The sequence below is a fragment of the Xyrauchen texanus genome, chromosome 19 (assembly GCF_025860055.1).
Source record: "Xyrauchen texanus isolate HMW12.3.18 chromosome 19, RBS_HiC_50CHRs, whole genome shotgun sequence".
NCBI classification, from domain to species: domain Eukaryota; kingdom Metazoa; phylum Chordata; class Actinopteri; order Cypriniformes; family Catostomidae; genus Xyrauchen; species Xyrauchen texanus.
In genome coordinates this window covers 34,460,119-34,510,600 of record NC_068294.1, presented here as the reverse complement: position 1 = coordinate 34,510,600, position 50,482 = coordinate 34,460,119, and the positions used below count along the sequence as shown (strand labels likewise).

General features: G+C 37.9%; 1 protein-coding gene across 1 annotated transcript; it reads left to right on the top strand.

The window, feature by feature from the left end:
• Positions 1–8,606: 8,606 nt before the first annotated feature.
• LOC127660049 (BTB/POZ domain-containing protein KCTD16-like) lies at positions 8,607–34,601 on the top strand. Its single transcript, XM_052150106.1, has 2 exons — positions 8,607–9,946; positions 33,447–34,601. The coding sequence occupies exons 1-2, from the start codon at positions 9,142–9,144 to the stop codon at positions 33,878–33,880; spliced, it is 1,239 nt and encodes a 412-aa protein (XP_052006066.1). The 5' UTR covers positions 8,607–9,141; the 3' UTR covers positions 33,881–34,601.
• The last annotated feature ends 15,881 nt before the right edge of the window (positions 34,602–50,482 follow it).

Here is a 50,482-nt window from a genome sequence, read left to right as displayed (position 1 = left end):
CCCATGGGTTAATGGCACCTTAAACATACCACAGTAGGCTACTTTCGTGAACATCTTTTTGTCACTATGCACTGCAAAGTATTCCTGATCCACTTAGTCATCACTTGCAACATCTAATGTTTGATATTTAGATAATTATATCTACTATTTAATAATTTCTAAAAAACATTACGTAGCTAATGCGAATACCTGAAATGATCACATTTGTTTTTAGACAAAATATTTGTCCTTTTTAGTTTTGTTCTAGGTGATTCAATCAAATTAGAGTAATAAAAAAAGGATAGTAACACATTGTTTTTCTTAAGTGGGGTTAGGTTTGTTATTAAATTTTTTAAAAGTGAGCTCACATTGACTGATCCAATCATTATGGAGATTAATATAATTATAGAATACTTGAGATGCTATGAAATGCCAAATGTGCTTGACATCAACAGTAAATGTTTAACCTTTTCCTGACGTGGTTATTTTGAGTATAAGTATTACCTTAATTTGATATTCAGAAAACATCTTGTTGTCTCAAAAGTATTTGCCTAAGTTGACAAATTTTTAACTGTAACTTATTGTCCCTATAGTTACACAATATAAATGTAATCCTCCCTTACCACCTTTAAAAAATATTTTGATGAAATTTTATGTGCTATGGCTGCACGATTTGGGGAAAATGTCATATTGCGATTATTGAGGCTAATATTGCGATATGCGATTGCAATATAATAAACAAATGGTACCATGATTCAACTTGCTTGGTTATCAAGGAAAATGCACAAATAGATTACTGAGATTATAACAAATAGAATACATGCTGAAATGTGTATTTTTCAACTCAAACATACAAACTAGCAACAACAACAACAACAACAACTATAAATGCAGTGTTTCATGAAAATAAGATTGTACAAACAAACAGGGACATTTAAGCAGGATGTAACATGTACTTTCTATAAACTCTTTTGAAAAGGAAACTGGATATAAAAGTGTGGTTCACTCAAACCACTAAAACTGTTGTTGTTGTTGTGTATATATACACACATGCACACACATTTAATTGTTGTTATAATTTTAATGTAATTTTTCACATAAGATTGATCTTATGATGATCTCATCAATGATGCAACATGTTGCGAGCTGCAGACAGCGGTGGTGAGAGACGAGCGTCTCCGTGTTAGAGTGCGCATCAGCTGGCGGAACTTTAAATCTCTCCCGTCTCGACTCCCGCTCAGATTGTGTCTCTTCCGCGACCTGTTGAAGCAGCTCTGACCGCACAGATAATGACGGTTTTGGAGTTTGAGCTTATTTACATGTCACGCTCCCGTATTATATTAACTTTAATTATTGATGAAAGAAAGACATATCGCCAAGCTGTGATCTGTGTTTCTGTGTAAGTCCTCATGGTGGTTTAGTGACTCAATCCTAGTGGAATCTCAGATGCCTCCACATCTGAGACCGTCAATCCGGGCATCTTATCACATGGCTTTTTGAGCATGTTACCGTGGAGACATAGTGCATGTGGAGGCTTTATGCTATTCTCTGCGGCATCCACGCACATCTCACCATGCGCCCCACCGAGAGTGAGAACCACATTATAGCGACCACGAGGTGGTTACCCCATGTGTCTCTACCCTCCCTAGCATCCAGGCCAATTTGGTTGCTTAGGAGACCTGGCTGGAGTCACTCAGCACGCCCTGGATTCGAACTCGTGACTCTAGGGGTGGTAGTCAGTGTCAATACTCGCTGAGATACCCATGCCCCCAAAACAGTGAGTATTTTAATGTTTATAAATCAGCTTCATTCTCTTCCATTGTAAGTGCCTCACTGTAACCCAGATTTTTGCTTTTATTTTAAGAAAAGTAGGGGCAAGTCAAATTAAATTTTTGTGGTAATCAGTGTTATTCCACAAATGCTGTCAATTGAGCTAAACTCATTTTGAACCCGGAATATTACTTACAGGTGTGCCTTTAGCCGTTAGCCGTTGTACCAATACATAACTGATACTTAGTTCAAGAGCATTCAAAGTAGATATGTCAAGAAACTATTTCATATTAAAATGATCATTAACTATGATCTGTTAAGCATTACAATGTTGGTTAATGGATTTTTAATAAAGTTTGTTTTTCAAGCAGGTCTGCTCCTTTCATGTCTCATGTTCTCAAGTTTAGCATGTGCATTTTTTTGTTGATACAGCACTGAAAGGTCCTGTTAGTTTAACATTGATCAGATAAGTACTTATGTAACTTTTCACAATGTTTACTCGATACTACCAGAAATTCACTTTGCATTTTGGATGTTACATAATACTAGCAGTATAATTACAAAAAATATATATTTTTAAAGACAAGCATAACAAATATATATAGGGAAAATGAAAAGGTTAATCATATAAAACAAAAATATATCTTTGGAGTTCATAGATTTAGTTTAAACTCCATTACACACACAAAGAGAGTGGGTGGAAACGTGTTTATAAAAATATTAACACTTGTAAGGCAAGATGACAAGGTGACAACAGACAAGCCATTTTCCCCAAATTAATCCATACAATTAATCCATCAGTCGTTTTCATATACCCAACATTCAAGATCACACTTTTTATTCTGATGTGGCAGATTTACCATACAGATTTACAACTTAATTTAGTAAGTTGGTTGTAGTTTATCATTAATTAAAGTAACAGTACATTTGTTTTAGTTAGCAAACATACATTTATTTATATGTAAACATCTACATTAGCTGGTTTTATTTTTATAATCCTGAATGAACCTCAAATGACTGGATGTCTCAAAGTAATTCTTAAGGTTCAGATCAGGTAAAAATAATTCCGGATCTGAAATAATAAATGCTCTTTATGGTAACAATGTTCACTTTTTACAGTGTACTTGGCAGTTAAAATTAATTGCTGCTAAACCTGGGGAAATTATTTATATTAACACCAAATTTAGTTCTGACTGACAATGAACTAAACACTTTCACCTGGATTTCCCCTTCTGTCGCTCTCTCCAAATTGTGTCGGAGAAGCGACACTAGGGGTCTCTCTTGAGCGCCGATATTCACCTCTGACCTATTGAAAAGGGCCAATGAGAGTTGGCAGTCAGTATTTGCATACCCGCTCCGCGATACTGGGTATTTAAGCGGGACAAATACGGAAGTTTAGTCAGAAAATTTCTTCGGAGTCGATGGTCTGTTTGCAGTCTGCTGCGAGAATACACACCCTGAACGTTCCTGTATCTCTGACGATCTGCTTGCTGTTGGATCTGACGGCGCACAACAGCGGCTTTCTCTGTACTTTGCACGGCGTGCATTGTTGCCCCTGAGCGCTTCGACAGCACAGACACACACACACACACACACACACACACACACACACACTGTGTATTAAAAGAGCAATTTCCTGTAAAAGAGCAAATTTCTCTAAAAGAGCAAACACAGCGTTCCGAGATCAGGTAGTGAACCTGCAAGCGCTGCCCCGGGAGGAGGCAGACCCAGCCCTTTCATTGCTATGTCCAGTGCGTGCCCTGCGCATTTACCTGGACCGCACACAGAGCACCAGACGCTCTGAGCAGCTCTTTGTCTGCTTTGGGGGATGGCAGAAAGGAAATGCCGTCTCCAAACAGAGGCTCGCCCACTGGGTTGTCGACGCCATCACACTGGCTTATCACACCCAGGCCGTGCCCCTACCCTTGCGGGTCCGAGCTCACTCACCAAGGGGTGTAGCGTCCTCGTCGGCACTGGCCAGGGGCACCTCCCTAGCAGACATCTGCAGAGCCGCGGGTTGGGCAACACCCAACACCTTCGGGAGGTTTTACAACATCCGCGTTGAGTCGGTTGCATCTCGTGTTTTGTCAGGTCCGAGCCCGTAGAACTCGGTAACACGTAGACCGACCGGCCGGGTGGATCGCTTGCCCAGCGCCCTTTTCCTGACGTCAAGGTAAAGTAGTGTGCCTTCTTCCCAGGGCACCCCACTCCGAGTCGGGCCCCTGGTCGATTCCTCCCCAGCCCTCCGGGTCCGCGGTTCAGCGGAGGAACTCGCCGACCTAAGCCACTGCGGGTACCCTAATGGCTACCCTGTACTGGTATAGGTGCTCCACAGGTAAGGCCTCCTGCTCGGACTCCCCCTGTGTGTAACTCCACGGTTCTGTCCCCTTACGAGCGGACCCCCGTGTCTCCCTTAGGCAGTTACAGCTGCCTCGGTCGCCGTGCTGTAGCAACTCCCCCCTTTCGAGGCTGGATCTACCACCACACCATACTTTCCACATGAGCTCTAAGACGGCCGTGTGACGTGTCTACCACTTTTCCTCCCCAAGAAAAAGGGCAGGTGTGGTCTCCGCAAGGGTCTGGGATAGGACCCCTTCCCTATATGCGTGTAAGGGCCCCGGCCGTGATTGCTCTATGCGAGAAACATAGAGAGAAAAGAGGCCCAGCCAGGCTGGCCCGTTCCCATGTTGGCAACATCGCCTTGTTCCTCCCAGGGTAACCAAAAGGATTCCGATGTTCTTATGGGGCATTGGGGAAGGGTACGTGCAGCCAGGTACGGACGATGCGTGGCACTGGATGGAATCCCTGCCCGCCTCTGTATCGGCGGTTCACGTACACGGTTCAGCGCATGGCAAGATTGGAATGGGTCCCTAGTGTCGCTTCTCCGACACAACGTGGAGAGAGCGACAGAAGGGGAACGCTTGGTTACGTATGTAACCTCCGTTCCTCGAGGGAGGGAACGACACGTTGTGTCTTTCCTCTGCCATGTCGCTGAACCGAGCCACTGTTGTGGCCGGACCATTTCCAGCTCCTCAGAAAAATCCTGACTAAACTTCCGTGATTTGCCCCGCTTAAATACCCGTGATGCGGGGCGGGTATGCAAATACTGACTGCCAACTCTCATTGGCCCTTTTCAATAGGTCAGAGGTGAATATCGGCGCTCAAGAGAGACCCCTAGTGTCGCTTCTCCGACACAACGTGTCGTTCCCTCCCTCGGGGAACGGAGGTTACATACGTAACCAAACAGTTTCTTATCTGTGTATTACAAACAGCTCTTTTGATGAGCTTTGATGCATTGTCTTGAGATACAGTATACACATGTGTTTTTTTATTTTGTTTTTTAAGACAGATACGTGAGAACAGATTGGCTTTGTATCTCCATAACATGCAACATGCATAACATGTAATCATCAGTGATGCATCGTAATTGACAAAGGTAAATATTTACTAAGCAGACAAAGAGGAATCTTTAAAAGTAATACCTTACCAATAAGTTCTCACTACAAATTGACATGCATGAAAAAAAATAACTATTATAGGCATGACTGTCTATTTTTATCTGCTTCAGGCTAAGCTTGTATTGTATGCATTTGGCAGCTATAGAAATTAAGTTGGTCTATATTTGAAGTTGGGATTGTCATGTAAAATGATGTAAAACAAACCATATATTATTATTGTCTTATTGGTTGGTTCTGTAAACTGTCTGGATTAATGAAATCATTGAAAATATGACTGGCCCGAAGGGAACAGGATCAAATAATCAAAAACACACCGTTCTGAAGCAGAAAATTAAAATAATAATAATAGTAATATTTGCAATAATGGCACTCTACTGGTTCCATTAAGTTTGAATGCAGCCTCACAGCCCTTCATATGCAGAACCATATTCACATAAATGTCTCCTCTTCCAGGCAAGCATGGCTGAAATCCAAAGAATACTAAAGATCTAGGTCAATGGATTGCTGCACAGCTATGATGGCTCCCTCTTCTGAAGTGTCTGTGTAGTGCGTATAACAAATAGATACAATGGATAGATAAAAAAAATGCACTGCCTGACCAGTAATCCAGTAATGAAAAGATATTGGTTAAAACCTGTTAAAACATGGTAACAAAATCTGTATATTAATTCTAGACTATAAATAGGGTAGGGTAGTTAATTATAAATTAATTTGATTTGATTTGATTAATTGCATTTACTTTCTAAATTTATATTCGGCAATTATTGCATTTTGAAATACTCATACATTCATGAGTGAAAGAGAAAAGAGTGGTAGGCATGTTCCTGTAGAGTTCTCCTGCATTATTCAAGTCTTTTAATGGCATTGGCTGCAGGCATGTTTTCTACTTTACATGTCACCAGCTCTTCCCTGTCTGAATGCAATCAGAATACACAAAGTACATGTTGCTATTACTTGTTTGAGAGTTGAAGTGCTCCAAGTCTAGCATAGTCAAGTGATTAATAGTATCTGCAGAGAATAATGTATTTTTAGCTGTCCTTAAGAGGCAACAGAAGTCAGCTTGAATTCACAAGTTACACAAACTTTATTATAGCTCAATAAAGAACATTTCTGTATTATTGAATATATAAATGCAACAAATTGTGATTAGAATGAAATGTTGTTGCAGATGAAAAGAAAACAGCAGTTTGCTGTTTGAATCCCACACACAGTTTCTCCAGTCGGTGCCTAGCAACAATTTTTCAGCAGAATACACAAAATTAGCAGGATATGGTTATAGCCTCAAAGCCATCGCTCAGTGGAGCCGAGCCCACAAATTCCTTGAAACAAGATCAGTACATAATGCCAAAGGTTTGCATCCTAAAATAAGCATGTTCTCTCTACTAATTCAGAGAATCTTCTCAGTGCAGACAGTTTTGTGAGAATCATATGACCTGAAAGTCAAATCAGATTTTAGGAAATGTAATGCATCCTGTAAAAAGTGGTAACTTGCAATTGTTACCTTAAAGGAACAGTTCGCCCAAAAATGAAACTTCTCTCATTTACTCACCCTTATGTCATCCAAGATGACTTTCTTTCTTCTGCTGAACATAAACAAAGATTTTTAGAAGAATATTTTCAGCTCTGTAGGTCCATACGATGCAAGTGAATGGGTACCAAATGTTTGAAGGTCCAAAAGCACACAAAGGAAGCGTGAAATGACTCCAGTGGTTAAATTCAGATTATATCTTCAGAAGTGATGTTTCTTCTGCAGAAGACAGAAAGTCATACATATCTGGGATGGCATGAAGGTGAGTAAATTATGAGATCATTTTTATTTTTAGGTTAAATATTCCTTTAGGGTGCTACTTCTACCTGATACTGTATATCCCTTAAAATGTCTTTTGTTGTTGATTGTTGTTGTACTTGAATCAAACCCGTTTATCAATAGATGTTACCACATGAAGCACGATTATTTTAGATTAACATTTGTTTTCAGTGCAGGTAACCTAACAAATGTGCATCTAAATGTATGGATTATATTTATGTATAATTAACAATAATATTCAATATGACTGAATTAACCAGTTACTACATTAACCAACTCTAACTACATTATTAAATACCAACAAGTAATATTTATAGATCATGTCCATTGCTGGGTATAATACCTCTGAAATGTAATCTGGTACTGTTTCTGGTACTGTCAAAGTTGTTGTCAGTAACACAATCTCTTGGATTACAATTTTAAAGTAATATAATCTGATTGATTTTTGATTTTTTTTAAATGAATTCTGACCTAATTCTTGTTTATTTTTATGTCACATTTGAGTTGGAGAAACGTGTACCATTTTGATATAATGTTGCTTAAATGCATCAAAGGAAACTTACTTAATGGATCAAAATATAGATAGAGTTTATGAGTGAAATAAAAAAGGCACTTAAAATGTTTCTACTTCTGCAATTTTGGCACTACAATCCATGGTAACAAATCAGAACAGTAATATTTGAAAATTAACGTAAAAAAAGAAATGTTGCAAAAGCGCATTCATGTAAATTTTTTAAGCAGAGTACAAAAGCAATGTGCGAAACTAAAAATAACTTTACTGCAATAATGCAGTCGGTTTGGCATTTATGTGTGGATAACCGCTCCATCTTCATTGTAATTATGGCTGGTGTCTACGTCTGTATGTGCAATTTACTGCCTTTGCCTAATTAATTTAATCATGTACTTCATAAAAAAGTAACCATAATCTGATTCCGAGAATGTAATTTAATGTAATTACAATTACCAGATTTTTGTAATCTGATTACATAATACAGATTACATGTTATATTTTACCCAGCACTGGTCATGTCAGCTAGAAGATAACAATGGCACATTTTTGATTTTACAGTGAAAGAAATATAAACCAAGTCAGATCAGATATTATGTAATTCTCAAATTACTGTTAATTTAATTGTTAAATTGTTAGATGCAGAATAACATCCATGGAAATGCTGCCTAGTAAATCAACTGGACCCAAGTTTGAGGATCTGTCCATGGTGCTGAAACCAGGATGCACCCTGAGGTCCCCCTCGAATTAATCTCTGGATAGTCATGTTGGATCCATGTTTCATCTTAAATCACATATTTGGCATTTTTGAACAAGTCCATAAATGTCTTAATGACATTTTTGGTTTCAGGTTAACCAGATCATATTAATATGTCTAGCACATTAATTGCATGAGTATATTAGGAAATCTGGAGAACCAGAGTGCAACGCTTGAATGTTTCCATCTGTCATTTTCCTTTAAGATGATGTAAGGCTCATCTCCCTAAGAATGGTCTCCCTCCCCCGTCTCTCCAATCCTCTCACTGCACGCTGCATTCATTCGCTCTATACACTGCTGATGCTCTGGAGTGCAAGGATGCACAAACTTCCTAATGCACCCTCAATTCCAACTAGATATCCTTTTCCTGGAATTTTTTTTAATGCTGGCTGGTGTCAGACACATGAACACTAACAGTTGAAAGTTTCCACAGAGAACAAGGCTCTTGAGAAGTTGATGCTGTCTCTTCCAGGCTGTTTTAATGGTTTTTATCACCAGAACTTGGACTGAAGAATTGGAGGTTACATGAAATGCTAAAAAATTTCCCTCTTGGGTGAGAGCTCTACTATTTCTACTTTTTATTTTTGACAGAAGAAGCAATGCTGGTTCATTAGGCAGATCATCAGGCAATTAATTGCCATATCAATTTGTGGGTGAGGACTAATAATCTGAGGGTGTAGTTTTGATGTACTCATACTTTGAAGCAGGTCTCAGATATGTGCACAACACAATAACGCCTTAGATGGACTGTGGACATCTAAGATAGGGTAGGTTATGTTCCTCTTGACTTTTTGCCCACTATATACAAATAAGACACTTTTGTAAATTTGCGTTTGTATTTTTTAAAGTGTGCTACACCAAAATGGCACTGACTGAAAATTGCAGGACTTATCAATCGCCCAAGGACACTGGATGTGCTCAGAGTTGCTCTTCGGATGTGGTTGAGCTCAATGTGGGTGGACAGGTGTACTACACTCGCTATGCCACCCTCACTAGTATGCCAAACTCACTGCTGGGGAAATTATTCTCCACTAAAAAGGACATCTCCAACGACCTGGCCCAGGACATCAAGGGACGTTACTTTATTGACAGGGATGGATTTCTATTTCGATACGTGTTGGACTATCTCCGAGATAATAACGTCGTGCTGCCGGACTATTTTCCGGAGAAAGGGAGACTTAAAAGGGAGGCTGAGTTCTTTCAGCTACCCGAGCTCGTCAAAATCCTGACACCAGATGATTATATTCATAGTGATTTTGACGACGCGTCCCAGGGAAGCGACCAGAGATTGTTCCCTTCGTCTTACCTGGACGCGCGCGACAGGCGCTATGGCTTCCTCACGGTGGGATACAACAGCTCGTGCGCCGTCGGGAGGGACGTCGATCCTAAAACTAGAGGAATAGCCAAAATCTTCATTTGTGGAAGGGTCGGTCTGGCTAAAGAAGTTTTCGGAGACACTTTAAATGAAAACAGGGATCCCGACAGGCCATCTGAGCGATACACATCTCAGTTTTATCTCAAGTTTCGCCACCTGGAGCGCGCGTTTGATATGCTCGCAGAGAGCGGATTCCACGTTGTCGCGTGCAATTCATCTCTCACCAAATCTCCTCACAACAGACAAACAGATGACAGATTCTTGTCCAATAATACAGAGTATGTCTTTTACCGTAAGTACAGTTTATTTCAATATTTAAATTACAGATTACTTGGATCAAGTGAATTTGATTCAAAGACGTGACATAGCACGAAGCTGTGGGTGTTGACACTTTCTTCCGCAAGTACCACTAGGTGTATGACTTTCTTTCTTCTGACAGATCTACAAACAGCAGTAGATTTTTTGAAAAATATCTTAGCTCTGACCAAAACTTTGAAGCTCTAAAAAGGACATAAAAGCAGAATAAAAGTCAATGGCATAGATTGGGGTTTGGTTTGGGAAGTGTTATGTTTCATTACAACACATTACACAATGCATAAGATCAGTTCAAATTAATGCACAGATAAATAAATATGTATATTCAATGTAGGGATGCCGTGGTGTGAGTTTTTGACAGTAAGATTACCGTCTGAGAAAAAAATAGCGGTTAAACGTTTTTAAGATTATTTGCACATTTTATTATTGTTCAACAGCACTGATGCAAAAAAATGCACGTCATATAACAATTGTTTAAACGTCTAAGTGGACGTGTTTCTGGGGGACATGTGGATGCTAAGGGAAGCTCTACAATAAGAAAACTGATAAACACACACACACACACACACACCCACACACATAAATAGGAGGTAATAAGATACGCTCCAATCTAGGGCACAACACTGCTTATGTACAACCTGAGCTCAGGGCACAACACTGCTTATTTACAACCTGAGCTCAGAGATGTGCTAAAAGGGTTAGTTCACCCAAAATGAAAATTATCTCATAATTTACTCACCCTCAATCCATCTTAGTTGTATATGACTTTAATCTTTCAGCCAAACACAATCAGAGTTATATAAAAAAATATCTAGGCTCTTCCAAGCTTTATAATCAGAATGAATGGTACCTTAGATTTTGATGCCCCAAAAAGCACATCCATCCATCAAAAAGTAATCCATACAGCTCCAGAGGGTTAATAAAGGCCTTCTGAAGCGAAGCAATGTGTTTTTGTAAAAACTATAATCACTGGAACAGCCGTCCGCACGTTCACTGGCTTCCTCTATCCTCTGCACTTTTGAGTTTGTCACTTCTCACCGGCACTTACACTACGCCTACGTCCCGTGAACTCGACTGTCTTGTGAACACATGGATGGCCGTTACCTGGCATCTTTAATTCATCACTTTAAAATCAATACAGCTAAAAATATTGAACTTACTAGTTTGTTGCTGGATGATCAGAGGAACATCCTGTCTACAGTATGACTTCTGCTTTTTACATCCGTCGTCTTCAGTCAGTCATTTAAATGCGGCCAAACAGACCATTTAAATAGCTTTTTAGATGAATATGTCTATATTAGATCTAATTCCTCTGTTATATTTTGGGATTCGAGTGTTTAAGCTTCACTTTCACATGAATTGAATGTTCATGTTCAGTTTATGACACCTGGCCATTAAAGCACCATGCGGCCACTGTGCGTATCCATAGCAACAGCTCCAGTACCCACACAGGCACAAGAGTTTTCACATTCAGGCTAACAAAATCTATCTTACAAAAAACTATTTTATATTATATTATTATTATTATACATGTAAATAAAGCATTTTGCATTTTTTAACCATGGATTCTAAATTCTTACGGTTAAATTAACCATGATGTTCTTAATCACAGTTAATAGTCCCTAATACCAAATTCAGTGCATATTCTTAAATATTTATACAATGTATCATATCAAACATTCAAAAAAAATGTTTAATAAAACATTTACCCTTACTGCTCATCTGAAATGCCTGTCTGCTTTCCTCACCATGAAAAACTACTGATCATTTCTATGGACACCTTTAACATCTTCATTAAAATAAGATCATGTACTGTATTTCATGTTTTCTAAATTCATACAAAAGTTTTGTGTGGGTAACAGACCTACAGAACGAAATTGCATGTTGTCAGCCACAGACTGTCTTGTGAGTTGTATTCCTGTAGGGGGCGCTTGACCCTTTAAAGCTGAATTCTCCATTCATCCACATTTAAATCTAAGAACGCTTTATATCCATTTGGAGACATTTCACACTGGATAGTTATTTTTTAACAAAAACTGATAATCGCAAGGATTCATACCTGTGAATAAAACCCGCCTCAGCATTGTATATATATAAGCATTTTTAAATATCCTCATCCAGTAATAATAAAGGACTGTGAGTTCATGTATCCTTGCCAGCACTGCAAAGGGTTTAACCCCTTCAACAGCATTGGGGCGGATGTCTCCCCCAATTCTACGCGAGTGATAAAAATAATTCAAATTAATAATAAAAATTGGTTAATTCCATGTCTTTAGAAGCGATGGCGTGGGTGAGACACAGATCAAAATGAAAGTCCTTTACTGTCAATCTCAATTTTCACATTCTTAATTTGTTGCCGATTCACATTCTATGTCCTTACCGCCACCTAGGGAGGATAATTTGTTGTGAAAACAGAATTAAATATTGGTCTGTTTCTCACCCACACCTATCATATCACTTCTGAAGACATTAATTTAACCACTAGTTAAATTAATTTAAGATTACTTTTATGCTGCCTTTATGTGCTTTTTGAGCTTCAAAGTTCTGGACACCAATCATTTGCATTGAATGGACCAACAGAGATGAGATATGTAAACAATTATTATTGTAAATGATAGAGAGTGTGAGTAAATGATGAGAGAATTTAAATTTTTGGGTGAACAGTTCTTTTAATTCTGCAATAACACTGTTATCTGCCTCAAACAGCATACTTTCTCAAACGATAACCTTGTAAGTCTGACATGAGTAAATCATGCTCATTTCTGTATTGGACAAACACTTCCCTTCAAATATTAGTAGACTGGATGGAGTTTGTCCACTACTGCTTACTTCTCAGAGAAGATTCAGAAGAATCCAGTTATTTGCTGTAGAGAGAGAGAAATGGAGAGAGAGAGAGAGAGAGAGAGAGAGAGAGAGAGAGAGAGAGCAAGAAAGGCTTTTGAGCTAATGCAGATGATTGAGAATTCCCTGAAGTACAGATCAGGGAGATGAACAGAGTGTGGTATGAATATTTTAGTAATGTACCACAGTGATGGCCGTGACACACTCTCTCACCTTTTCATTTTTTTAAGTTCATATGCTGCTCCTCATTTGGATATACGATTGTTCTCATGCACCTGCCTTCATTAGTGGTTCATTTGGCTCACCGTTGTCTCAACCAAACGGATGTTGCAGCATATGGCCAATTAAAAATCACTTTGTTCTTAATTCCGAATGAATCCCCTTGCAGAACCTAAAAAGAGTGGGGCTGGTATGACAGGGGTGCTTCTGGAGGACAGTCAGGAGATTTGGGGCGAAAGGACATACGGCTGCTTAATGATTTGTTCTCTGTCATCAGTATAATTACTGCAGCGTTCAGCCCCTCCCATAGCCCACACATAATGAGGGAACTTATAACACATCAAGAGCGTTATGTTGCATTTTATTGGAATAGCATGTGATTGCCAGGCTCCTGCGTGCAGGAAACGAAAGACAAATACTATTTGCACCGCTACTTAAATTCTAGCATACAGTATCACTGCAGCATGTTTATTGTGTTTATTTAGAGACCCACAGACACCCTACACCGACCCATACCCCTAAACCTAACCCTAACCTTCCTTTGCAAAAATTAACCAAGATTTAACTACAGTAATCATGGTATCACCATGGTATTTTTTAGTAAAATCATAGTAACCACAAAATTAAACATGGTTACTAGGCCTATATTAAAAAAGTAGTTCTGCACACTGTTATAATATAATATGTTATAATATTCCCTTTTAAAATCAAAATCAGAATGAGCTTTCTTGCCACGTATGCTTCCACATACAAGGATTTTTTTTCCAATGCACAAATACAGCAAGACAGAGATAATAAAAAAAACAAAAAAATAGAATAAAAATAAAAAGTGAATAGAAATAGAAATATACATAGAAATAATGATTTAAAAACAACAGCTACGTTTCGAACAAAACTGTTTGAAAAAAAAAAAGTTTTACCTTTTCAGTTCTAATGAAAGGCTTTTTGCCTTGATCCGGCACCTGTTGAAGTAGTGTTGAATGTGCGTGCATTTCCCCTCTTTACTAGGCCTATATTAACACCATATTACTGTAGTAACACCATGGTTGGTTGCATCAAATTGTAAAAAATAAATAAAAAATGGTTATTACAATATTACTATAGTAAAAATATTTTTATATTCTTTTTTATTTATTATTATAAGTAGTATTAATGAAAATATTAAGCGTTAGGAAACAGAATGGGAAAAAGAGTGGGACAATGGCAGAGGCGAGGCACCCACACGAAAAGGCACAGTTGTATCAGCGTTATGACCCACGCCACTGCAGATTTCTAGTGATACCGCAGGTAAACTAAGTTAAATTTTACATATAAAAATTGAGTGTGGTCTTTAAGCAAAAAGTGGAAATTAACACAACCCAGAGGCACAGGAAGGATTTGAATGTGGGGGGAGACCTATCAAGGCGTGAATCAGTGAAAAGCACTTATTATTTCCGCAAATGTCTTAGTTATATTAATTGCTATGTTCCTGCCACTACGTATTTAAAAAAAAGGATAACTTACAGCACCTTACAGGCATGAAGTTAAAAAAAAAACAGTTTATCATTCACTATAAGCCTTGTTTCAATAATCATGATTTAATTCTTATCAAATCATGTGTTTTTATATCAGTTTACATTTCATACATTTTTATATTTATAAATGACACTCCAAGCTGCACCATTCTGTTTACAGCAGGACTGGTAGAGTTCTGTTTCACTTCTGAGTTTGTTAGCCCTTGAATCCCATGATGAAATTAACCAGTTGCATTTTACAGGCTTGACTGCCTTCTCTTTTGTTGTTACTTCTGAAAACATTACACAAATGACATATTTTACCAATTTAAATGGCCCAAGAGATTGGTAATATATCATTTGTGGTCAAAGGGTTTGCTATCTCTCTTTTGTTTACACTTTTGTGTGGCTCCACACTCATTTTGTCTCTCACATGCTTATATTATGTTGCTCAGTCATCCTTTTTCTAAATGGTTATTTACTTAGGAATAATTCACCCCAAAATTCTCTCATCATTTACTCACCTCATACCGTCCCTGGTGCACATGACATTATTTCTTCTGCTGAACACAAGCGAAGATTTTTATAAAAACATTTCAGCTCTGTATGTCCATATGATGCAAGTGAATGGTGACCAAAATTTTGAAGGTTCAAAAGCACATAAAGGCAGCCTAAATGTAATTCATATACAGCATTGGATGTAATGTGTTACAAAGTAAGGTTACTGTAATTAAGTTAGTAAGTAAAAGTAAGGCATTACTCTTCATTTTTTTTGTACCTGCATTACATATAGACTTTCAACAATTCTATATAAAACAATATTGAATTGAAAATCTAACTGGGGGGAGGGATTAACCCCTTCAACCCATTTAAATGCATTGGCATTATGTCTGTGTGCGTGAACTCACGCCACTATGGGCGATACCACTTATTTTCTATTTGATCCAAAACCAATAATTTGAAGTCCAAAATTTCTTGGGATAAATTGGGTATGTAAGAGGCTGGCACCAGAATGTCTATGGCCAAAAGGCGCTATTTCCGGTAAAAGTCAAAGAACTCTGCGAGAACCAACGTCATAAAACTCTCACATAGAAGATCATCTCCACCTGAGACAACACACCCTACTTAGTAAGGACCATAAAATGCAAATTTCACTCACATCTGCCCCCCTCTCTTACATAACTCACCTCAGGTAATTTTAGAGTCACCTATAACTAAGTTATGACTTATCCTGTTCTGTAATGTAAAAGGTTTTCTGATCGATCGTACATGTTTGGTATTATTCATGAGGTCTCAGAGCAACTGGTAAAACGGTCTCATTCCCTTTCAGCAAAGTCAAATCACAAGTAAGATTTAAGAACTGTGACAGGGTGGAGGGCGGGGCCGGGTCGTGATTATACACACCCGGTCCCTTATCAGGCTAATTAAGCCTCTGAGAGGGATATAGGGAAAGGAGCAGACGAGAACTGGCCTGGCGATATAAACAATATTTTAATGATTAACTTAAACAAAAGACAAACACACACACATGACGGACATGTCCGTAAATGATCTCTCTCACGTCGCACCACCGTCCGCAATCGGCCTTTATCCCTCTCGGAGGCTTAATTAGCCCGATAAGGGACCGGGTCACTTATCAACCCCACCCGGCCCCACCCTCCGCCCTGTCACAGAACTTAATAAAATACTTCATCCTCTCAGGGACATGCCCCTCCCAGATCTCTCACAGGGACCAGATGCTGTATGCAGATTAGGTGCATTCTTTGTAAACATCAAACAACCTACTCAATCACAAGTTTCAAAGGTCTACTTACAACCTCCTAAACTATAAACCAAATCTTGAATAACATCAAACACACACATCTGAAATAACAATAGAATCGTTTGGTCCTTAAGGAGAGATGACAAAGGAATTGGGGAGTCTGTAGTCAGATCTCCCACACAATTGCTGTGTTTAGTTTTTCTCTACCAGTTATGCAATTCTTATTTCTTATGTTTTGATAAATGTTTAAATTTGACTTATTATTGATGAATGTATTATTTTAACTGGTAAATTAATTGTTACATTTAAGTTTATTCTGATTTACTATGAAACTATTGTCTTTAGTAGATTACGTTAGGTCCATGTTTCCGCAAATCTACGACCAGGTTGTGGACTAAAGCTCAGTTCTCAGTGGAGTATTGGGCACACCGACTGAGACTTTAAGGCTCAGACTAACAAATTGGCATTAGTTCAAGTGTATTTAGAGTGTACAGGCTCGATATGGAATTTCCATTTAGGACAACATGAAGTTGTCAAGCCTAAATAGGGTGAAGTCTAAACCTCTGGTTATTGTAATATTTTCTAGATAATTGTACATAGGAAACTATTGCATGTTTATATAAAGCTATTTTAACTTTTTGGTATTATTGGTCTATCTTTGTAAATGTATTGGTCATGACCTCTGGGTAGAAATAATGTTACTCTAATTAAGCGTTTTCTATCTAAGGGGACTAAACAGAATCCTTTATATAAAAGGGAAAGCATGAGCAGCCAGCTAATTAGTATTTAGTCAATTACTGTTTTAATGACCAATACTGGCGTATTTGTGATTGTGAGATCCGCGTACAAGGCCGGCGCGAGACTCTCAAAGTGACAGGAATCCAAATGAACCAGTACAATATAAAAAAAGAGTTAAATACGATGATCAAATGTTAAACCAAATTTAATAATAATAATTAAGATTGGAACATTAATATATCCTTGGAAACTTTATAATTGGAGTCAGATAAAATAAACGTGAATCATAAAATTAATAATACAGTTATTTAATTGGAATGAAATAACTTAAACTTAATGCTTATGATAAGATAGAACGAGCAGGAGACCTTCATCCACACCACTGGATACTCTCCTTGGGCCATTGGGTGGCCTCCACCTTACAGGCAATTTAAAATGTAATTTTTAGTCAGAAATCAAGTAATTTTTTTTAGATATTTTTTACATTTGTGAGCCTAAACTGAAAATTTGTAGACTTCTGTTTTGTTTACCCTTACAAAATTTAACTATGGTTTCACTACAGTAACTATAGTTTAACCATGGGATTTAGGTAAACCATAGATACCACACAATTAACCATGGTTACTACTAGAATATTACTGTAGTAAAACCATGGTTAGCTATTTTTGAAATGACTTATTAACAACAATTACACACAATTATAAGAATTAAGAAATGTCACCTTTAGATATGTTGTTATTTTAGCGTGTATTTACTGCAGTAGCAGTGGTGTAGCAGTGTCTGAAGAGGTGGGCATACTGTGAATTTATGAAAGACCCCACCCAATCTCTAAAATTAATTTACATTTATATACAGTACATATGTAAAATGTAAAAAGAAAAATATATATTTAATTTTTTCCATAAAAAAAAAAAAAAAAAATGACGGCAAGTTTCTTGCTGGCATGGTGTAGAGTACGCTGCTAAGTACCACGGTATGGCAGCTTGATGTTAAATACGTATTTAAATTAATAGGTGTCATTAAGCTACTATGGCTACTTTTATTAGGCTACTATGAAAATTGTTAATACTTTATTATTATTATTATTATTATTGATGTTCACAACACGTTATCTTATTATACCATGTATAGTCTACATAAAAATGAGAGGTTATTTTTTTTATTTGTGTACTATTGTGTGCTTTTCTGTGTATAGTGAAATTGTTTTCCTACTTAGAAAAATTAATTTAAATGATTTGATATCATGAAAAAATGTACAATCGACAGCAGTAAAAGGCAAAAAAAAGAGCATAAAAAATTGGCAGGGGTGCAATAACATACAGAATTTTCACAAAGTTTAATATCGTTAGTTAAATTGAAATGTATGTATATATATAATACATTTACAGTGCAAATTATGGTTACTCCAGGGATGCTTGTGCATCAGGTGCTGAAATTCACGTCTCGCGCAGAACTGATGGATTTTAGACACTGTGTCAAGTTCTAATGAGCTTCAGTATTTAAAAATGCACCTCAAGAAACCTGCGTTCTACTTCGTTTGTTGCACTAGCTTGTTTTTAGTCCAGGTGTCATTAAGATTCAATGTTCTGAAGAAGTTCAGGTGTCAGCGAGGACGTCATGTGACTGTTGCACCGTTACACATGAATCAAGATGGTAAAGTTTCAGTCCAAATAAAGTTTCAACGTGTGATAAACAGTTGGCCAATATTTTCCCCTTCTGCTCTGTTTGGCTGAGGGGCCGCTGTGCTTTGTTAAAACTGTTTACTGTTACTATACCATTACAAATGTTGCCTACGATCAGGGGTGCTTAAAGGTAACCCTGGGCTCATGGGCTTGCTGGTCCGCTAAGGCCCCCTTGAACAAGCACTACACAGACACCTTCAACGGTTGCGCACTGTCATCATGTCAACAACTGCGACTTCAGCTGAAAGCACTTATAAGCGCTCCTCCCACTGGGCCCCATGGGAGTAGTAAGCCCCTGGGCTTCAGCCCGTATAATCCCATGCGTTAATGCACCCTTGCCTATGGTGCTTACATGAAAAACAGCTTTTTGCAACAAATGTACTTGCTTGGAGAAGAAATTATAAAGAGAGTGATCGATTTTGAGTAACAGATTTTATTAACCATTTAGGAAAAGTTTAAGAACAGTTCAAGAGTAATTTATTTGATGTTATAGGATTTATTTGAAATAATTAAATTAATAATTTGACGTATATCCTTTTGTTGTCCATCTGGTCAAAGTTAATATGATTTTTAGAAAGTAATTAGTAATGAGTAATTTAATTACATTTTAGACAGAGTAATAAATACAGTAACCTAATGACAATGTAGAAGATGTAATTAGTAATTAGTTACATTTTTGGTAACTTACCCAACACTGTTTATAAGACTTCAGTGAATAAATCTATATTTTCAAAAGCGATATGATAAATGTGGGTGAGAAACATATATTTAAGTCAGTTTTTACTATCAATTTCATCTTTCATATTCTTCTTTTGTTTTTGATGATTCACATTCGGAGTGCATATCACCATCTACTGGGCAGGGAGGAGAATGTATAGTAAAAAAGGACTTTAATATTATCTGTTTCTCACCCACACTGATCATATGGCTTCTGAAGATTTGGATTTAACAACAGGGGTCAAATGGGTTACTTTTATGCTCCCTTTATGTGCTTTTTGGAGATTCAAAATGTTGGTCACCATTTACTTTCATTGTGAGGACCTACAGAGCTGAAATATTCTTCTAAAAATCTTTGTTTGTGTTCAGCAGAAGAAAGAAAGTCATACATCTAGGATTGAAGGTGAGTTACTGATGAGAGTATTTTCATTTTTGGATGAACTATCCCTTTAATCATTTAGCATGCCTTCTGCAGGTTGTTGACATTTTTTCTACATTATTTGCACCAACTGCTAAGTTTTGTCTCTGCATTAATTAATAGTTGTGATTAATGGCCAAAGATCACAGCCACCATTATTTCTGCTAAGCAGAGAAATAAATTGCTTAAGCATCCTGCAATTCATAAACCTCTCCCACATATTCACATTTCATAGCTGCATTCTGATGGAACTCATTTTCTGATTTATTTCCCTGTCTTTATTTATTGCATGGATCAAACATGACATTCAAGTTTGACTCAAAATTGTGATGATGTTGTAAGGCTCAGAGATCTACAGTAAACAGTTTAAATTCCAAACACATTGTACATTGATAAAATGAAAAATGAAAAAAGAAAAAAAAAAAAACGAATATGTAAAATATTGACACTTTTTTCATCCTCTGTAGTGTTCATACAACACAAGAATAAGTACATAAATATTTGGCCTTTCTCATGCAAGCAGATTCTTTGTGAAAGCATTTATTACTGACAGGATTGGGGCGTAATGGAATACGTGTAATCGGATTACGTATTTAAAATACGAAATACAATTTTCAATTGTACAACAGTTACAATTTAAATAAATAGTAATTAGAATATGGTTACATAAAAAAGTATTTTGATTACTAATGAGATTACTTTGCATTTTATTTGTCATTTGTTTCATTTAATATTTAGTCCTTTCAGATAGAAAACATTTACTATAAATCCCTATAAATTATTGAATTTAAAGTGCAATAGCAGTGAAACACTTTCTTATGATGTGTTACATTCATATGCGCAGATGGAGAAGTACGTTTGAAGTAAGTTTGGAGCAGAAGAAATAGAAATAAACCTTGTGTAAATTGTCAGCTTTACGCTAAGTTAAAATGCTATTTCTAGCCATTTTACATGCACATGTTACCAGCCACGATCATATTTTTTTTATCAGAAAATTCACATTGGATCATAATTTCTTTATTTGCTGAAGAAGTAATCCAAATTATTTACAATGCATCACTGACCTTGAGTAATCTAACAGAATATGTTACAAATGACATTTTACAGCATGTAATCTGTAGTGGAATACACCCTCCCAACCCTGGATACTGATGCTCTTTGCTCTTTAGATCATTATCGGTAACAATATATCATCAAATTGACTGGTCTACCCTTCTGACCATTAAGGACCAAAACAGTATAGCTAATTATTTACATCACAATCATGCTTGAAAGCTTTTTAATTACAAAGCTGTCAGATGTTTCTTAAGGTCACCTTCTCAGCTGCTTAATAAGATTGATAATATATGAAAAGTTTTGTTGTCTTAAAGCAGAACAGAAAGGCAATGAAGTTCAACTGAAGCTGATGCAGCATGAATAATTGTCTCTAAATTCAAAACCTAGAATCTAGATTAGATTAAGTTTTACACTACATGATTTTGTATTTCATGTAACACAACATCATGACACAGCCTGCCACATTGTTTCCAGACCAGTGCAGCTTTGACATTAGTGGGGGAGAGTCAAGTGTGGATCAGGGATTGTATTAGGCCCATAGCACACAGTTTGCAAGCTGGGCAACTAAGCTTGTCAAAATACGACATGGTTAGAGAGAGTCAGAGAGAGAAAGCTTATTTTGGCTATATCCTCCCAGAACCTCATGTCAATATGTAGTTTCTATTATGACTGTGAATGCAAGTGATTTACAGTCATTATCGAACTGGCACAGAGATGAGAGAAAAGAAAGAAAAGAAAATCAATCATGTCACCAATAAGGGATTTGATATGGGACAGATCCAAACTGCTGTACGGATAGAGCCACTTGGCCACCTGAGATGGAAGGCGAATCAAGAACAGAGAAAGCAGTCCAAGAGATTCCCCAAACAGAACCAGCCTTATCCAGCATGTTAATGGTTTTCATGCTCAAGAAATCTGTGAAATTACATAGGCACTGAACTGAGGCTCGGAACATGGCATAGATGCTTTGCCTTTATTAGACAAATCCTGTTGCAATTGCTGTTCAGTTTCACTGTTAGCAACGTTTTATGAATAAGTTATCCCAGTTATTCCAAGCTTATTAATAGGACCTTAAGCAAAATCTTGTAATATGTGTATAGATAAAGAGCAAGAGAGGCCCTAAATGTCTACTACATTCATATATGTATACATTCTATGAATGTTCTTTTGGCTATACTTTCTAAACCATTTGACTTTTAACGTTTATTCCAGTGCAATATATGTATATTTCCCATCAAATGAATCCCAACTCCCCAGCCTTCTACATGACGCTTCCTCGAAAGCCGCCACTCTCCCCATCTCCGTGCAACATTCTTTTTTCTTTTTTTTTTCTCACCTATTTCTCCCCAATTAGGAATGCACAATTTTCAACATGCTCTAAGTCCTCCTGGTGGCATAGTGACTCGCCTCAATCTGGTGGCAGAGGACAAATCTCAGTTGCCTCCGAGTCTGAGACCATCAACCCACGCCTCTCAACGGCTTGTTGAGCACATTACCATGGAGAAAAGCGTGTGTGGTGGCTTCACGCTCTCCTCTGCACAACTCACCTTGCGCCCCACTGAGAGCGAACCACATTATAGCGACCACGAGGAGGTTACCCCATGTGACTCTACCCTCCATAGCAATCGGCATTTGGTTGCTTAGGAGACCTAGCTGGAGTCACTCAGCTTGCCCTGGATTCGAACTTGTGACTCCAGGTCTGGTAGTCAGCGTCAGTAATCACTGAGCTACCCAGGCCCCCATACGTGCACCATTCTTGAAATGATAGCATTCCAGCCAACTTCCATCCCCTTAAAAAATTTGTCTGCCGATCATGACACTGGTTAGAACCCAGTTTTTTATGTGTTTATCTACTATATTGATGACTGCCCCATCTCCTAAAATACTCCTAAGAGTCTGGGGTAAAATGACATTTGAGTGCCCAATACATCACACCTAAAACTCTGAACCTTCAACCAAAATTCTTGGATCTTAACACACCACCAAAAAACATGGTGTAAAGTGGGTTATGGGAAAGGAGGAGGCGAGAATAAAAAATAATATAATATAATTAGCTTAAAGCAAAAGTTTATGAGCCACACCTCCCACCACCACCCCTGGAAAATCATCTTCCTTTCTTATTGCGGCTGCTAATGGTTCCAGTGCAAGACAGAACAATAATGGGGAAAGAGGGCAACCCTGCCGGCTTCAAAATAATCTGAAATTAATCAATTTGTTTCTACCGCTGCTACCAGGTGTCTATAAATAATCAGGGTCTGATTATTTGGCACTGACCACATGATATTGATGAAACGCCTAATGTTATCAGAACAGCTAAGGCTCTGAATAATCCCCACCTGATCAATATGTATAAGAGATGTCATAACTTTACTTTATCGGTCATTTTTGTTTTTACAATATTTTAATGTCTAGCTGGATCAGGGATATTGGACATTAACTTTTACACTTACTTGGATCTTTGTACTTTTTAAGAATCAGACTTATCCAGATTTGTGTCATGGTTGGAGGAAGCTTTCCATTCTTTAATGATTCCTTATAAATTTCTAGCAAAAGTGGAGCCAGTTCTGTAGCATAAGATCTAAAAAATTCAGCGGCAAAGCCATCTGGCCCCGAATCCTTGCCTGTGGCAAGGCCTTAATTACCTCGCCAAGCTCCTCCAAGGTTAACTCGGAATCAAGAGAATTGTTTTGCTCAGTCGTCAGTCTAGGAAGTTCTAATGGTTCCACAAATGTTCTAATATGACATGGAACTATAAAGATCAAGATAGAATTCTTTAAAAGCATTATTAATATAATTGGTATCGAGGTAAATATTTCCCCACCAGCAAAATTCACTGAAGGAATGGTAGAAAAAGACTCTCTCTGTTTTATATATCTAGCCAAAAGCTTCCCTGCTTTGTCCCCTAACTCAAAGTATTACTGTCTTGCCCTGAATAGCAAAAACTCCACCTTTTGCGAAATGGTATTATATCTGTATTTCAAAGGGGTCAATTCTCGGAGGCCATTAGACAACATTCGGTGCTTCAGCTCTGCTTCAGCACTTTTAATATTCCCTTCCAATTCCATGGGTTCTTGTGCTTTGGAGTTTTTGGTGAATGAGGCATACTGTATGATCTGGCCCCTAAAAACTGCCTTAAGTGCCTCCCGAGCCTTGCCCACAAAGGACCAGTCGGTCTCCATAAAAACATTGATTTCATACTTTAGCATTGTATGATTTCATACTTTAGCACTGATTGAATTCAGGATTTTGTAAAAGGGATACATTAAAGTGCCAACAATGTGATTTATTTTTCTCTGTATGTGGCAACACCTCTAAACACACCAGGGTATGATGTTTACAATTGAGCAATCAACAACAGATGAAATGAGGGACTTAGATATAAAAGAAATCTATTCTGGAGTAAATCTTATGGACTGATGAAAAAAAAATTTATAGTCCCTACCAGATGGGTTCAAAAGTCTCCAAATATCTATAAGACCAAGATTTGTACACATCCTGTGAAGCATCAATGTTGCTCTAGGGGGGTTGCACACTTTTGCTTCACTATGATCAAGGACTGAGTCCATCAAAAGATTAAAGTCTCCTCCCAATATTATAGCATGAGGGGTGACAGTGGCTTGCAAAATCCCTTCAAGATCTATAAAAAAGCCCTGATCATCAATGTTAGGTGCATAAATATTTGCTAATATAAGATTTTACCCCTGAATTTCTGCTAAAACAATAATGACTCTTCCTATCCATCATCCATCTTCAACCGCTTATCCGAAGTCGGGTCAGCGGCTCCAGCATGGGGCCCCAAACTTCCCAATCCGGAGCCACATTAACCAGCTCTGACTGGGGGACCCCGAGGCGTTCCCAGGCCAGTGTGGAGATGTAATCTCTCCACCTAGTCTTGGGTCTTCCCCGAGGCCTCCTCCCAGCTGGACGTGCCTGAAACACCTCTCTAGGGAGGCGGCCAGGGGGCATCCTTACCAGATGCCCAAACCACCTCAACTGACTCCTTTCGACGCAAAGGAGCAGCGGCTCTACTCCGAGCTCCCCACGGATGACCCCGAGGTACTTGAACTCCTTCACTTGGGGCAATACCTCCTTCCCTACCTGGAGTACGCACTCCATCGGGTTCTTGATGAGAACCATGGCCTCAGATTTAGAGGTGCTAATCCTCATCCCAGCCGCTTCACACTCGACTACCAAGCGATCCAGTGAGAGCTGAAGGTCACTCTTCCTAAACATATGTAACTCTTCTTTGGATTGCATATGTTTACTTATCAGTTTAATGACTTCCCTGCTTCTGAGCCTTTTTTAAATTACTTTTAACCAACTAGACCCAAGTTAATTTTTTAATGGATGTACAGTCATTTCCCCTCCCAGTTAACACAGGTCCATTTTAGGTATTGTATGAAAACCTCATAAGAATATACACACACTGAGCACTTTATCCTTTGCTCTCAATTCTTTGTGAGATGGATTACATGATGTTGGAAAAATTGGAAGTAACCATTAGAAGATGGGTAATTTGTGGCCATGAAGGGATGCACATGGTCAGCAACAATACTCTAATAGGCTGTTGCATTCAAGCTATTATTGACTGGTGTTAACAGGCCCAAAGTGTGCCAAGAAAACATTCCCCACATCATTACACCACCGCCACCAGCCTGAACTGTTGACACAAGGCAGGTTGGGTCCATGGATCCATGCTCTTGGTGCCAAATTCTGACCCAACAATCTGTGTGCCTCAGCAGAAATCAATATTCATCAGACCAGGCTATGTTTTTCCAGTCTTCAACTGTCCAGTTTTGGTGAACCTGTGCCCACTGCAGCCTCAACTTTCTGTTCTTGGCTGATAGAAGTGGAACCCGACATGGTCTTCTGCTTTTGTTGCCCATCCGCCTCAAGGTTTGACGCGTTGTGCATTCTGACATGCTATTCCGCTCACTGCAGTTGTACAAATTGGTTATCTGAGTTATCGTAGCCTTTATGTCAGCTCAAACAAGTCTGGCCATTCTCCGTTGACCTCTCATCAACAAGGCATTTCCTTTCGCAGAACTGCTGCTCATTAAATGTTTTTTTTTCCCCATTCTGATGGTTGATGTGAACAATAACTGAAGCTCCTGACACATATATCTGCATGATTGTATGCATTGCATTCTGCCACACGATTGGCTGATTAGTTAATCACTTGAATAAATAGGTGTACAAGTGTTCCTAATAAAGTGCTAAGTGAGTGTATTTGCATGTATCAAGAATGTTTTACTCTACTGTACTCTTGAGTCAATCTTTTTCATAAAACAACTGTTTCTAGAATCTTCATCTCTAGAGGCAGTGGCTCTTCTTTAGTGTTAGATAATGCTTGCTCTCCCAACACCCTCCCTTGTCAACTTGTGAAAGCTTTCCTTCTCCACATCTCAAAAGAGACTACTGTAGTGATGACAGGGCCTCTGTCATCTCATTCTGGTGGTTTCATTACACCCCATCAGTTCTTTGAGAGGGGTCATGACTATGTTGAGATGATCTGGGCTCTCCAATCTGTCCATCTGGCACTTCTTCGCCTCAGACACACATGTCTAACAAAAGAAAAGAGATTGCAGCTCATGTCAACATAATTGTCACATTGCCTGTAATCTTCCAGCACAAAGCCTCTGGATCGCAGAGAGACCGGGATTGGTATGACATGTCCTTGGATTAGGACAATGAGTGCTTATTAAATTCAACCATGTCACATCCTTCTGTCACCCCGCCTCATTTCAGATCAGCTCATCTGATTCGTCAGCTCTTTTTACATTAGGACACCTCATACGAATTGCGATCAGGGTAGGATTGACACCCTTAAAATTCAGACTTCTTGAACTTATGGTGATTTCGGTGATGTAAAGTCAAGGGTGGTATTGACTTTTTACACATGTGGCACACTACATATGTACAAAGTTTAATTTTCTTCTATACCAGCTTTTTTCATCCACATAGATGATTTATCTATTTGACTGTTCCCCCACAAGCACAAAATTGGCCTATTTTACACATTAACAAGGAGATAAACATTACTTAACTTTAGGCTAACATACAGAATGGTGATTAGATGTCATACTGCACAGGTCAAGGATGGTCTTGAATTTTAACCATGCTGACTACAGGGTTTATATTTCCTAGATACCAGCCTTTTTCCTCTGCAAAGTCGAGTAATCTAAATGACTGTTTCCCCACAAGGACAAAATTGGCCTATTTTGCACATTAACAAGGAGATAAACATTACCAAACCTCAGGCTGTGTCAAATCCATAGTGGAGGGTCTTGTATCTCTATTTAGACCTTAATCAGACATAGACACTGTATATTTACACAGACCTCTTTTAACAAGGCCCCTAAGCTAAACCTGAGACACAAAAACGATTTATCAACAGCATTCATGTGGCGTTGATTTAGTCTTTATCTTGTTGTCTGTACTTTTCCAAAGGATGAAAGTATTGCACAGGATACTAGAAATCAGGATCAGTAGAATGTGAATATAAAGTTAACCTGGAGCATGTTGCAGTAACAATGCACATTAAAAATGATCGCAATCAGGCATTTATGCAATAATTGAAACAGGCTTGTTGACTTTGCAACTGATAAACTTTTTTGTCACTGTAAAAAAACATTTTGTCAAGTAAACTAAAAATGTAGTAACATAAGTTTAATTGGTTAAAAGTATGATTTAATATGAATTAATCCGCCTGGCTACATTACTGTAGGTTACATCAACAAAATTATTTTGAAAATTTCTTGTGATCTGAATGAAATTAAATTAGGAAATCAGTGGCAATACTCTGCTCTAGTCACTTTCTTCTACAGTGCAGAGATGTCTTTACTAATTTCCCATATCAAACCAATCTGTTAAAAATGAAGAGATTAATAAATAAAAAATAAAAAAATGCCTTTATGGTCTGAAGCTAGATACCTTTAGAAGGAATTGTATTTTTATCTTAGTAAAATTAATGGTTGTCATTGTAGTGTGGAAAGGCAGAGAACCACAAGCATTTGTGTGTGTGTGTGTGTGTGTGGGCAGGTTTAAGTGGTTCATGGGGACTTTTTTATAGGTTACAAACTGGTAATTACAAGGGTATTATGCTATAAATGTGGTTTATGAGGACATTTCTAGTGTCCCCATAATTCAAATCACTTATAAAACATACTAAAAGAATTTTTATTGAAAATGTAGAAATGCAGAAATTTTTTTGTGAGGGTTAGGTTTATGGGTATGGTTAGGGGATAGAATCTATAGTTCATGCAGTATAAAAATAATTATGTCTATGTCATCATAATGATGACTTACATGTGTGTGTGTGTGTGTGTGTGTGTGTGTGTGTGTGTGTGTGTGTGTGTGTGCGTGTATTTATCACTTTGTGGGGACCAAATGTCCCCATAAGGATAGTAAAACCCGAAATTTTTGACCTTGCGGGGACATTTTGTCGGTCCCCATGAGGAAAACAGCTTATAAATCATACTAAATTATGTTTTTTAAAAATGTAAAAATGCAGAAAGTTTTCTGTGAGGGTTAGGTTTAGGGGTAGGGTTAGGTTTAGGGAATAGAATATAAAGTTTGTACAGTATAAAAACCATTATGTCTATGGAAAGTCCCCATAAAACATGGAAACACAACATGTGTGTGTGTGTGTGTGTGTGTGTGTGTGTGTGTGTGTGTGTGAGTGTGCGTGCGTGCGTGCGTGTGCCCTGGCTTGGTGAAAACAGCTTCCACAAATGCCTACAGGGTTGTGGTGAGCATGATTGGATATCTTTCCTGGCATATCAAAACAAATCTTGATTTTTCAAGAGCTGTGATATTTATTCTTTCCCTTTGTGTTTGTAAATAGGCCTCATATTTTAAGCTGGACAATCTTGGATCCTTACAGCCCTAAGGAAATTTTTTATTGCTCAGAGGTTGCTCTTTCACAGCTCTGAAGACGGAGTTATTTGTGATGTAAAGGAATATTCCGGGTCCAACACAAGATCAGCTAAATCAGCTAAACGCCACCAATAACAGCCACAACTAACATTCATCATAACATAAAATATAACAATCTCTAGTGCTGGATCACCACTTATTATAACACACACAAACAAAATGTAAACTCCTGCTCAAAAACTGGAGTTGTTTCTTCTGCATTAGACACTTACGAAAGCTATTTAAAAAAAAAATTGTGGACAAAATTGGCAAAGGCAAAAAGTGGGAGGGACAAGTCCCATCTATCCCACCCGTAAATGACTCCTAGGTTGGAAAGCATAGTCCAGATAAATTTCTCTTATAAGAATTTGATGACAAATGTTTGAATTCATATTGAAATCTTCGAATATCTTGGCAGATCTAAGCATAGTTGTTGATATCTCTTCTGATTGCAACACTGTAAAATGTTTGGCAGGTAACCTAAAAATATCGTGGCTCTGTGTCGCTCACGGCCCACCATTAAAGAGATTTCAATCATTGTTTTTATAAACTATGGGAGGGGAAAGAAGATTAAGTAATCACTCAAAAGCAACTAATCTTAACTCTTGGTACTGTTTTCTAGTAGACATAATCAATTATTAATGCCATAGTTTTTATAAATTAAACTTATCTCCAACCTAATGCACAGATCCATAGCAAGCACTCATTGGTGTCACCAGCTCAATGCAGGTCATAAAGAAAAATACATTACTTGCTGCAATATTCCCATGACCTGTAACATCAGTTGCTCAATGTGAGCATTACAGGTTTGAGTGTTAATAAATAATGCATAGAATTGCGCCACACTATTTTTAGGATTTTAAAGAGAGCTCCTGCCCAAGGAGCCATATTACGTAAAGCATACTGCTCAGGAGAATTTGTATCAGGAGCACTCTCAGGCATTTACTGTAGATGCAATGCATTACGGGTAGGTGGGTGGGTGCCCCTTGTGATGAGATTGTCTCTGCTCAAACCTGGTGCCAAATGCATCTCCCAAGATTGTGTAATTCATGAGAATGCACTCACATACGGTAACTGATTTAGCTCTGCAGATAATCCCCAGCCATAATGGGCCTGCAATATGATCCCAGCAGCTGTATGCCGCTCTGTAGACTCTTTGAGATGAGAATACAGACAGCGGATGGGTGAATAAAGCAAAATGCAATCAATTTCTTGTCTGATAGATACTGTAGCAATGATCTTAGTGAGTATTAATGGTAAACAACACAAGATTTGCCTAATGTCCTGCTGACAGAGCCATTTTATATTACCTATATATACCTCTTACAGTAATCCTGATAAGCCATTATAGGGGAATTGTGGCAGGGCGGAGGGCGGGGCCGGGTCGTAATGCTACACACCCGGCACCTAATCAGGCTAATTAAGCCACTGAGAGGGATGAGAGTGACCGAAGACGGCAGTGCGACAGAGAGAGAGATTTACCGGCAGCTGCCCGACACCTGTGTGTATTTGTGCCTTTTTGGTTCAGTTTATTATTAAACTATTATTTATATTGTCAAGCCAGTTCTTGACTCCTCCTTTCCATTAATCCCTTTACACTGGAGGGATGCACCGTAGTAGAGTCCTACCATTTCTCTCTCTCCTCTCTCTGAATAGGGCATCTGAGGACAACAGTAAGTTTAGCAGCACTTCAGCCCAACTTATTTTAGTTTTATGATATTGCTATTGGTGCTTTGCTCCAGTATTTTATTTGCAGTCCCATTTGGATGCACCATCCATTTGAAAAAGAGGAGAGGAGAGAAGTGAAGGGGAGGGTTGGAGAGGAGAGGAGAGGAGAGGAAAGGAATGGTGAGGAGAGGATTGAGGATGTGAGGGATACTGATCTTTTATGCAGGAAATGTTCTGCCTCTTTTGGTGTCAGATTCATGGATTCCCATTAGAAGCATACTAAACTTTTTTTAGTGCAATGCAATCACACTGCCTCCGATTAGCTTGTTATTACATTCAGCAGAAACTATTTACAACTCAGTTGAATAATTTTGTAATTAATCAGTGTAAATAAGCTGCTTTTGGGAACAAACACAAATTGTTGCTTCTGGGAAGACATAAAATATTGTTTCTGCTTCACACACAGTGAGCTAGATTACAAATTTGTTGTCATCATTAACTAATAACATACTCCGGCATAAATTACAACCCTTATATGCAGAGGATGGCTCATAGGTTATAACTCTTTTTAACAGTGTGTCAAGCTGATGGGAAAAGGCTTGAAATTGTACACATGAGAGAGAGAGAGAGAGAGAGAGAGAGAGAGTGTGAGAGAGAGAGAGAGAGAGAGAGAGAGAGAGAGAGAGAGAGAGAGAGAGAGAGAGAGAGAGAAACAATAACGGGAAGATGAAGATCTGATGACCCCTGGGGAGAAAATGTTTGAAAATATTTACCCCAAAAGAAGAAATATTTAATTGTTTCAGCCTGGCTTCTTCAGCCAATCTCAATGGAAAGGTGTCACCACTCTGTCAGCACTAAGTAGCATCTCAGACACATGACAATAGTCTCAAAAGTTTCCATCCAAAACTTTCATTTATGTGGAAATTTGGACAAACAATTTGAAAATAAAGCAGCATTTCCATCCCATATATTTTCTGGGGAAATTGTCACAAAATAGAAATCTAAAATTAAAGTTGAAGCCATTGTGGCTCTTTTATTAAATTGAATAAATTCTTACTGGCTGTTAAGAGCATGAAGACAAAACACAAACTTCATGTTTGCTAGCATTCAATAGTAGCCTGCTGTTACTAATATCATACTAATACTATCATTTTGATGACAGGCTTTGGTATTTTAGAATTACCCGAGCAACTTTTGAGATGATATTTATGATATTCTCTGAGCAAACTGTGTTCATGTGGCTTACTGAGGCAAAGTCACGTGATATTCCATTGTAGTTTATGCACAGGTCTTCTTATTGAATAAAACATGTGCTCCAAAATTAAAATAAAGAAATCTATTGAATCCCAGCTAATCAGGGTGTTAATATTTAAGATTAGGATAAAAATAAATTAGCCTCCAATATTAACAGTATATGTACAAATTTTTTATTTTAATGTGAGGTTTTAGGACCTTTATTAAGTATAAGGGTGAATCTCATGAAGCTTGTCAAGACCATGTCCAGGTCAAATTTCACCCCAAAATCTAAATAATTTTATTGTATTATATTTAGTATTAAGAAAATTATGCCTGATTTTATGACAATTAAGAATTTTAGCATTGTGTCATTATTTTCATCTAAATTAAGCTTTTTCCCTTATTCTCATTACTTAATACAGTAACGACAATCATCCTGTCGAGACATAATACATTTTTTTTATTATTTAAATCAGCATAAATTGAATTAACTATAACTACCATGATATATCAATATTTTACATAATACAATTTAAACAATATATTGTTGTTTTTATCATTCACAATCGCAATCAGATTTATTTGATTTATTATTTTTTGCATTACAGTAATGAGTATTCTGTAGGAAAATGGCCCTAAAATTTTCTCTGGGCAAAATATTTGTTCTTTTTTATTATTGAAATATGACCTGGACATGTTTTTGACAGTTTTCATGAGATTTTCCTGGATGTTCCTGCTTTAATGTAGCAATAGTGACATTCACAGAGTTCTCATCCAGGATCCCAGGAGTGAGTGGTGAGCGGTCTTCATAAACTGAAGGAGACATTTGGGCTCGCAGGCAGATTTATTGGACCTGCTACAGCTTATGCCAGGAAATAGAGTAGCTAGAGGTTTGTGGTCTGTCTGTGAAGATGAACAGGATGTCCTACATTCAGTTTCACAAAGTGCTTCTTAGAAATAAAGAACATGTTTTCATTTCAGATCGTTATTTCAAAAAACACTACCACCACATGAATGGCTCATACTTTGAAGATTGGTGATGTTTGTGCATTTAGACTCTATTTCGATGCATACAAACTGATGTCTATCAGTGAACAAAAGGGCCTTGATGTAGACTGTTATCTGTTTGAAACAAGGGCTCAGTCCTTTGTGGTTTTAGCAAAGCTCTTTGTCCAAAACACAAAACAGATCAATACATATAGTACACACAGCGATTTAAATATGGATTCTTTATATCTTTGAAAAGGTCAAATAGATAAGGTCAAACTATTCAATGTCACGCCGCTAGCTTACAGTCATACATATTAATGTGCTCCATTTTCCAATGTGTTCGTGATGCTCTTTTTCAGGTTTGTGAGTTTCATTTCCTTCTGAGTAAATGGTGCATGCTATTTGCGCTTCTTAAATGCTGGCTTAAACATTGACTGGGTAAAATAAGAAATATCTGTGCCATTGAGGAGCATTGATCATGTCTGTGTTGGCTGAACTACAGTAATATAAGGGGAATTGGAAAATATCTTTCCTTCTCAGTTCTTTCACCTTTGTTATCAGGTTGCATGCATTCTCTTAACTTCACAGAAACTGATTCTTCTGCAATCTGATACCTGCAACACTGCAGTGACTTCCAAAATGACTTCCAATTCGTCCCCTGAAGCTGCTGTAGAGTAGATTTGTGTTGTTATATGTAATGTGATGACATTTGTGGGTTTTTGTGGATTTGTGCTTTGAAGGTGGCCCATCTGGATGGTCTTCACCTCACTGCGACTGCTGCTGTAAGAGTCACAAGAGCGAGTGTGAAGGTGAAAGCGGCACTTCCTTCAATGAGCTCACCACTTCCTGTTCCGAGACCCAATCAGAAGCCAGCTCTCCCCAGGAAACTGTCATTGTTCGTCCTGTCACCCGCCAACCCAACATCCATACTTTGGACCGGCCGGTGAAAAAGGGTCCGACCCCAATTCCCAGGAGAACTGATCTGCTTCGCATCCGGACCACTGGGCCACGTGATATCATGGTAGGAAAGAGAAAAACAGCCAAGGAGAAGATGACCCCAGAGCAGGAGCTGGAGAAATGCATCCAGGACTTCCGACGGATTAAAATTCCTGAACATTTTCCGGAGAGGAAGTACATGTGGCAGTCAGAGCTCTTGAGAAAATACAAGCTCTGAAATGATTTCCTGTGGAATCAGTGAGCCTATTGGTGCAACACAACAAAGCTCTCAGTGCTTAAGATGACATCATAATTCTTCTTTTGCTTCAGTTTAATTGGCTGGTCTGTTTAATCATCCAGCGAGATGCACATTTAACAAATCAGTGGACCTCAAGTGACTCCTAAAAGGACCAGCCTTGCTTTACAACAAAGTACAATGACATTTAACTCAAATTTCTCAGCATCTTGACAAAGCAGACCACTCAAATGCAAATAGATTGTGTATGTACAAAAGAAGCACACATATAGCCTGTAAATGTTACAAAATGGCTCAAGGATAGCACTTTGGGACAGTATTACAATGGTATACTGAACACTGCGTGTATGAGTACTGTGGGATTCGTATGTGAATGTGTTTAGCATTATCTGGTATTGTGTTCAAATGATGGACAGTACTACCACAAACCTATCCTTTATTTAAAGTGTTTAAAACAGCACAAATGAGTATGTTTCCTGCTGTAGAAAGAGGACAATGCATGTTTTTTCACTCATATAGAATAATGGCTCGTATCAACTAGCTCCAATTAATTTGTGGTGTGATCTACCTTATTCACCAAACATCATTCACCTACATCCAGATAAAGTATATCTTTCCTAGCCGACTGAAATTTTAAGTCATTTCTGTTTATCATTGTGAACATTTGTGCAGAGAATGTTATTTGCTTTTGCCTGTGGGTATATGAGGGTTTTTTGTTCTGAATGTGCAATGAATCATTAAAGTTCATTTGAGTTGACATGTTGCAAAGAACAATGTTGCACCTCTCACAGCTCTACATTAGAATAGGCCTAGCATCTAAATAGGATCCTCGACAGATAAATCAAGAGCTGGTTGTTTCTTTTTTGTGTCAAATAAAAATGTGCATGCAAATCAGGTAGAAGATGTGAGGAGGTAAATTGTCTCCTCGTCAACAATGTGCCAGATGACCTTAACCTCCTCTCAGAATTTTTAAAGATATGAGATTTGCTGAATCTAATGCTAAACCGCCAAACAAATCTATTTCCCACTGCACTTTTAATATTCAGATGCAAAACGTCTGCTTTCTGCTGCCTTATACTGTATATTCGCTTTCTCTTTTTCCATGAAGGAAAGTAGTTGAGAAATACATGTATCGCAAGTACCATTTTTAACTGACTATTTTTAGCCATAAGATTCTGCTGTGTTGCTACATCTCATCCGCAACAGAGGGGCTTTGGGACTGCAGAAGACACAGACACATTAAAGTGTGATAGACTTGGAGACGTGCATAAGTAGCAAATTCGAATAAAATCAGCTAGAAAGCAAAGGAATTTTACACTGGTGAAGCTAACGGCTTTTCAAATGTTCAAAATGTCTTTATTCTTAAAGAAATGGGATTCACACAAGAGGATCAGATTAGTGGTCAACTGATTGTTTTTTGAAATGGTCTTTGCTTACAGTAAAGGGTGGCCAATGGCTGGTACAACCAAATTATAATACAAAAAAAATTACTTAAAAAAAAGGAATATTCCGGGTTGAATACAAATCAAGTTGACAGCATATGTAGCATAATGCTGATTACCACAAAAAAAAAAAAAAGTACATTATTTTCTTTAAAAATCTGTGTTCCATTGAGGCACTTACAATGTAAATAAATGGGAACAATCTATAAAAGTTAAAATGCTCACATTTCAAAAGTATAGCCACAAGACATAAACGATACGTGTACAACAATACATGATTTAAGTGTGATAAAATCGGTTACTAATCTTTTTGGTGTAAAGTTATGGACAATTTTACAACTTCATTGCCATGATGATGTAATGTCAACAAACCCTGTAAAAATGCTGATTTAAACAACTTTACAGCTCAAATAATACAGGAGTTTTAACAGAAGAATTAATGTAAGTGATTTAAAATTACAAGCTTGACATTTCTGACCTTTTACCCTCTACAAAGGTTCACTTCCATTGTAAGTGGCTCAATCCAACTTCCTTTGAAATGAACATTTCAAAGGATTTCTTAACAGTACATTTTAACTTCAGCAGATCCAGGCGAAGTGTGGAGAACCCGGCACAAACTGCAGAAGATGGCGATGGGTGTGTTTGTCGAGGAGTGAGCGCCAACCGCGCAGTGAGTAGATCTGGAAGGAGTCCTTTGTGAAGAGTGTGTCCGTAGGCAAGATTAAGCATTGTGGTAGTCAGGAGCAGATTAGTGAGGAATCCTCCATTGAAGAGATGTGGACGAATAGAACAGGCGTAGAGCAAACTGGAAGGCAACCACAATCCCAAAACACCGGCAGAGACGGGCAACCAAAACAAATACAGGAGACATGACAACTAGGCAGAGAGAGAGCCAGGTGAGTACTTCAACACCAAACAACAATCTAGCAAAGTACATTACACAACAAAGGCCTTAAATGGGCAGTGAATCAGTGGAGAGACAGGTGCTGCTAGCATGCTAATTATTGTCGCAATCAGCGTTCCCATGGAAACACTGATCACGCATGCAGATAGTGCCAGATACACATGAGGGAGAGAAATAACAAAACAAACAGAACAGACCAACAAACTCACAGGAACCGTGACAGTTGTTTGAGCTTAACTTCTATTGGACCTGGAATAGTCCTTAAAATGGATGCTTCACCTACACGTGGCAATTCTGTCATTATTCACCATCAAGCCTCAGTCACCATTCACTTTCTTTGCATAATTTTTTTATACAATGTACTGAAAGTAAATGGTGAAAGATAGTTGTAGAGGTTTGGAACAACATAAGGGTAAGTAAATGACAACAACATTTTTATTTGTAGGATAAACTATCTCTTTAATAAGACAAATAAGACATAGAATTATTGGCACCCACCGGAAGAAACATAAATCGGCGCCTATAGTTTGGCCAATACTGATAATCTCAAAGTAGACAATTATCAGCTGATTTATGGGCGTGGATGATATATTTGTCTATCACTAGTTCAGATGTGTGAAGATGTGCTCTACAGTCATTATTTTGTTAGCGGGAGACTCAAAGTACAATCTCTGTGGTTTCATACTCCGCATCCCTTGTTACAAACCCAACATGCATACTAATGTTCCAACTTCAAGATCCATTAAATTGATTTTGCAGTTGAAATAATTCAAGCAGCATCAAAAGCTTTTGTCATCTCCATCCTTTTTTGATGCTGCCTCAGTCATGTGCCACAATCCGGCAAACCAAAATCAACTCTGCACCCTGCACACATTCCTTGCTGTGTCCATAATATACTCACAAAAAATCTTTATAAAGGGCATGGGAAGGATCCAGAAGTTGGCCCTGTCCACTGACACACGCTCTCAGTGAGATCAATAGCAGAAACTCCTAAGGGAAGTTCAGCATGAGTAACAGGTCCTGGTCAGGCTAAATCAACCCTCACTTGCATTTATCAGATTGTTCGCAGGTTGAAAAGCATATATAAGGCACTACTGCAAAGACATTTTTACAACAACTGATCAAGTCTTAAATCTGAATGTACAGTCAGGTCCATAAATATTGGGACATCAACACAATTCTAATCTTTTTGGCTCTACACACCACCACAATGGATTTGAAATGAAACGAACAAGATGTGCTTTAACTGCAGACTTTCAGCTTTAATTTGAGGGTATTTACATCCAAATCAGGTGAACGGTGTAGGAATTACAACAGTTTGTATATGTGCCTCCCACTTTTTAAGGGACCAAAAGTAATGGGACAGATTAACAATCATAAATCAAACTTTCACTTTTTAATACTTGGTTGCAAATCCTTTGCAGTCAACTACAGCCTGAAGTCTGGAACGCATAGACATCACCAGACGTTGGGTTTCATCCCTGGTGATGCTCTTCCAGGACTCTACTGCAACTGTCTTCAGTTCCTGCTTGTTCTTGGGGCATTTTCCCTTCAGTTTTGTCTTCAGTAAGTGAAATGCATGCTCAATCATATTCAGGTCAGGTGATTGACTTGGCCATTGCATAACATTCCACTTCTTTCCCTTAAAAAACTCTTTGGTTGCTTTCGCAGTATGCTTCGGGTCATTGTCCATCTGTTCTGTGAAGCGCCGTCCATTGAGTTCTGAAGCATTTGGCTGAATATGAGCAGATAATATTGCCCGAAACACTTCAGAATACATCCTGCTGCTTTTGTCAGCAGTCACATCATCAATAAATACAAGAGAACCAGTTCCATTGGCAGCCATACATGCCCACACCATGACACTACCACCACCATGCTTCACTGATGAGGTGGTATGCTTTGGATCATGAGCAGTTCCTTTCCTTCTCCATACTCTTCTCTTCCCATCACTCTGGTACAAGTTGATCTTTGTCTCATCTGTCCATAGGATGTTGTTCCAGAACTGTGAAGGCTTTTTCAGATGTTGTTTGGCAAACTCTAATCTGGCCTTCCTGTTTTTGAGGCTCAACAATGGTTTACATCTTGTGGTGAACCCTCTGTATTCACTCTGGTGAAGTCTTCTCTCGATGGTTGACTTTGACACACATACACCTACCTCCTGGAGAGTGTTCTTGATCTGGCCAACTGTAGTGAAGTGTGTTTTCTTCACCAGGGAAAGAATTCTTCGGTCATCCACCACAGTTGTTTTCTGTGGTCTTCCGGGTCTTTTGGTGTTGCTGAGCTCACTGGTGCGTTCTTTCTTTTTAAGAATGCTCCAAACAGTTGATTTGGCCACACCTAATGTTTTTGCTATCTCTCTGATGGGTTTGTTTTGATTTTTCATATTGAGAGTTGACAGCAACAGATTCCAAATGCAAATAGCACACTTGAAATGAACTCTGGACCTTTTATCTGCTCCTTGTAAATGGGATAATGAGGGAATAACACACACCTGGCCATGGAACAGCTGAGCCGCCAATTGTCCCATTACTTTTGGTCCCTTAAAAAGTGGGAGGCACAAATTCATTTCAAATCCATTTTGGTGGTGTATAGAGCCAAAAAGATTAGAATTGTGTCGATGTCCCAAAATTTATGGACCTGACTGTAGTATTATACCAGGGGTTCAAGGTTTAGCTTGATAGCTTTGGAGTTAGCCTCTGCCTTTAAATGCATAACTACAACATAATGAAGCTTCTACATAGAAATCGCAAAATATCATTACATTGTATAAGATGTTTCAAATGTGAACAACTTTTGGAGAGCTAATAGCAGTGTGAAATATACTTTTTTTGTTTTCCTCTCTCTGCTTCAGAGAATTATAATGCAAAGTGATCAGTAACGTGATTTATGTTTGGGGTGTGGGGGGAGGGGGATCAGAATGTGGACAAAATGACAGCATGATGCACGGTAAACTGAGATTGCAGAATTATTTTTCAACTGTAAAATATTAACTATTCGTTTGAACCTTTTTTGTTATTTTTTAATTATTATGCCACATGCACACATATGTGAAAATACAGTAAAGCACAATGAAGACAATTTCAGCATTTGAAATTCATTCCATATTGTTCGTGTAGAAGGGAGTACATTCTACACAGTGAAGTGCCTCTCTTGCTTTGTAATAATGTACAGATTTTGCTCTTATGGAAAGAAATTGGTACTTTTATTCACCAAAGTGGCACTCAACTGATCACAATGTATAGTCAGGACATTAATAACATGAAAAATTACCATTACAATTTGATTTTTTTTTTCAATTTGTTTTTGAAAATTTGAACTACTTCAAAGAGTACTCATCAAAAAATCCTCTGTGGGCAACAATGACAGCTTTGCAGATCCTTGGCATTCTAGATGTCAGTTTGACCAGATGCTCAGCTGACATTTCACCCCACGCTTCCTGTAGCACTTGCCATTGATGTGACTGTCTTGTCGGGCACTTCTCACGCTCCTTACAGTCTAGCTGATCCCACAGATGCTCAATGGAGTTAAGACCAATAACACTCTTTTTGTGTTTGATATAATGGCAAGTGATTTTCTAGTACCAAATTAGCAATTTAGCATGAATTTTCGAGGATAACGTGTGGCTGCTGAAAATGGGGCCTGTCTAGATTTGATCAAAAATTTAATTTTTAAATAGTGATGGAGATGTTTTTTATATCAGTAATGTCCTGACTATACTTATGATCAGCTGAATGTCACTTTGGTGAATTAAAGTACCAGTTTTCTTCTGAAACAGCAAAATCTGTACATTATTCCAAACTTTTGGCCACCGGTGTATGTAAAAATCAAGTGTACCTTAAGCCAAAATTAAAAATCTTGTAATGATTACTTTGTTTGTGTTTATTAGGACAAGTGTTTTTGAGGGACAATGTATTTCTAATGGGAGAAACAGTTTGCCAGTGTTTTGGTGAAATTAACTGATTTTGAGAGATTTTTTTTACAAGAATACTTGCCAAATAAACAAATAAATGGACATGACACTTTGATTTGTGTTTAAATAATGTAATTATGTGAGAATAAATAAATTGCTAAACAGCTGAAATCAACCTCCGGTTTGCATCAGAGTTTTCTCTTGGCATTTATTGTGTGAAAATGGCAGTCTGCCTCCTCATTATCCAGGCTATTATAAGACTACTTGCCAAATAAACAAATAAATGGACATGGAACATTCATTTGAGTTAAAAATATTTATTACCTTACTTGAAGTGATCACACACTGATCAAAGAAGCAGGATAGATGGCCCGCAAGGACCTAGATGGCGCTACGCAGCACTACGCAGACCAATCAGTGCTGGACTTGAAGCAGTGCATGTCAATTAGAAATTTTATCCGACTTGTTGTGGTGGTACATATACCATCAAAGTACTGCCAGAGAGATTTGAGAGCAGCCATCTGGCTCAGTCTGTAGTTTCTCCAAAGCTGTTGCACCAGCTCTGAATGACGACACAGCCTATTCGCGACCAGATCACAACATGACAATGGTGACACATATTTCATGGGCTGCGTTCACAATTGCATACTTCACATACTACTCTTACTGCTTCTGCTGTATCAATCTTTGGTAGAAATAATAGTATGGTAGTATGCTCATTACCAAGGTGCTGACAGTTTCTGTTCTGCTAAACTCTAACAAAACCGTGTTCTTTTAATGTTTATATCATATTATATTATGTTAATCATAGTAATATCATGCTTATTCATAAAGAAAAAATCTAAATTATTACAAATACTGACTACTTTTATGTTATTAAAATGGTCTAGGCTTTTACCCAACTTTCTTCTTGTACACAGTAGGTACTGTATCAAGCAGCACATAACATTTTAGGTTAACTATGTTTCTGATTATTTTATGTAAAAATAAACCATCTGTCTATATGAATTTCACTTTGTCTGCAAACACTGTGACTGGTGTGGGTTCAGTACACAACGGGAAGTGCAAAGTGTTCGGCTTGACAGCTCTCTTTTCAACCCCTCTCCTGACTGCAACCAACAAATCTCGCCAATCGGTAAATCGAGATGCATTGTGCCGATGACGGCTGCTCATACCTTTTAAAGCTCTTCCTTGGCTCATACAGGGAAAACACCATCATAAGCATTGTGCTCTATTTGTAACAAAAATTCAAGTTGTAGTGCAAGGCACAGAGTACATACTTATTTAATTAAATAGCAGCCTTTGCGGTTTAATAATTACTTTCAGACATGTAGCGACTGTCTTTTCCAGACTCAAAATTAAGCGTCGAAACACAGAAACCCTTCAAAATAAAAGCTCAGTTAAAATAAAAGCTCCATTTAAATGAAAATATTTGACAGAAATATATCACTATTGTAAAGTTATGTACTATTCACTGTATTACTACTACTACAAATATAACTCAAATGTTGTATTTTGGATTGTGCTGAGGTTCTGTATAAATAAAATAAAATGTTATGTTGAAAATTAATTGTTATATATTCATTTGATTAAAGAGTTAATTTAGTTAAAAAAAAAAAAACATTTGGATGATAAAATTGAAATAAACTGTTGATATGGAGTACCGGACTCATTATCGTTGAGTACCAAAAGTAAGTATCGGTACTCCTACTTGTTCTAAAAAAAATGGTATTGGGACATCCCTATTTTAAGAGTATGACTTGCGTGTGACAGTGAACAAGTAGGAAATACAGACATCATTTTTAAATTGTTGAGCAGAAAAACCTTTCAGTGAAGTGTTTCAAAAAGTAACTTTAAAGTAATTAGTAATATGATTACTTTTTTAAGGAAAGTAAGGAGTAGTGTAATTGAATTACAATTTAGAAAAGTATTAAGTAATTTGTAATGGATTATTATTGATATTTTGTTTTTGTAATTTACCCAACACTGCATTCTGACATATAGTACTGACAAAACGGTGAAAAAGAATTAGAAAAATTTAAATTTTTTACTTTCAATGTTTCATATTATCATTGTTTTTTCCAGCATCTTAATGATGTGCTGTCTAGGATGATGCATTGCGAGGATGCCAAGTTCTATTCTGGCATGAATTGTGTGTGTGTGTGTGTTATGAAATGTATTTATTTTAGCTGCAGCACTCAGTCTGAAGCACAGTAAAAGATTGTGCCTTAGAGCACTGTTTCCCAACCTTTTATCTGCCACGGCATACTTTTTAGAACTAAAACATTCAGGGCTTAAAGTATTCCGGCCGGGGGCCGGATTTCCGGCTTGAGGGCAGGTCCGGCCTCCCGCGCAGGCAAAATTTATTAATCAGGCTGCAAATTACAGTCGGACGCACTTTCGGCGCGGACGCGCTTGGAAAAAACGAGTGCGCCGCTTCCATTATGAGCGCGCATACCGCGCGGCTGCATTTGAAACTGGGAACTTGAATGCGGTTTAATATTTTCGAGTCAATTGATTTCACCTACCAATCATATGAGAGGAGCGCAGCTCTAACTAACGTCACAAGCCTATCAGAAGCAGAGCAGGGCGGGTCCTGGCAACAGTGTGATTGAGATCCATACCTCACGTTAGCGTCGTCGGTGAAAGCATGGAGCGCAGAACTCCAGAAACAACATTAGGTGACTTAATGTCATCATGGATGAAAAGAAAGGAGATGTGAGTTGGTTGATTTCGTAAATTAGCTCAGGTCAGCATAATCATATTTTCTGTCTACACCTTTTGATGTTAGCCTTACGTTGACTGAGCTAACATTAACATACACTGCTGCTAGGTAACTTCAGACTGTTAGTTAAATATTTAATGTAGAACATTCTGTGTAGCTTACTAAAAAAAACATTATGTGTAGGCCTACCATGAAAACGAGTCCACTTTAAACCGCTTTATTTTCTGTCAGCAATGTATGACAAGTAACGTTGCAGTGTGTACACACCTTTAGTGCTGTCAACGTTAACGTATGTGATTTCTTTTTTTTTTGTCCAGCTTTAATGTTTTAAAATATTTAACACAATTAACGCTGCATCCGTTCTTTGTCATTCTTTAGCTCTTATTAGTTATTAGTTTGTCCACCAAATGCTTTAAACCATTAATGTGCGACAAGACAAAAGAGAACGCACTTCAGTAAATGTCCTCTCACACACACACACACACACACGCACGCGCACACACACACACACACACACACAGTCGCGAACCAGTATCGAATTCTCTTTCGCGCTTGAACGAACAATAACACACACATTTATGCCAAAATGTCCGTTTTGTCGAGTATCCTCACAAGAATCAATCATTATTAACTTTAAATGAGTTAAATAAAATCTTAAATGGAAGGACTATTTTATAACCCTAAAATTTAGTATACTAAATAAAATATCAGTGATACTGGCCTTCATTAATAAAAAGATGCCATTAAGATACAGCCGTAATACTTAAAAATAAATGGTTCCATTTGAAGATAAGTCTGTCTCTGCAAAACAACAATTCATAATTAATATCCCATATTGTACCAAATATATATATATACAAATTTATAATATCAGCTTTTAGATGGTGAACACTAAAGTATTTGCTTATAAATTAAAGATATCCCCAACAATGCAAAATATCACATATTTGCATGAAACATTATTACAAAATGATTCAACCATAAATACGGAGAAACAGTCTCTGTATTACAAACCACTGCTCAACAACTTTTGGGTGGAGGGGGGCCTTGGGAGATAATTGGCCCCAGGGCCAAGTCATAATCCGTCCCTGCTGACATCGGCGCTTCTCTCAAATCGCGCCTTTGACAGTTCACACATTGAGCTCCGATTTGCCTATGATTTCAGGCTTTTGTCAGCGATCTCCACAAAATTGTTGGCGAGCGAAAATTGAGCTTAAAATCGTGTAGTGTAAACGCGGCATTACTCGCATGTTTACTTGTAATGATTGAAATTCGGCTATGCAAAAAAAAAAACAAGTGACATAGGTTGGCTATGCTGTGTGTTGTCACAGGTGGCAAGAGTGCTAAATGGGTAATGAAAATACAACAAATTTGCTCCTTTTCTAATTTGTAGATTTTTTCTTGCAATGCCACAACAAATTACAGGGATACAAACTCGAAAAAAGTAAAGCCAATCACTGGTTCATGAAATTTTTTTCCTGTGGATTTTCTTTTTAAAGAATAAGCTAAAAGCACTAATTCCAGCTATTTTAGTGATTCAAGTTTATTCAAATTTACAATTGTGCAGAATTAACTGCAATATAAAGAGTATTTTGGTGAGGATTGCTTATGTTTCACAAATTTGTTAAATTTTAGTTCAGTGACCCCTTCTGGAAATGTCACTAGGTGGTGACAAATGAGCGTCTTATGTGCTATGAGTGAGTCAGTGAATCATTTTGAGTTGTTCATAACCGAAATCTACCAAGAGACTTTATAGTGCATTAAAAGAACAAAGCAGATCAATAGTCTTCCTTCAGTCTGAGCATTATTTTTCATCCAAAAAGACAACAATAATAGTCTTTAACGTCTTTACCTTATCCTTTATTAAAACTTGCATGGCTGCAAATCTACTGACTTCAGTATAAGAATTATAAACACAAAACAGATCTACGGTATCATTTTCCTACAGTAACTTGCCTATTTAAACTGCTGAGCATGACTTTTATCAGAAAAGACCACAATAACAGACAAATAATTATAATTTTAAGTTTCAATAATGTTCTTTCGTCATTGCGCATTTCACGTGAGTTGAGTCGAGGCGTCAACACTCCGTTCAACACCAGCGTCAAGCGCCGCATTGCCCTCCACATGACAAGAGTTGCAGAAAGTATCACAGAGGGGCGGTTTTACGAGGTGTGCACAATAAACATTGAAAACATGTATTTGGAAGAGAGAAAAAAGCTTGCAGTTGCTTTGATAGCAGAAAGGTTTTTAGATAAGGTAATATTTAATTATTAATATTAATAATTAATAATATAAAAAAACAAGGATAGTTTAATTACTCCTATAACTGATATTATAAACCAGTCAGTGAAAGAGAGTGTATTCCCTAGAGTTTTTAAAAGAGCTGTGGTAACTCCATTATTTAAAGCAAGTGATAGATTAGAAGTAAGTAATTATAGACCTATCAGTATTCTCCCGATAATCTCAAAAGTGTTGGAAAAATTGATTTCTGGGTAGCTTGTAGAGCATCTAAAAAATGCTAATTTATTACATCCAATGCAATTTGGTTTTCGCTTGAATTATTCTACAGAAACTGCTTGTTGTTACTTTTTAGAAAATATTAAGATTAAATTAGATAAAGGCAGGACAGTGGGAGCAATGTTTTTAGATCTTCTTAAGGCCTTTTATACAGTTAACCATTCCATACTTCTTAATAAATTATTGAATTATGGATTATATTCTAGTGTGTTGAATTGGATAAAATCTTATCTGATGGAACGTACTCAGTGTGTTAAGGTTAACAATACATTATCTCAACTCAAATCATGTAATCTGGGAGTCCCTCAAGGATCAATACTGGGGCCACTGTTATTTAGCCTGTATATAAATGATCATCCATCCGTGTGTGATGATGTAGGTATTTTGATGTATGCAGATGATACTGTCATATATGCACATGGTAGTAATGCTGATCAAGCTCTCATGTATCATGCAAAATGTTTCACTTTGGCTTATGTCTTCAGATCTTACATTGAATACTCAAAAAACTGTAACCATATATTTTAGTAAAGCTTTTCCGTTTGTTTATGTTGATGGTCAGAATTTAAACAGTGTACAAGAAGTGAAATATTCAGGGGTTATTCTGGATTCAACTCTTTCTTTTAAAAAACATGTTACGAAAATGACTAATACACTGAAATATAATATAGCGACGTTTAGACACATTAGAAACTCTCTTACTTACGAGGCATCACGGGTTTATTTGAATGCAATTACATTTTCTACTATTAAATACTGTATTTCTTGTTGGTCGCAAGCAAACAAGACAACTTTAAAGCCAATTATATCACTTTATAAACAGGTCATAAAAGTATTAGATAGGAGATCTTTGCAGTGTTATCATTGCGGTATATTAAATAAATACAGGTTATTAAGCTTTGAAAATGTAATTGTTTATTCAGATGTTAGGTTTGTTTTTAAAATAGTTCATAACATTACTCCTCCCCCTTTTAAAAGATTTGTATATCTTTGTTCAGAATAGATGACAAGGGATTCTAGATCTTCTGCACGGAGAGATTGCAGAATTTCTATAAGAAATTCAGCATTTGCACAATCTGCCTTTTCATACAAGGCAATTAAAGAATGGAATAAACTACCTGATGATCTTAAAATTTGTTTAGATTTTTATATGTTCTCCAGAAATGTTAAAAATTGGCTTTTAGGACTTCAAACTTGTCATCATTAATTTTGTACAATATTAGAATTTTACTGTTAATGTATATGTGTGTATTTATGTGCATATATTTGCGTGTTTTTTTGTTTATATTGTTTTATTTTTCTTCGCAGGGACTGCAGATGGAAATTAGCTAGTAGCTAAATATGGTGCAAAGCATCTCTTCTCTTGTGAGATTAATGTTTTTGTGCATGGTCCCTGACAAATAAATGAATAAATTAAAAAAAAAATTTTTTTTTAAAGAAATTATGAGACATTCGATGTCTCTTCAGAAATTTGGACAGTTTTTAAATATGAAAGACTCATACACATGAATATCAGTCACTTTTGCACGTTAAGCAGCGCTCTTCACAATCATAAAAGTGACCAATTATGGTTTCAAAATTTCGAATTTCTCCGAAAGGTGAAGAGTTTGGATCCCTGATATTATTTTATTTTTCATGCATTTATTTATTTTGTGGAATCTGATCATTTTCCACGGCACTCCTGACAATCCTTTTTTATGGCACACTAGTGTACTGCGGCACAGTTGTTGGGAAACACTGCCTTAGAGTAACAGAATAAATTATATGTTTTAGCACAAATGTGCCCTCAGAGGACTTACAGGTGCTGTTGAGATTCACGGTTGTGCTGATTTCTCCGAATGAGCTGTATTACCATCTCTCCTTCAGGTGCTCACAGCACTCTCTCATTAAATGAACAAATTTCAGCAACATACATTTTGAAAGGGATAGTTCACGAAAATGAAATTAATGTTCAAGCTGCTCTGTTCCATACAACGATAGTAGACGAGGACCAGCGCATGTAATAGAGAATCTTGGACATTCTGCTAGATAACTCCTTTTCCACATAAGAACGAAAGTCATACAGGTTTGGAAAACATGCAGATTGTTATTTGCATGTGTATGTGTGTGTGTGTGTTTGGTTGTTTGAACTATCCCTTTAAAAGTTTGTTGCAGAACTCTGGCTTCTACCTACAGACCTTGGAACAGGATCAAACAGGCAGATCCAGGTTAAGGTTTCTTTCCTGACCTAAAACTGTTTTTGCATGTCCCTGATCTCGTATACGTCTTTAGAAGTGTGTGTGAGAGACAGAAAGAGAGCATAAAAAAAAGAGCAAGAAAGTTGATAATCAGGTCATAGGAAAATGCAGTTCAGTCACTATCCATTTAGCTGAGCATAGCAGGTGTTGTAACAAGGAACAGCACAGTTCTCTTTTCCACCAAAGAGGCTCCACAATGGCTGTTTAGGGGGCAGTCGCATTGGGGGATCTAGCTGGGTTGGGAGGGTTTTTAGACTTTTAAAGATTTATTTCACTACAGATTACAGAATACATGCTGTGAAATTTAATATGTGATGTTCATTTACATTTTTTATTTATTATTTCTTCCCAATTGGGAATGCCCAATTCCCAATGCACTTTGAGTCCTTGTGGTGGCGTAGTGACTTGCTTCAGTCCGGGTGGCGGAGGACGAATGAGACTGTCAATCTGCACATCTTATCACATGGCTAGTTTAGCGCGTAACCACAGAGACATAGACCGTGTGGAGGCTACACGCTATTCTCTGCGGCATCCACGCTCAACTCACCACGCTTCCCACCAAGAGTGAACCATATTATAGTGACCACAAGGAGGTTACCCCATGTGACTCGACCCTCCCTAGCAACTGGGCCAATTTGGTTGCTTAGGAGACCAGGCTAGAATCACTCAGCACACCCTGGATTTTAACTCATGTCTCCAGGGGTGGTAGTCAGCATCTTTACTCGCTGAGCTCCACAGGCACCCCATTAATTTATATATTTTAAATGATTTAGACTATAAACAAGTTAACAACAAGTGAGCAATTTTTACCAGTACAGTAAGACAATATGCATGCTCTGAATAAAGCCTATATATCGAATGCAGTGATGCTTCAGAAACATAAGTAATTTATAGAAAATGTAAAGTCAATTTCCAATTTTTTTTAAATATTTTTACAGGAAAACAATAAAAAGTTCTAATCAAGAATAAGATTTTTTGCAGTACATATTTACGCTGAAAAGCTCTATTAAGCTCCAAAAGGGAAAGTTTCTCAATTATGTCATTTCCACCACTCATAACAGTGTGAAAGTGCCGTTTCACCGCTGTTCAAATGCTCCTCAGATCGCATCATATTTATGGATATAAGTTTTCCATATGAAAGGACCTAATAATAAATGAAATACTAGACAATAACTTGCAAAGTAATCTCTTTAGTAATCAAATTACATTTTGAATGTAACTGTATTCTGATTACCGAGGATTTAAATTGTAACTGTAGTGTAACATGTATTAACTCTTCAATCCTGGGACACTAAAGTTGCTATGGGACAACTGCTTTATTCCAAATCAATAGAGGCAGCACTTTAAGGCATCATAAACTGTTCCCAAAGGTACAGTAGATATCTTAATCATTAGCCAAATTATTTTAGCCAAATTCTAAGGCAGCAGCAAATGTATTCTTCACAGAGAAAACAAACCCATAATCCATTGCTCAGTGAAAAAAAAAAAAATCCAAGATGGTGGATGAGGCAAGAGAAATGCTTATTATACATACATACACACACATATATACATACAGTATGGTATATACAGTATGTTTCAGTAAAAACTAAAAGGTCTTGATAAACATAGTTTAATAAAAAAAATATTATTTTCCCAATTTGTGCTTGTGCATTTTATTATGCTGTTAGCTGTTAAAATCAGTGCAACAGTCGGCTTCCAGAAGTAAAAATCCCATTAATTTCTTACATGTAACAATAATTTATGAACCTTTAAGACAGCTCTACTGTGAGCTCTGAGATTGTTAATCTATGAAATCTGTGAACTGTATGGGGCTATGAGCGAACTGCAGAACGCTCACCCCGACGGACTGTTTATTGTCACCGGAGATTTCAACCATGCAAATCTCAAGACAGTGCTCCCTAAATTCCATCAGTATGTGGACAGTATGTGCAACGACAGGGGCGAACGCGCTTGATCTTGTTTACACAAACATCCCAGGCACGTACCGGGCAGAGCCCCGCCCCCACCTCGGCTACTCAGACCATCTCTGTTATGTTAATTCCAGCATACAGACCGCTCGTCAGATGCACAAAACCGCTGCAGAAGCAGGTGAAAACCTGGCCAGCAGGAGCCATCTCTGCTCTTCAGGACTGTTTTGAGTGTACTGACTGGCACATGTTCAGGGAGGCTGCAACATATGGCGATTCTACCAACTTGGAGGAATACACAGCATCAGTGACCAGCTACATCAGCAAGTGCATTGATGATGTCACTTTCTCCAAGACCATCACCACACGATCCAACCAGAAGCCGTGGATGACTGCGGAGACTCCGCCTTCAGAGCAGGCGATAAGACAGCCCTAAGAACAGCTAGGGCCAAACTGTACTGGACAATCAAAGAGGCAAAGTGCGCACATGCCGAGAGAATCCACAGTCACTTCCAGGACAGCGGTGACACGCGGCGCATGTGGCAGGGCATCCAGGCCATCACCAACTACAGGACAACATCAGTTTCCTGTGACAAAGATGCCTCCCTTACAGATGCGCTGAACGACTTCTACACTCGGTTTGAAGTGCAGAACGACGTGGTGGCGAGGAAGACCACCCCTCCTCCCAACGACCAGGTGCTCTGTCTTACCACGGCAGATGTGAGGAAAACTCTTAAGTAGAGTCAACCCACTGAAGGCTGATGGACCAGACAACATTCCGGGCAGAGTGCTCAGAGGATGTGCAGACCAGCTATTAGATGTTCTTACCGACATCTTCAACATCTCTCAGAGCAGTGCCGTCGTTCCAACGTGCTTCAAGGCCACCACCATCATCCCCATGCCAAAGAAGTCTTCAGTGTCCTGCCTCAACGA

Excerpts from the sequence above, each read along its gene's own strand:
- LOC127660049 (XM_052150106.1), top strand. The coding sequence starts at position 9,142 with ATGGCACTGACTGAAAATTGCAGGACTTATCAATCGCCCAAGGACACT. Across the intron at positions 9,947-33,446 it reads TACAGAGTATGTCTTTTACC|GTGGCCCATCTGGATGGTCT; the intron begins GTAAGTACAGTT and ends TGTGCTTTGAAG.